Source organism: Halyomorpha halys, unplaced genomic scaffold (genome assembly GCF_000696795.3).
Source record: "Halyomorpha halys isolate HHAL.00 unplaced genomic scaffold, Hhal_1.1 Scaffold611.1, whole genome shotgun sequence".
Classification (NCBI taxonomy): Eukaryota; Metazoa; Arthropoda; class Insecta; order Hemiptera; family Pentatomidae; genus Halyomorpha; species Halyomorpha halys.
The window spans coordinates 490,793-548,116 of record NW_027111663.1 but is presented as its reverse complement, the minus strand read 5'-3'; the positions used below and the strand labels follow the sequence as shown (position 1 = coordinate 548,116).

Sequence of the window (57,324 nt, the reverse complement as noted above, 5' to 3'; positions counted from 1 at the left end):
TTTTATTTTAGTATGTATGAGATCATTTATCAATATTACCTATTGCCCACAACTGTGTGGCAGATTGTAATATCTATCAATAAATAAATCTATTTTTATTATTGTAAAAAAAAAAAAAATAAAACGATCATTTTTCTTTCAGAAACAAAAGGTGTGTACTTCAAGAAAAAAATTAATATGTTTCATGCAGGAATCCGCACGAAGATAACTTGATGCCATTGGCACTCCCTATGAATGAGGATAAACCTTAGAAAAAACATTAAATTTATAAAATTTTACAATTCTTTTCATAATTTTATGCTAATCATATATAAAAATAAAATTATTAATCAATAATGAACTCATGGAAAATGGATGCATTAAAAAATTTTTCTTTGTTGGAATAAAAGGTGAAATCGGAAGCAAGTGAAGTATGCTGGAAGAGGGGATGGAATTGTATAAGTTGGTTTCCCAGCTCACTAAAGGAAAAAATATGTATTTTTTAAATTTTTATCCATTGATGTAATGTTAATATCCACCGGCGAGCATGCTATATACGGCCGACTGGTAATGCTTCATATCGAGAATTAAAGAAACACTATCCATGGTTGCTAAGTGACTACTGTCCATGAAGCAAACAATAGAACCATCCCAAACTTCACCCAACGGAACTTCTGATATAGAATATTCAAGTTTCAAATTGTCCTGAAAATCTAGAAAAATAGTTTATATTCATTGAGTAAAGTAAATAAATTTAAATTGTACAACTTCAACGGAGAACAGACACACATGACAGAAAAAAAGGAAAGTGCTAAGCATAACTGGAAGAGAGAAGACTAGATACATCAGGCTCAATTCAGAATCTTCCTTGAAGCAACAGATTCGGATAAGATGACGAAGTTGGTACACCTGAAGAAAAGAACAGGTATTACAACTAAAGAAGACAATTTTATTACATGTAGAACGTTGACTACTGAAAGATGATAAATGTCCCCGCTAGACATAATGTAGAAAAAGGAACCAGCAGAAAACAGCAAGCAGACTAATTAGAAAAACCACCAACATAAAACCGTTTTTCAAGATAGAGAACCTCATAAAAGCAATACAGAACTTTCGGTAGGAATCAGGGGGTAGCATAACCTTACTTTCCTTCAAAGCAAAACTGAAGCCGAAAGGAAAGTTTACGTTGAGGGTAATAGGAATCTCCGCCATTGTAACCTAAACTGAAGCAGAAGCCAGGCAGTGATTGGCTGGTACTCTGTCCCTACTTCTAGCTACATCCCATAAAAGACACATAAGGCCCGTATTTTTGGCTTCACTTTTTCTGTCAGCTTACCTTCTCTCAAGGAAGGAATGGTATCTGTGAAAAATAGTTTTTTATCTCTTCTCTATTTAAGTAAGGATCTAGGTTTAATGCATTAGCTACAGACGCTCAGCCCATCTTCTCACTGCTTGCGAATTTATATAAAATATCTATTGGAAAATTATCAGTTGGACTGTATGTAATCAATGAAGGAAGATGGCCCGGGTGGCGGACAAAATAGTACAAAAACGTATACACCAGATATAGGTACAACAAGTTACATTAAGAAACAATGTTAGTTGTCCCGTGTAACAGTCAATTCTCACGTAACCTTGGACTTACTAGTTTATACTTTCGAAATAACTTTTACTTACATATGCTGCTATTCTTTGAATCTGATATCATCACTTATAAAGATTGATTTATGAAAATTTTTTACAAGTACTAACACCATTGCTTCTATGAAGTGATAATTGTGTGCAACTATAAAAATCTTATTTCTTATCCATGTAAACTATTGGCGATAAATAAAGGAGAAGTGTTAAAATTAGGCATAATAATAAATAATAAAATCTAATATCTTTTCTAAAAGTGTAAAAATAATTAAATAGTCTTTAAAACAGCATTTCATAACCCTATATTAAATAGCATACTGTTTTAAAAATTATGTTTTCATTAATGAAATATGTTTATCAAAGAATTAAACAAAAATAGCAGATTAAAATGTGTTCTTGACTAAAATAATACAGTTGTATAATTTGATCTAGGGAGGTTATATTGTGGTTTCACATGTAAACAGAATATGAGATTGCATTAAAACTTTATCATTACAAATAACTAATTTAGAAAATATGTTATTGGATAATAGTACGATTTATAATTACATTTTTCTCTTTAATTTATTATTTATTTTTCATTTTTTAAATGTTGCTTGTAAAACTGAGGAATCAGCTGTACCAACAAATATTGTTTCGATAAGTAAATTTATCAAAGAATTTCATGTAAGTATTCTTTCTGTTTTAAATTTGTGATTGTTTCATCATACATGTTTGTCTATATTATTGTTATTACTCTCAGAAAAATCTTGAGGATGGCTCGTATCCTTCTATTAAATCAGAAGGGAATGAGAGAGAATTCCCTACCCTGATTGAAAACATTTCATTTTATGCTATCAAAGGTGAATTACCAGAAAGAAACTATTCTTCATTGGTCAAATGCTCTCAAAAAACCATAGGAACGTTATCAGTAGAAGTAAGTGATGGTTAATATGAATTTTAACATTGTTTTTTTACACTCTATACATTGTTTTCTGTTTAGCTTGTGGATTCGGCAAGACTGTCAGTGCTTTTATCAGCAGATCCAAATGTGACTTCTCGATTAGTTGAAGGACCTTGCTTAGCTCTATTATTTTATTCACCGAACTGTCCGTTTTCTTGCTTAGCTGCACCTCATTTTAATGCACTACCCAGAGCATTTCCAATGATAAAAATGGCAGCAATCAATGCAATTCAACATCAAGCGTAAGTTTTATATATTTTTTTAAATTCATTTACTTATATGAGGGTATTCCTGTCAGTAAATAAACAAAAATTTATTTGTGCTGATGTTTCAACCTGAATTTCAGGTCCTCTTCAGGGCTAAACAAATAAAAAAGAGATAACAACCATCTCTCAGAGAAACTCCTCATATTATCAATCCTTATAGTCAACTTTTAACACTTCATCATTTACTTATATGTGGAAAATATAGTAAGGGGAAGTATCCCAATCGAGCAAAATTTTTGAATTAGAGTTTGCGATAGAAATACATGTTTGACATTCCCTTTATTCCAAATTATCTCACCAAATGGTTTATGTTCGTGTAGGTTTGTGAAGTGTGAACAGCCTAGCTCAAATTTAAAGCTCGTAGAAAACTTGAAATTTTAAATTTTTGGCAGGTATATGCTTAGGGTGTGACTTTTTTCGAAATGATTAAACATCTTACTTTTTTTAGTAATAAAAAAAGTGATAAATATAAGCTATCGAAAGATTTGGTGAGTGAATTAAGGAGATAAAAGGAAAATTATTATGTTTAAAACACATTTCAAGAACTAAGTATAGCAGTATAAACATAGTATATTCTGTTGGAAATCCAAAAAAATAACATTTAACATAGTAAGTCATAGAAGGTAATGATGAAGGATGAAAAACATATAAACAAAAGATTTGTTCTAACTTAAGTTCTAACTGACAGGTAGATGTGCACTGGGTTTTCCATTTCACCAGTCTGATAACGTTTTCTTGTGACTCTAGTTATTAAATAATTAGTAATATAATTTCACTTAACCTATATATTAGTCTTTCACTTGTCAAAATTATTAATTCCATAAAATCATTCTTAGTATTAGCGTAGGGTTTCCTTATGAACCGTAGCAGAGACTTTTTGAAAACATCTTTAGTAACAGTTTATACATGGGCCTCTAATCTAGTGTCATGAGGTTCATAAATCTCTTTTCAACAAAATAGAGGTTTATGGATCTGTTAAAGTAATCATAATTAGTGATAAATTATGAAATTTTACATGTTTGATATATATAACTATTTCAGATTTAATACACAGTTTGGAATCGCTGGAGTACCAACTCTTATGCTTTTCCACAATGGCAAAGCAGCAGCTAAATTCAATGATACTGATTACACTCTTGAAATGTTCGTAAAATTCATCATGAGGATCACTGGTAAGCGATTTAAAAAATATATATATATAACAATCATTTATTAAATTATATTATATTAATTCTTATAAGCTGCATATTTGAAGTAAACAAATTGGTATAAAAGTTAAAAAATGATAATTTTAATTAAATCTAATTTTAAAGGTATGAAACCAGAAGAGAGAATGTTTGTGAGGTCATCAGATCTGGGTGGACCTGTTCCTACAGTCTTAGTCAGGGAAACAGATTATGTTTTGGGTCTCGCTTGGGCTGTGATTATTCTTGCTTTAGCTTATGGAATAACTCGCCTAGAACGCTGGCATGCTTTCATTGAATCCGTTGCTGCTGTATGGCGTGAATCGAATCATGAACATACTGACTGAAAATTCAAGGCATGTCAAATAGCCCAAAATAATTCATTATTGTTATTTACAATTCACCTGAGCATGTTAATTAAATTTAATAGATTATTTTTTCTTTCTGCAGAAATATTGTTAACTTTAATTTTCTAATAATGATTTCTCTGTTTTAAAAAGCATTACATACTTTTGTTAAAATATTATTTCAGAATCATGTTGACACTTAAGATAAATTTATCACAAAAGATAAATTATTGTTATATGTGATGTACATTATGTAGATAATTTTTTTATTTATTTTAAAAATGGATGATTACTTTTTGTGTAATTGTTTCTAGCTCACTTAAAGTGTATCTAATGAACTCAACAAAATCTTTAAATGTAAATGATCGATTATTAAATATTTTTCAAATGTAAATAAAAAATCTCCCCAAAAAATTATGTTTCTGTTATTTAATAAAAGAAATAGCTCAACATCTCTCACAATAGTCGAGGACAAACAAAGTGGTTGCCACTTTGATTGTAGTTGACGCATTGTGCTGTATGGTGTATAGTATTAAGCTAAGAGAACTGATATCTTAAACGTTTACTGCCAAATATGAGATAAATTGTTTGCTTTTTTGCCTAAGACATCAAGAACGAGTCTTCTCACTTGTTTCTATGACAGATTTTTGCTGGAAATTCATAGCTATACAAATATAGGAAGTAAAGAAACTCTGATATATCAGTATTAATTAATATTAATAATTAAATTATAATTAGTAATTTCATAAAGGCAGTAACTTGTTAATGTTACTTTTTAGATCATTTGCTTCTTACTTAGATAACTTTCAAAGCATCTACTCTAACTTCCTAAGAAGTCGAACTTGAAAACTTTTAGAAAAAATTATCAGGAAATAGAATCCTATATTAGTTGGCAATGATATTTCTCATGGGGCCAAATAAACTGCAATTTTTTATTAAAAATTGGCAATCAAAGTTTCCTCACCAAAATCTAGTTTTTAATATTAATTTTGGTCAATTTTTATAATTAATTTTATATTAACGACCAATATATAGAAAAACGGAATCTTTCAGAACCTGAACGTTATACAGGACTAAATAATTTATTTAGTTATCAAAAAGTCACTAAAGGTATCAATCAATTTGAACAGCCCTGATGAAGCTCTACAAAGTGGGGCCGTGAGTGAGTATTATGTAATTACATAATACTCATAGTCTCCCCCCCCCTCCCTGAGCATTTGTGAGGCCTGTTAGCCTAAGGGTGGCACTCACAAAAATAGGCGAGTGCCTATGAAACCATAGGAACCCACCCTATGAAAACCTCGTCAAGAAACGTGCGATATATTTCCATAGTACATCATGTGGGCCCTTGGAGGCTACGGTTTGTCGTGCCAGAAGAAGAAGGTATATTTAACAATATTTGTAAAATAGAAAAGATAAGAAAACAGATATAACAAAACCATATGTCATCTCATAAATCATATGGTGGCCATCTTCAAATAATATTAATGAAAAAGAATTAAACTAAAAATAATTAACAAAAAGGAACAATTGTTGTTTTTATACATTTTTACAAGTTTGAAAGAAAATTTAAAACATCAAAGTAGAAAAATAATTTTAAAAAAAAGATAATAAATGAGAAGGAAAAAAATTAACCCTCTAACAAATTATAAATTTTAAAGGTATATTCTATCAATAATAAAAGAAAGGGAAAAAAATGATAATATGAACATATATAAATATTAACAGATTAAATTTAGATATTGCAAACATTTAATAATATTTATGTTAAATTGTTGATATGTTATTCTTCGGGAATTGGATGAACAGTAGGTGATCAAAGACATGGGAATTGATGGTTGGAAAAGGTAGTAGAACAACAAATGAAGGAGGGAATAGAATTCCATAGGGATGAGGAACAAATAAGGAAAGATCTCCCAAATGCTGTGGTTCGATGAGCAATTATGTATAAGTCCAAAGGCCGTGAACGAGTGTTGTGGGAATGTGCTGAGGATTTAAATTGAAGATCAGAGATGTTTGATGGACAGTGCGGACATATTTAATTTCTTAATATAAAAAGTTGGAAAGATAATTCACGTAGAAAAAGAATTAGCTTTGTCATCTAGATTTTTATTTGTATGCATCTGATTTTAAAATCTGTAAAAATAGGTACTAGTGCAATCCATTAACAGTCTTGGATTCATTACTAAATAAGATCATAGTATTTCTTGACTGAAGGCTGATACAAGTATGTGATGAGAATAACAACTAACCCTCCAAGTTTACTTCCCAACCCAATAAAAGGCCAGGTACCCACCTTTTTTTTTTAGACCTACACCAAAGATTTCGAACACCAACAAACTTGGGTCCGAGAGTTTGTAGTATATTACCTTAATATAGATCCCATTTATAGGTTGTGTATTTGTTTTCAAAATTTTTTTAACTAAGTATATGGTTCATTTAGTATTACCAACTAAGGAAACTTTTTTTTTATTTTCATTGAAAAAAGTTGTATTTTTATTTTTTAATTACTTATATACAGCAAATTAGATTTTTTTTTCCTTACCTTAAGAATTCATTATTTATTATATTATATTTTTTTTAACAATTTATTTTTCTATAAGAACTTTTTAAAATTTAATTAAATAAATTAACATGACTTAAAAAATAACTTCATTTTTAAACTATTTTATTGCACATTGTATGTCATTTTACTGCTTTGAAATGTGTTCTCTGTCTCTATGGTATGCTTTTTGTTATTACAATGTAAGTATTTTGGCAGTAATTAAGTATTTTTCTATTACTTTTTTTTTTTTTTTAATAAAGCAATAATTACGAAAATAGAAAAATATATATTTGATAAATTAAAATTTATTTTTCACTTCTAGTTATGGATTATTTTAACCCAAAACAGATTTGTTTTCATTAGTTATCTTATTTAGAAATAATACAACTGGGAGAACAATGGGCTCTCATAATCAGCTTGTAGTGGTACACATTGGTTTTATAAATAGATCCAAGATATTTTTGAACTCTAACCCATCGTAGTGCACAATGGGCAAGTGTTATGTTTGCTCTAAACCGGCAAAACAAACATGTACTGGCTGCAAAGAAGCTGTTTACTGCAGCAAAGAACACCAAATTGCACACTGGAAACAGCACAAAGTTAAATGTAGACCATATGAGGTGAGGTTTTGATATATGTTGTATTAATTTTTTTGGCTTCATAACCTTATTTAAAAAAAATGGTTCATTCAAAGGAATTTAAATTAAATATTTTATAAAGTGAGGAGAATTCTATGAGTCTAATCAGAATGCATTTATTTATTTTTTTAAATCACACTTATAGATTCAAAAAAATCCTGAATTAGGACGTTTCTTGATAGCAACACGTGATATACCACAAGGAACTAAATTGATTTCTGAACATTGCTTAGTCCTCGGCCCTAAGACTTCTACTGAACCATTATGCCTGGGATGTTATCAACCTTTAGATCCCGAAACTAGTTCAAGGTATGTGATATCAAATTTCTTTTTAAATATTTATTTTTTAACTTCGAATTATTATTTAACATTTTAATCCTTAAATAGAATTAGTTATAAAATTAAAAAAAATAAATAAAATAAAGAAAATACTATCCAGATAAAGTATGATTTATGTTCTAGAATTGGTAGTTCATGATCAAAAATGTTTTCAAAATTAAATTCTTAAAACAAAATTGTACTTGATCTTTAATTATATTATGGTTACATAAAATAATATTTATATAATAAAATATTTCCTGATTTTTATTTTTGGTAAAAACAATTTACAGGAAAGATTAATTAAACTGGGTTTAATTTATCCGAATCAAAAAGGACATTTTGCACCACAAAATTTAGTTCAATTAAATGTATTTATTATATGTATTATTTTTTTTCAAATACTAAACATATAATTTTACTGTCATTATAAAATAAATAATTAATCTATTAGAAATAAATATCAGAAAAATTGTTGTGATAAATATCATTCTTAATAAAAAAAATTAGGTTCTTTTTAATTATAATTAATAAAATTACCAATGATCCATCTTAATTAATAAACAATCCATATGATTATAATTAAAATAAAACTTTTTGAATTCAGAGAAAAATTTTGTAGTTTTAGTTTTATAAACAATAATAAAGTATTACCAATCAATTCGATCTTTCTTATAAAAAGTCTTTATTTTTGATTGAAAAGATAAAATAATAACAATTATTGATCTTTTATTTCTCAGAAATTTTTAATTTTTATAAATTTACTACTAGACCCGGGAATGCTTCGCAATTGCTAGCTTTAGGTATGTAGATGGATATTACACTATGTAACATTGAAATTATTCAAGTGAATTACACCCTAAAATTGTTTATAAATTATAAGTTTTTATTTTGATGAAATTCTTATAGTTGATAATAATGAATTGGAGTTTAGTTTTGTGAAAAGAAATAATACAACGTAAAAAAAAAAAGTATAAATTTATAGGATGGACAAATAGGTTTCAACTTTTCTTTTTTTAAAATTGTTTGAATAAAAAATTTACAGGGAAGATAAGATGATACACATGGATTATTAGTTAGAGAATTGGTAAAGTTTTTCCTATTAACATTAAATAAGATAAATTTCTTATTTCTAACGTGAGCTGATGTTTTGTTCAGATCAAATAATCACTTGATATATTGACTATTATAATATTCTACTATTCATTTTCTATATTATTAAATATGCACTCATTTATGAATATTTGAAAAAAATTTCAGATGCCCATCGTGTGAATGGCCAGCATGTGATGCGGGATGTCCCGGATTAACGATGCAAGACCATCACTTACCAGAGTGCATTGTTTTCAGCCGGAATCCATTGCCTGCTAGAATTGGAAGAATTAAGTATTAACTTACATTCAGTAATACTATAACACATTAACGCATAATTAATTAATGTGCTAAGGTATTTGTGCAATTTGGAACAGTGGAGGAAATTATTATCTGTGGTTTAATACTAAAATAATGTAAGAAAATATATGCTTAAGTTGATTCTGGTTATTAAAAAAATGTCATAATGATGACAATAGAGTAAAAGTATCATCAAGAAGCTATAACTTTATAAATTATCTTTCAAATCGTTTCATGATGGCTAGAACACCAGTCACTGGTTTGATTTGATCTTTTTTTTTTTTTTATTGAAGCATATTGAAAAAAGTCTTTCTGTTTAAAATTTTGTCTTATTTCCTATACATTCTGCCGATATATGTTAAAATTTGATTAAAATAAATATTGACGATAATTAGGCTGTAGTAATTATTATAATTAATTTGTTTTTTTTTCAGTTACGATGCAGTTTTTCCCCTGAGGTGCCTTCTAATGCAAAAGAAAAATCCCAAAAAATGGAAACAACTTCTTTCATTAGAATCTCATTTCAGTCATAGGGATAATACAACAGACACATACCAGTAATGATATATATTTTTAATTTCTTTTTGTATAATAGAAATTTACTGATAAAATATAAACACACGTAAAATCGATCCCATCCTATCTATCTCAATTATGTGGTTCTGACAGGAGAAGAAAATTCATATTTAATTGCTGGTTTCAAATCAGAATGTGAGAACAGAATATACCTGAAAGATTACTTTTTGGACTCAAACCGATTCTAAAATGAGTAAATTATATATCTTGAAAACTTTTTTTAAGCAATGACCCTACTTTCTCTTTTTTAAGTGATTAAATTAAAGTAATTAAATCTGTTATGCTACATACTATGAAGGGTCAGGGGTTCAGTACTTTGTAAGGGAGTACTGTTACTAGACTAACGGTTTTACAAGGAGGTAATTTGGTCAGAATCACACTTGACTTCCGGATTTTTACCCGATTAAGGGTACCCAATTCAGGAGGCTGGGTGGGCCCTAGGAGAGTGTAAGAGTTGACTCATGGCTACAGTGTAGCATACAATTATTTTCTGTCCAGCCGGATTCGAACTCGGGTCCTTGGAGTTAGTAGCCACGGGCCTTACCCCACTGCAACCCATACCCCTTAAGTGATTAAAGAAGTAATAACATAAGTTTCATATTTTTAAACTGATCTTAATTTAATAATATTGATAATTTCATTGTTCTTGCTGACTCTCAATTAATAGTTTCTTTCTTGGAAAAAATTAATTAAAAAAAAATTTTAAATATAAAAGAAAGAAGGTCTGGGTCAAAAAGTAATTAAACTATTTATTGTGGGCCAACGTTTTGCCCCACTTAGGGCTTCATCAGGGTTAAAAAAGATACAAACAACTAAATAATAAATAACATGAAATAAAAGTAAACTGAGGCAAAATTTATATAAAAATGAACAAAGAAAATAAAAATATCATTTAAATTGTGCTTATTTTTATATAAATGTTCATATATTTTACATCAATTTTAGCCACTTTTAGTTTACTTTTATTTCATGTTATTTATTCTCTTACTTTGTTACATTACATCTTCCTTTCATACATTACGCACAGTCAATCAATGATCTTCCAATTTTGTTTTAAGTATCCATGCCAATATTGTGGACAAATTCTGAAATGGTATATTCTATACTTTTATCTATTTTCAGGGAAATTGAAGAAAAGATTTCGAAATACCTCAAAGAAAACTATCTATCCTTCCTAGAACCTGGAATTATTACAAATACTTCATCAGAAGTTATACACGTGATTTGTGGCATTATTGAAGTAAATGCACTCGAAATTGCTACAGGTATTTTTTAATAAAATTTAATAGTAATAATACAAGTGCATAATTCTCAATTATTTAAATTTTTTTAGGAGATGGAGAAGTAATGGCAATTTATCCAAATGCGTGTCTGATGGAACATAGTTGTATACCTAACGTTAAGTACACATTCAATCTAGAAGATTTCAAAATATATGTTGAATCATGTGATGATATCAAAAGGTAAATTTGCGAATTTTAATTGACATAAATTAATTTTTCCTAAATACAATAACAATAAACTAACCGATTACTTAGTAATCATAGTTTGAGTTGTTTAGAATCAAAACCAATTAATTCCATTTTTCAAAATTTTTACAGTGAGAAAAAATAGAGCAAAATATTGATTTTTGGAAAAGTTAGATCAAAGTTTAAATTATTTTTCCTATTGGATCCAAGGAATGATCTAAAATTCGTTATTTTTCAGTTTCAATGCATACACAGAAATTTTCTTGGGCTCTAGTGAGCAAAGAGTATGGATGATTCATTTATTTATACAAAATTTGCTTTTTGGAAATTACCCCAACGCAAATTTAGACATCTCTGATCATAATATTATTACATTGATCACTAAAAGCATTTTTTTTTTTTTTTTTTTTGGGGAAATCTTAATTTTTGAAAATATTTATAATAATATAAATTGAGTACAAATTAAAAAAACTAAAAGCAACATTAAAACTAGAATTAGTAACTAATATTATCAATTACAATAAAGGTATTTTTATTATTATTCAATTGCTAAAACTTTATCAAAGTAACTAAACACAAACTTGAAGTCATTTTATAAAAACTATTATTTTAAATTTTAACAGGAGTATTTATTAATCAAGTTACTCAACCAAGTATCTATAATTTGATACCCTAGAAATGTAATAATACAATATCCTCATATCATCGATCTTTTTGAGGTTTAAATATATTATTACTTTTAATATTTTCAAATAAGGAAGAACTATGGATCAAAACGGTTCTGATTAAAATCTTCACTTTATATTCAAGTTTTGTTGAGGTCTAAGGGTTTTAGATCAATTAATTCTAAACTAGTGGTAAACGATCATTTAAACTTAACTTTTTTTCTAATTAAGTTTTGATTCTCAATGACTCATATCTCTTGTAAGCTTATTATTTTTAATTGTGTAATTGATTCATTTGGATTTTTTGGGCAAAAATTTGGTTGCTGGAAACAGCTAAGACAACTAAAATCAATCCTCCCATATATATTGATCTAAATTAGTTTAACATCAGTCTTAATCTATAATTTTCAGTGGAGAACATCTCTGTACCATGTACACTCATACACTTTGGGGTACTGCGGCTAGGCAGGATCACTTAAAAAGAACAAAATATTTCACTTGCAAATGCAAACGATGCATAGATCCAACCGAACTTGAAACTAATTTCAGTACGCTTAAATGTATCAGCTCTTCTCCGTTAGATGTTGTAAGTATACTGATATTTCTTTATTTATATCTGAAACAATGAAGTGCATTTTTTATTCTTATTTCCTTTTTTTCAGACTGAAAAATGTGATGGTTTGGTTATTGCCAATAACGGAGATGAAAATTCTGACTGGTCATGTACTAAATGTCCTTTAATACTATCTGCTAATCATGTGTCAGATTTAGTGTCGAGGCTTGGAGCCCAGGTGGATGCTGCAATGGAGGTTATTTATTAATTGTATATATGAAAAAAAAATATCGAGGTGTTAATAGTTTACTGTAGATTGATATGATAAGAAGATGGTCGTGGGTACAGTCAGTAAAAATACAAAAATAAAAAACTATTTATTTGTGTCTTAAATTATAAGCACAAATAAATAAGTTTTGTTTATTTGTGTTTCTTAGTTTACCACTCCCTCGACCATCTCCTAATAACAAAAACAAATACTGAAAGATTGTTGATTGGTGTTTACAATTAATATAAGGATGATGGTCCAGGTGCAGTTCAAAAGCAACTCAAATCTTATAAAAAGTATTTATTAAGAATTAACGTTTCAGTTCGCCCATTTCGCATGGTTTCATCAGGGCTAAAATATGTTTGTATATTAGTTGTTTGTATCTTTTTTTAGCCATGCAAAGAGTGACCTCATAAAAAGAGCATTATAATTGGGAAAAAGCTATAAAGAGAAATCATAAACTAAAAAATAGTATGATTAATTTTTAAGATCTATTTAAAGTTCAAATAAAAAAAGAAATAAAAGCCCTTAAATCATTGTTGATGGCCTTCGTTGAAATTATTTTTAAAAATAGCATTTTAAAATTTTATCTAGCACAAGAAGAGTGTTCAGAAGAAAGTTAAAAAAAAAATGTACAAACTGTCTATAACTGTTGTTAACATCTGTTCCTCTTTTTCATTTTTTATTTCTTTCAATACTTTGTGATCATTTATTACAAATCATTACTCCCAAATCTTAAATTAAACAAATTTTTCTGGTACACCAAAAAGTTTTGATAGGAGTTAAATATTTTCATTGAAACAAAGATTAACTAGCACTTTCATATACATGTATTTTCTCTAAATCTTTCACATGTTAAAGTTTCAGGATAATCATTCTCTGAGTCAAATCAAGATGCTGATTTTTGTTATTAATTTTCAATTAACAAAATGTCGACTAATTTGGCTAGTTTTAAAAATGATTCCCATGTTGTGTTAACATGTTGAAGATGTAGAGAAAATATATTTATATGAAAGTAGAAGGTAATCATTGCTAAAAAAACAATGAAACAATTTTTGTGAAATTAAAGCGCATGAGAGAAAAATTTGACCCAATTCGTAAAAATCATGAACTTTTTATTCAGAGAAACATATTATCCAAACAACAGAGCATTCTTTCTATTGGTGCTATATTTAAAACTCAAGTAAAATTCCTCAAATCTATCTTACACTTACTAAATAAAACGTTATAAATGTATAAACTATTAAATACAAATTTAATTTAGAGCTTTATAACTCAGAAATTAGATTGTTAGTGAATAATGTTTCTTTTTAAATCCACTCATTCAGGGCCGAGGAAAAAGAGAGTTATAGCTGGGATAAAGAAGTCATACTATACCCATTAAAAATATTGGTTTTTGACATCATCCTGTATTATTGATAACCACAAAACGAAGAAATTTTAAAAGCATTAAATTTATTTAATCATGTCTTGTTATTATTAAAAGATTTCAAAGTAACAGTCTCTGGAATAACACTCAATTACTAATCATTAGAGTTGTTAAAAAATAATGCAAAAGCTGTATTTTTAATGCCATTTTCTTTTCTCTTACGAGCAGGAACCTTCAGTTGGAAAGCTGGAAAAACTTATATCTAATCTACAAAAATTACTTCATCCTAACCACTACCACTGTTTCACTGTCGAACATTCTCTGATCCAACTATGGGGGCGAGAAGAGGGTTATCTCCACAATCAGATGACGGATTCTCTTCTTAATAAAAAACTAGGTAAAAATTTTGTCATATAATAATAGAGTTAGATGTTGGAACCAATGGTTTTACCCTTGCCTATAATGTAGGCCAGGGATTCTTAACCTTTTTTTTGTAATGGAACCCTTTCAGTACTAGTAGGGTAAATAGTGGAACCTTTTTGGTACTATTAGGGAAATAGTGAAACCCTTCTGGTAAAAAAAAAGGTAAATGGTGGAACCCTTACATTATCATTTGATACAAATATAATTTTAAATGCCTTTTTTTAACAAAACTTAAGAAAGGCTAAGATAAAAAAACATGTGCGAAATTGTAGAAAATCTGAGGTAGTGAAGCTCAAAACTGGTTGGAGTTGACATGAAATGACCTTTTCCTAAATTATTTCATGAAACCCCAGGAAGAGGTTCGTAGAACCCCAGTGTTCCATGGAATCTCAGTTGGGAATCTAGTGTAGAATTGTGGTTCCTACCCTCACTCCTAACTTTTGCTTATGGTGATGAATATTAATTCACTTAAAAAAATAAAAATAAATTGTCTACTTACTTATTCAAGATATTTAATACAATATTCATAAGCTACTATTCTATAATAGAAAAATCTCTAGTATATCATACTGCATTTGTGTAAAGTATATTTGTATCTCAAATTATATACAATGGGTTCGCTAAGCCTTTTTTTAAATATAAAATATCTCTAATTTGCAGAAACATGCAGGAGATTGGAGACTATTACAGAAACATTAGATCCTAAAGGAGTAAGGACCGGTCTTTATACTGGAGTTTGTTTACTAGAAGAAAGTTTGGCATTGTCAGAAGTAGCCAAAAGGAGTAAAGACTCAGTAACTGTCGAGAAAACTATGAGGGATGCAAGGAATGCATTGGAAAAAGCTAAAGATGTCTTAGACGATACAGGACCTGGATCAAAACTGACATCTGTTATTAATATGACTTACAACAACGTGATGAACGAGCTCAAAAAATTCAAAATTGTTGAATTAACATAACAGTGCTTATAGAATCCTGAAAATATGTGTTTACACTGTTTTCTTAAATTTCTATTTCATATTTATTATAAATTCATTACATTGTAAAAAAAACAAAACCTTGTATAAGCACATGAAAACGAAAAAGTACATCCTTTTTGAGTCAATACATATCTACTGACAGTTTTGATTTATTTAAAGTTACCTATATCTCACCACTTGTTATAAAATTGTCTTAATGAATTGTGAAATTACTTAAAACATACCCATAAAGAGAAATTTGTGAAAAATCGCAGTGGTCTCAATGTTTAACAAGGTAGGTGTTTAAAGGTTTTATTATTCTAGATTATAACCTATTAACCATAAAACATTTGTATTGAAAATGATAAATTCATTAATTCAAAGTGACACTAATCTAAAAATAAAATTCCTTCTTACCTTAGTTGGAGTACATAATAAATTACACTAAATAAACTTAAAACATAACATAAGAAAGAGTTGCCATAGTTAAAACTTAATATTTATTATTAAAAAATAAAATATTACTTTAGTTCTTATTTTGGGGAATAAATGTTTTACTATAAAATATAGCTTTTTTTTAAAAACTTTTTCAGGTTTTTATTTTAACTTTAAAATAATATTTTTGATAAACATCACGATTCTGCATGGTGTGATGACAAAACTTAATTTTAAAAGAGTAAATTTTTCTCATATTTCCAACAAATCAATGAACTTAGAAACTCTCTTGGAACTAAACACTCTACAAAATCTCATAGATCATGTTTTCTAGTTTTATTTAAATCTATACCAGTATCATTTTCAGATCTTTGATGTGGAAGGGACATACTTAACATAAATGACTAGAGTTTAACTGATGATATGGAAAACTGTAAAAAGGTCTCGCCTTTCAATTGATTGCAAATTACATATTTACTAAACAATATTTAAACTTTATAAATGCTCAAACCTACAAGGTTGAATTTTGTGGGATAACTACATTTTTTAGCATCAGCGGCATCCAATCCCTTCAGTCCAAAATATTTCTCACAAAGCTCTGTGCTATTTGAAAAACTATTTCTTACATCATGGCATATGAGATAGAAAGTAATATTTCACAATAAACAGTTTATTCTTTGTATACATATATTTTATGATCCATGCCTTTTACCAAATAGTAGCAATAAGTGAATGAGCGGGAATTCAAAAAACTTTTATTACCCTTGTAAAATATCTTTTAAATTCAGTCCATAGCATTAAAAATACCAGTAAATATTATATTATTAATTTAAAATTTCAAGCAGAATATACAAAGCAAAGCAGGTCTATTGTCATATTACTAATTGTATCATCAGTCACTACGAAGTAGATAAGAAGACCAAGATGGATGTGTATAAGTCCCAACATGTTTTTATGTACCTACATTGACTTAAACTGGAGATGGCTAGACCATGTCGGACAAGGATAGCAGTCTTATATCAGCAGAAGAAATGAGGTTCATCCATAGATCTATATAGAAAACTAGGAGGAATCGCTTTAGAAACAAGTGTGTAAGAGAGCAACTAGAAGTTTCTAAACTCAAAACCACTCTGGAAAGATGACAGCTCTAGTAGTTTGGACATGTCTGCTACAGGAATGATGACAAGGATCCTATAAAGATATTGGACCTGAAGACCCACTGGAAAAAGACTACATGGACGTCGGAGGTAAAAGAGGCCAACCCTCAACCAAATGAAGCAGTAGAGAAAAAGGCTCTACTGGATAGAGGCTCCTCTGTTGTGGAACTTAGAGAGGATTTTTATAAATAAAGACAAAGAGTATGTTTCACCAATAGATGCCATGACAGACTGTTCTAGACCCAATGGACATCAAGCTTTCCTATGCCAGATCAGTGTCACCATCTACTGTTTTATTCTACAAACAAAAAAATAAAACTTATTTTCTACAACAAACTCTAGTAATGGCATAAGGGGAAGATTGGGAAGAAGAAAAATCATTTTTAATTTGTGCCGATGAAAAAAAAAAGTCAATTAATCGCTTTAAAAAATGGAAGTGCTATACAAGTTTTTATATCACAAAAAATAAGTTCTAATGAAACTATGAACAGCTGCTTTAGTCCTTTGAAACAAATTTCATATCAAGAGGAGTTCTAAGATCAAGCGTTGCTCGCTTAGTGATAAGTTAATTTTTATATGTACTATGGTTGTCTACTTCCTGATTTCATCCCATGTTTTATGGTTCTATTTTTTTTTTTGTTATCTACCTTGATATGTACATATGAAATAAAAAAAAATATTAACAAACATTTTAATTAAAGAATATAATGGAGACTCACATGCCCTTTCCACACTGGAGATGATTCTATCAAAGACTGCATGTTCACTTAGAATGTTTCGATTTCTCCCGCATATTTCTTCATACAAGTTTTCCTACAAAAAAAAATTCAAATAGATCAATAGGTGTTTTAGAAAATCAATGAAATAAAAAATATTCATCATTAATATAGTTTAGTTAGAATATGCGTTTTAGCTATATATAATGTCAACAGCCATCATCAATGACTAATCTAAGTATACACTGTTATCCTATTCTGATTATTTTAAAATGGACATTTCTTGTTAAAATAGGAAGCATTGTACTTGCAATGCATTCTTTTATATACTGCTTGTCTCGGTAATTTATACCTAAATAATGTTAAACAGAAACATAAAGTAATGCAATAATACTACAAATTTAAACATATGCAGAAGGCATGCAACTATGCATTACAATATGTTTTTATATATGTATATATAGTTGACTGTAAATATTTAAATATAAGTAGATGGTCAGGGTTGCGGTCAAAAAAAGAAGAACAAATAGTTTAAAACTATTTTAATGTCCGACGTTTTGCCCCACTTTGCAAGGCTTCATCAGGGCTGTTCAAAGCGAACGGTTGAACAGAAGTAGAACCTGTTCTGTGTTTTGTAACTATTTTGTTTCTCTTTTGACCGCAACCCTGACCATCTTCTTATATATCAATTTTTACGGTCAACTATATATACATATAAATAAATATTATGAAATAACAGGATCTAAAATCACAGTAAGCAACCACTTGATGAAGAAAATGTTAAAAGAATCTGATTTTATACATGTGAAGCTAGTTTTATCAACTGAAATATATAATTTTAAATTAATATTCAGCGAAATTAATTCTTAGATCATACCTGCAATAACTTTTATAGAGATTATTATTTTGTTGATTTGACATAATAGGTATTCATTTTTTTGCTGAAATACTTACAGAATTGATTCCACAGTAATAATGTATGATTCCTGAAGATGCAAAGTTAGACATCTTGTATCTAAACAGTGAAATATGTACAGAAAGTAAAAGTTTATAGTACTTACCAACAAATGCTGTTCCAAAAATATTTGGCTAGTTAGATTGCCAATATGTTGTTAATAAAAGACTCTTTTGACTGAAAAATATATAAATTTGGATTTGAACAGAAAACTTTTTAAGAACACTATTTATTTCTAAGTGTGATCTATGGTTCTTTACAAATGAATTTAATTTTGGAGGGAACTGTGGATTATAGAAATTAGTGACCATGAAATTATAACTAGGTAAATATAATATAATAACTAAAAAGTATTTTAAATATATTTTATTATTATAATGTAATGGTTAAAGGAAGTAAAATTTATATAAATTAATAATATTATTGCCTCTGATGGTCATGACAGGAAGTTTTATTACATTTTTTTAAGAGAAAATTTAAAATACTTATTTGATTTAATTACGAATATCGGTAAATAAAATAAAATAAGTTAGATAAATGTATTTTTAAATTATAAAAACGATAATTAAAGAATATATAATTATGTTGTTTCAAGGTTGGTAACATGTAAGAGTCAGTAGTTTTTCATTCGTTCGGTTTCAAAAATGATTTCTTCACTTGAGAATTTTGAAAAGGTATATTTTCCTATAAAATTCCTGTTTAAATTTCTGTATATTTCATGTTTATTATGTCTTCATTTTATATACAATGTTTCCGATATAGACATCTACATTTCGTGTATTTTAACTATAGGTTTTAGAACAGGTATTTTAGCATCAGTCTTTTCATAAGAGTTTCTAATATCAGTTCGCGATCATTATATTTTCCTTCAAGAAGAAGTTTCTAGTTGTTTTTTATTTAGTTTTTCAATAATATCTTAAATTGTAAATTTGTGACTTTTTTTTTTTTTAATATATAATACTTTAGATTCCATTTCAAATAGCCATTACTAAACGTCGTTTTGTGGTAGTACTCGGCTTCCAATTATTATCTTCCTATAAACTTGGGAAAGGTTTTAACGAAACTATAAAGATGTGTAGCAACAGGTTTTGAAGAACGCCAAAAGTTCAGACAAAAACCATCCATGATGGCGTCCAAGTTGAAAGCAGTCAAAGTACACTTTATTAAATAAAGACAAATTGAGCAATTCGAAATCTTTCATAACCGTTATTTTTCTCGTATTTAAACGAATTATAAAATTTTAAATGAAAACATATATTTTTTTTTACAAAAAACTATTTCGAAAAAGTCCTCAATTAATAATTCGATCTAGATAAAAATCTCAAGAGAAAACGAATGTTTCCGAAAGTAGGCGGAGGTGACCGATTGTAATAATAACAAACTTGTCGTTTCATGTATATTAAATGATTAAGACTATTACAGCCTGATGTATGGTGAAGTATATGAGGTCTTGTTGCTTCAATGCAAGTGTGATATAAGAATTAAGGATAATGAATTGTTTTATAAGATTCGTCTTTGGAGTTACCAGATGTTCAATTGTTTTTTGTTCATACACCAAAGCTAGGCAGCTTTAACACCTTTTATAATGGCACTACTTCCACAGTCTATTCATATCTCTTTCTTACAGTCTCTTAGAGCAGATATATTCAAATGATGACCTGCCATAGTTTATTAGGTATTAAATTTACAATATTAAGTACACCATACAAAATACAATCAGATATTTTTATTTAAGTAACTCTGTTACTGATACACCTAATGAAAGTGACCATTCCAACTGTAATTAATGATATAGTTTTATTTTTATTTAAAGAGGTACTCAGGTTAAAAAGGAAAAAAGCCACCCCATGACCTAAATTTTCTCAATATAGGTTCTAATGTCCACTCTTTAAATTTCCAAGAAAAACATTACATTTCATGTTCAAAAAAATCCACTGAGGAATTATTTGACCAAAATAAAAAAATCTCTTAATCCTTAGACTTTCATCTATTCTTTATCTTCAATAATCTTTTCACAATCACACTTTCCTGATATATTATGAATTTTGTTTTTATGTATATGAAATTTTGTCCAATCAAATTTCATTTAATGATTTAATCAGAACTTCACTGAATTGAACTCCTAACACTAACAATTAAATAAACTATGGTTAGGTCTCATTCTAATTGCACTTTAAAAAATATAAATAAAACCTTCAATCCTTTCATCATTCAAACCTGTTAATAATATACAGGGTATTTCTTGTTGTGTCACAACTGAAAATTCAGATTAAGAATCTCAAAACAAGTAAATAATTCCCAATAAGGTATGTCTATTATCGCTTTGTTAAGGAGATTTTGATGTCTTAAGATGATCATTGTTATTAAATGTTGAGGTTATAATAAATAAATTAATATGAATAAATGTTATTCAAAGTGATAACCTTATTTATTAAGACAGGCTCAGCATCTTTCTTCCACAAGAGCACTGGCTGGAAGACACTGAATATTTGTTACTGTTTCGCAAATTTTAATTATACTTCTTCTTAAAGAATTAAAGTCCTTGTCTGGATTTGTATAAAGGTTTTGTTTAATGTCATCCCAAACCAAAAAATCCAGAGGTGTCATATCTGGAAAACCAGACTGCAAGACATATCCAGTGCCATTCAGCTCCTGCTATAGAAGTAAAATTTTAATGCTTAAAATAATCACTTAATTAGGCAACTGCTATTACTTGGTAATCAAATAATTAGAGCACATATTAATTTATAATAACCTAAATGCTTTATAACAATGAAAATATTTTGATGCTAATATCTCATAAACAAAGCTTGAACAGACATACAGCCAGGGGGGATTTTTTCTTGTTTTGACGTCCTTAAATCATATTTTTTAGTCAGGACACTTAGCCATAAGACACCCTGTATAATGAACAATATGTTCATTACTACACTTTATTTTTCTGTTGGTTTATTAGATTAAAACATTCTTAACTAAACAGACTGTTAACTTTAAACAATCCTTCACCTTTCAACTAAAATAAAGGCAAGTCTACAACCAAATTCGCTTATTATGATAACCAAGAATCTGAATCACAGCATAATTAAATTTTAATAGGTCTAAGAAAATTTGCCTTTTTCCAAATTGTTTTCTCCCCTCTAATTATTATTTCTATAATGATACAACTATATTCATGAATACTTTATCTGTTATTTCTCAAGTGATATAATTAATTATAGCATGATTAGCTCAATGAGGAATGGAATAAATTGCTAAAGTACTTTAATAACATATATATTTTTTACCAATTATAATACAAATTGTAAACTGGCATTGATAGAGATTTGATTAAAATGAGTAAAATATATTTTTTTACAGATATTTTTCCAAAAGTACGTATACATTATGTATAAAACAATTTATTAAAAGGGATAGTTTCAGCAATATATTTTTTATAAAATTATTCTAATAAATATAATTTACATGTATTATTACAAATGTAGATATAAAACTGTAAGTGTTAAAGATGATTTCAGTATAGCAATATAATAAACTACTACAATGACAATAAAATATATTATTTATGCTATACTTAATATGTAAAAAAGAGCTGATATGTTCTGTTAAGGCTGGTTTACGTTAATTAAACCACATCATGTAATTTAGCGATGTAACTAAGTTTTGTATTACTGTGGAAGTATTCTGATACAATACTCTGGTGTTGTAACAGTCTGAATGCGTGAACGGTTACACTACTGTCTAACATAGTTTAGTATAAGAGTAAACCAACCTTTTTAAACTAGAGATAGATTTAAAGGTAGTAAATATTAGCTCTTCATAATAATATCAATTAAAATTGTTTATAATAAAATATGAAATTGCACATTTCTTGGCTAATTATAAACATGTAATAAAAGTTCATATATATTACAATAAATTATATAAATATATAATACAAATTGAAAGATACAATTTTTAAAAACCTAACAAGACAACATTACATTCATATAAAATTACATTTGGGGAATATAAATAACATTAAAATCTTAAATTCAGATGAATACATACAAAGTTCTAAAAGTTAATGAAGTATCTTTGGTTAATGGAAGCATTTTTAAAATTTGATACTCGTTTTGTAACAGTCTTTTTATTACACACAGTCTGGACGCTGGTAGGTGATCTTTAATTATTAGGTAGAGTAGGCAGCCTTTATACAATACTATAATAAAGTTTAGTAATAAGATCCGACGTAAGTAATACTGATATTGTGCGATGTGTTGACTGGAAGACTTTTCCCTCTCCAATACCACCAATTAAACCACACTTGAAAAAAAAATTTAAATAAATTAGAAAAGTCATTCTTTAAAGATGTTATCTAGATAAACCTGAGTAAATAACGGGAGGTCTTGTCGTTGTTAATCAAGATAAAACTAATTGATAGTAAAAAAAATACTTACAGATATGTTTTGGTCTGAGTAGAATTGAAACCCTGTGGCATGAACTCAGGCATTCAACAGATGGCTCCAATGAAATTAGACGTGAACCGCTTCCTTGTATTAAGAAAACAGTCGTTCCTTCAGTCCAAGGCTTGAAAATAAATAAATAGAAATGTAATCATGGGTGGTTAGAAACAGTTTTCCATACAAAATTTAAATGAGTATTGGTAAACATTTATTAATATTTCAATAATCATGATCAGTAGTTAGTTTAAAAGTGACGATTTTGTTCAACCATACAAGAGCGTAAGTTCATAAATCTTCATACCATTGACCGTCTTTAGTGATAGAAAACTTATACTTGGTTTAATGCTAATTTCACATCTTAGATCTGTATGTAGGAATGTTGTATAAATTTTAGATTTTACTTTGTGAACTTTCACATGGCCAGTAAAATATAGTATAAGATATATAAGAAAAATAAAACTTACCAGTTCATACGGAGGAGCATTAGCTTCATCAATGAGCAGCCACTTCTCTATAGTCGCTCCTGAAACGTAAAACGGTACTTGTCTTGGAGTTCCAAATGTCTGCCTTGCTTCTCTCACAGGTTCCAATCTATTAAGCTTCCTAGATAAATAATATTTATATATATACCAAATTTATATTCATATGTGAATATCATAAAAACTACTACCCCTAAGAAGATAAGGTGTTATAAACTACTTTATATTAAGTTAAATTTCCTTTATTTTGAGTGTTGACAGACATGTGCGTCTTATGGATCTAGAGATATATTTTCTCAAAAATCCAACATTTTATACGAACAACTAGAAATTAACATTTTGTGAGTTTATTTTGTCGAATATCATAAAAACTACTACTCCTACAAAGATAAACATATTAACTATTTTGTAGTAAATTTAACAAGCTTTAATTTGAGCACAAGCACACATTGGTACGTCCAATGGTTTCTGAAATAAAGTTTTTCTTAAATCAAATTTATTGTCCGGACAACTATAAATCAATTTATTTTAGCAAATATCATGAAAACTACTATTCCTATGAAGATAAAGGTCATAAACTTCTTAATAGTCCATTAAACTAGCTTTAATTTGAGTGCTAATAAACATCTGTACGTCACATAGTTCCTGAGATATAGAATTCTCAAAATAAATTAACTAACTACTTACTAATCTTTCAGTATCTCTCGAGAAATATTGGACGTAAATAGCTCTTTTAGGGCTAATATTTCAGCAAATTTACTCTTTTTTGGATAATGTTCTCTTAGATTTTCTAGTGTTGTTGGTAGTTTTTAAGATATAGAGCTCCGAATAAAAAATCAATGTTTTTTTGAGGTTTTGAAACAGCCGCCATTGTTAATTCCCCCTACCTATATTTGGCAGACTCCATCAGTTTTGACTAGTAATTATACATAATTTTTATCGAAGTAATCAAAAATTGGGGTGAAATAACTGCCTTTTTTCCTTCCCAGCTCTTGTACTAATATCCTCAAGTTTCAACAGCAACATTTCAATAATTCATTAAGAAAAATAAGAGAGACTTAGAAATGACAAAATGATTTGCAAAAGCTCATTTAAAAATGCTAAAAAGTATGAAGAGAAATTTTGAAAATGTTTACCTATAGTATTTAATCTTGAGAAATTAAAGTAAAATTAATAATATTAAAACATGCAATTTTTTGAACTTCAGTATTTATTGTATTATTTGCTGTTTGAAACCGGATGATGCCTAATATTTCAAGCAATTACCAGTACCTTAAGGATAAAAACATTTTCTAATCCCCTTTTGCATAATACAGTATGATAAGGCAAATCATCACTGATGAATGACCTATGATATGTTTAATATTATTAGCTTTAAAAGTTTTTTTTATCAGTAATTAAAGTACTTCATTTAATAGTGCTTGCGGCAAACTATATTACGAATAAAATGAATTTACACAATAAATACTATCTTTAGATAAGAACTAAAAATTACCAATTAATTAATCATAAACATACCATGTTACATGGGAATTCTTCTGCAAGGATGGGTTACTAGATAGAGGGTTTTTGAGGAATAAATTTTCTGGGGTTGAGTGCCCAGGGAGAATATTTTCAGTTTTTCCAGCATCTTTGTCAAAGATTTCTTTATGACTGGAATACATATCAACTAAATCTTGAAAGTCAACTTCCTTCAAATTTTCTTCCTGAAAATATTATTTGTTTTGAAAAATGAAATTGTTAAATAATAACATAATTAAAAGCAAGTAGTAGCCCAGTACTTATGTCAAAGTCACAAATATTGATTTAAATATTTATTTAGATCGGAATCATAATGAATAATTAAGTTAGAAAGATTATTTAACTGTTTAATGTTTCATTTTATTTTTCATTTATGATCTAACTCTCTTGGTTCATTTGCAGTCTTTTTTATTCTTTAGTAGATTATAGTACACTTTAAGATTTTAACAATGAATTTCCATTCAGTCATATTTAATTGGCTGAATATCTTGATGATAGGGCTTAGCACAGTATTGTATAGTTTTCCTAAAGCTATATAATAAATAGTTTTATGTTCTATTGTAAATGCTCAAATGAATTTTGACAAATAGGGATATAAATGAATCTACATGATACTGAAGATGGGTTAGAACCTGAAATAATGGCAATGTAAGACAACTGTTATGAATAAAGCAATATACAGGACAAAAATCAATTTAACACTTAGGAAATGAATAGTTTATAATATTTTTTAATTTCTGGTGCTTGTAATCCACTTGTCACAATCTGATTTTATTTTTACTGGTTTGGCATGGTTTCTCTTCCTCAATTTATTTCAAATTATAACTTTAACTTGTTCATACAATCTATTCATGACAACACTATTGTACTATTATGATTTTTTTTTATGTTTAGTAATACCCCTTGACAGTGAACTGTTGCAATTCATAACTTCATATGTTTCCTATTAGTGATTTGACTAGGGTGATAGTTGTTTGTTGTGATTAATCATCAGTTTTTATCATTCATTCACTAAGTTGTACTGTTAGCTATGTTAGGCTCACTATCAACATGTAAACAAGCCCTGTCATAGTTTCTAAATGTTGTGATATTACTTGCACGGCATATATCTATCACAAGAAAATAAGTCTCAACATATTTTAGTATGGTATCTGCAAGTACTAATCTTTTTCAAATCAAATGAACTCCTTGGTTTTTTTTTTTTTTTTTTTTTTTTGTGTAATACTACATATTGGACAAGAATCCAGAACAAGGACTTAGTTTTAGTTGTTTATATAACTTCTCAATTATTGTATAAATCATAATATTTTCAATACTTAACAATAATAATTAAATAATTATTTGAGACAACATCAAAAAGGGCTATAACTTACAAAATCTGAACTAAATTATAAACTTACCCTGAGGATAATAGGAATACCAGAGTGATAATCTTCATTGCTCAAATTGGCCACTGTTAAGTTCAAAACACTTTTAACATTCTCACAAGGCCAACAATCAATGTCAGAAACTTGGAAATACGGATTTCCAATTAGACATGCTTCGTCATAGAGTTCTATAAATAACACGATAATAATAATTATAAGAACGATTAGTGAATACTTAAAAAAAATAATTCACATAATTACGTGTTAGAGAAGGAAAAGTTTTGATTACGGGAAGCATTATTTTTCGAAGTAGCTTCATCCCTGGATAGACAAGAGCTTGAAAATTCCTTTCTATGTATCCATGAATGATCTTTCTCGGATTAGAAAAAAAGCATAGCACGGCTATTAGGGCAATTATAATTGAGAAAACAATAATGAACCTCTTTCTGCCATAATATTTCTGAGATTTTTTGAAACTGGTCTCGTTCTCGAGAAACTTGAAGGATTCATCTATAATTCTATCTATGTCTGTATCACTTAGGTTTAAATCTTTCCCTATACTTCTCAATTTTTTTGTCTCTTCCATGTAGTAATCATACATTGGCTAAGTTTGATATAGTAACAGAAGGAAGACACAGTTGAAATAAAATATTTAATATATGAATAATTTAACACTTTAATTAATTGATACAAAGTTTAATACTGTTTTATAATAAATATTTTAACTACTTAAACTAAATTACCCTAAATACCTAACCTAGCAGAAAGTGACTCCACCTACATCAACCTATCCCTACTTAACCTTACCCTCAACATTCTATTTACTTTCTCTTTGTGACCAACAGTGTATAAATAAAAACGTTTTAATAAACTTCAGTATTACTAAACAATTTTTTTGTTTATTTATAAAGGTTTAAAATTATTTATTACATCAAAAAAGGAAATTAAACATACCTATAAAAATTATAAAAAAAGAATTGGAATTAAAAATCTATGTAAGTTTAATAAATAGCAATTAGAAAGTATAGATATAAATTACTCCATTCGTAAATATAAAATGTTGAAAATTATTATACAACGATTTATTACTTAAATTAATTATTTATTATATCATAAAATAACGAATAATAAAATAAGAGGTGTACAAAGTTCAATATATATTTTTTTTTTCACGCGAAGTTCAATACAAAAATTTATTCGCTGGATATTTGTCGGATAAAGATTCTTTTTTTGGGAGCACAGCACCGCATGCCAAAAAATAAAAAAGAAGCAACTAAATTGGGGGGGCCATCTTTTGGAAAGACAATATTGTTTGTTTTTTAAAACTTTGAAAGAGTGACTCTAAAATACTTAATATTTGTCCTCTACTTCATAAACAAAATCGGGCGCTATTTTGAAACAATTGATAGATTTCGTTGATTATCCTGGGGTGACCTATAACTTTGCTACCAAACTAAAAACAAAAAATCGGCTTGGTAGTCTTGGAGAAAAGCTGCTGTAGATGGACGGATATTTTTTTATGTTCTACGTCTTGTGAAACGTAAAACCTAAAAAAAAAATATTTGGGGGTTAAATTAATTTTTTTTTCTTGGCTGATTGCCAGGCGTCCTTAATTAAAAATTATATAAAAAAAAAAATTAAAAATGGGCTTTATCTTGACAATTTCCTATTCTAAATTTAAACTAGATATCTTGTATCTAAAAATATGTAATTTACTGTAAATATGTAATTATCTACAAATTCTGGAATGAATGATTCGAACTTTAAATGTTAATTTATGCAAGTACTATTTAAAAAATGGATTTTTTTTTTTGTTTTTATACCCATTGCTTTGAATGAAACATATTGAAAAAATTGTCGACTCTCTTAGACTAGAAGACTTTATAGTTAGGTATAGATATAATTATTCAGGTAAAATGAGTAGATACGTTTGGAAATCTAAAATGGGCTTAAGTTATTATTTATTTATTTGGATTGTTAAAATTACTTCTGATGAAATATATCTACTAAATTCAAAATGACCGCCTTTCTAGTATCTTTTAGTATTTAATTTCCAAAAACCACCCAAACGATACGATATGACTTTGCATTTTTTGATGATTTCTGTAAATAAACGACTCATTTGTTATAAAAAAAAATAGGAGGGTGGCATAACCCTACCTCCTTCAAAGCAAAAGTGAAGCCAAAACCACGAAAGGAATGTTTACGTTGAGATTAAACATAGTATGTTAAATTGTTTCGAGTAATATTTGGTGTTGCCTTGTTTTTTAAAGAATTGTGTTAATTTATAAAACTATAGTGTAGTTCCTCAACCTTTTTGTACCTGTGGACTACATTTATAGGTTATCTGCTAGGTAGCCGGCAACAATTTAATTTTTGTATTAAATTAGTTTTAATAAAAAAAAAAAAAAATAATAATAATAAAAACGGCCCTTAAGTAACAGCTTAAATATTGCCATAGATACTTACATTTATCACCCTAGATTTGGTTTTGCTACTGTACAATAGTAAATGTTATTGTAACATTAACTGGCATACAGTTTACATATAGGTTGTGTCTTTAAAGTATCTCGTGTAAACGGTCTTTAATGTGACAGTAGCTGAACTTCGGTAATTAATACTGTGTATTATTACGATATAGCTAGTATAGGGAGTACTGTCACGATAGTTACTGTTTTTATGATAGTAGCTTCTCTGGCGCAATGTGTAATTTCAGCATACACGCTATAACCTTGTACGTTAGTACTGTCAACATGTTATCAATTGATTTATAGTTCAACCGTTGCATTGGTTGCGACACTTGTAAAATGCCACCATGTAAACTGTTTTTTACGTGATAGTTGCTTCGCTGCATCTACGTGTACTATTAAATATCACGTCATACCTAGTTCGACAATACTGTCATGACTGCAAAAATCAAACAGTTTACACCAAATTAATGGACATGGGTAAATTAGCTCTGAAACTTTTTTTTATTTGTATCAAAAAGTATGCATTAAACTGAAGTTTATATTAAGATAAATTTTTATTTAGATCTATTCAATAATTCTTATCAAGAATTTTTAAAAAATAATAATTATTTGATAATAACAGTTATTCATTAACATTAAAACTAAGAATTATACAGTAACTGTTATTGTGAAACGTATAGAACATAATTGATAATAGTTGCGTTCTCAATTGGTATAGGCAATATATATATTTATATATGTGTGTGTGACGTCAGACGAGGAGTGGTTCGAGGGCTCCTGGTATAGTATTATATTGTAGAATTTATTTGTGAATACTTAGTGATTTAATCACGTATAGTATTAGTATGGTATATAATATGGTATATAATATGGTAATAGTAACCCATATGGTGTTACACTTATCAACCAATTACTTGGTAGTTAATATTTCGATATGGGAAGTTGGAGGCTTACTATTTTAGGGTACTTTTTGCTAATCAAGATTAGAATCTCGGTGGTGGTTTCATTTTTTGCCAAATGGTCAGCCCGTTCGTTGCTTACAATCACATGCTTCTTAATCCTCTGAAGAGCGTGAAAAGAAGATGGTCATGGGACCTTCTAATGTCGAAATTTTACTGGAGTAACCAATGGGTAGTTTCTTCACATTTATTTCAAGTCAATACATCTTATCATATTTACTTGTATTTTTAGCTTAAGAGCAGTTAGAAATTTCATGCAATAAAGAGAATGTTGTATCTCCGTGCTTTCAAGCCCTTAAAATTATTATTTATTTTTTATTGAAAACTGTTTAATAATTATTTAATTGTAAACGTCTACGTGGATAAGTAAGGAGACCTATCGTGGTGGATAGGAAGGACCAATAGTCCGCTATGAGTAACCGAGAACGAACAGGAATATTGCATTAGGTCTGGGGCAGAGGCCATGAAAAATTCACAGGACAACCGGATCGATTCAGTTTCGCCGGCTGTCTTCGCCACTGTTTCCAATTTTCAGAATATTTTTTAAAAATTATTCACGTTTCAAGTAATTAAGTTCACATTCTCATCGGATAGAGAGAGTTTGGGGAAGAAAAACACTCTATTTAGATATGCACTGAACACATCGGATTGGTGCATTATACTAGAAATTATATAACAATAAATAAAAATATGAATTAGGTTATAAAATATTTATTTATGTGAAAAAATATAAACACATATATACCGATTTACATACCTGCCAACACGGGCAGGATACGGGGTCCTCCAAATGGGAGGATTTGCGTTATAAACAGAAATAAACTGCATATAATTTAAAATCTTTAATTTATTTAATTATAGAAAAATAATAAAAAAAAATTGTAGGAAGATGGTCCGGGTGGTGGTCAAGAAGGCCACAAAATAGTAGAAAAAATATTTTTAAGTAACCGACGTTCCGTCCCGCTTATAAGGGCTTCATCAGATCTAAACGGGAAAAGGTGCAAATATTGTAAGATATGACAAGATATGATAAGACGATAAGAATATGCACATGAAGTTGTATATAAAAAATGTTATATAAAAAAAAAGGAAACGTAGTGAACTAAAAAAAATTTTTTTTCTTATTTAATACATTTTCAACTATTTTGTACCTTTTTTGACCGCAACCCAGACCATCTTCCTATTGTCATCACATGCGGTCTACAAATAATCTTCAAACAAACAAAATTATACATTTTAAAATGCTTAAATCATGATTTACTTCTTCGATCTATTTTCTTGAGTTGTACTAGTTTAAGTTAAATTATTGTTTATAATAATAGTTTAATACATATCGACATATGTATTAAACTGCTCCATTTTTTTGAAAAATATGATATATAAAAAATTGATATTAAATAAAGGAAAATGTAGTGAACGCTGGTATTCCTCAAGGTAGTATCTTAGGTCCCATTCTTTATACGGTTTATACAGCTGACAACCCAACCCACCCTAACACAGTCCTAACAACATACGCTGATAACATATGTATACTGTCTGTAAACAACTATCTTACTAATGCAGCACAAACACTACAGACACACATAACATCCATTGAAGAATGGTGTCAAAACTGGAGAATCCAAATAAATCCTGACAAATCCCATCAGATCACCTTTACTCTCCGCCGTAAACCTTTACCCTCCTGTCCTACAGTATCCTTTCTAAATACTCCACTAACACCTGTTGAACAGATTCGATACTTAGGACTCCAGCTTGACAAGAGACTTACTTGGAATCCACATACAAGACTGAAACGACAAGAAACTGCTCGTAAATTCCGAGATTAGTATACACCTAGATAATCAGACCAATTTGGACGTACAGAATTGAGTTTTGGGGCTCTACCAAACTATCAAATTCCTCCCGCATCCAATCCTTACAATCCAAAATCCTTGATGCTCCTTATTACGTTACAAATAAACTCATCCACAAAGACCTTAACATCCCATTCGTTGCAGATTTGACCCAAAACAGATACGCGTCTTTTCATTCCAAACTCCTTACCTATTAATTCTTAATCTCTCATCCTTAACAATTTCTGATAATCCTCCGTAGCGTCTGAAAAGAAAATGGCCACGGGACCTTCTAATTTAAATTAATGCTTGAAGTACCACCAATGGGTGGTTCCTTGCAGAGATTTTCAAGTGTATATGAAACATACAACATATTTACTTATTGTATTTATTATTTGTACAGTTTTAAATCACATTAAATAAATAAATAAAATAATAATTTTATTACTGTTGCTGTGAGTCAATCCTGTGGGTTCGATCCAGCCTCTGTAAAGTGGGTTCGTAGCGGTTAAGGAAAAAGTCGTGGGTTTGGCAATCAGTTATCATTTTTTTTATTTTTTGTGGTAATTCTCGCGACAGTAAATTATTATTTTTTATTAAATTTATCCATATTTAAAAAAAATCTATTTATTAATAAGGAAATAGAGTTACTCAGGGAATAAGGAGCAATGCAACTAACTCTCAGGATCTGGGTTCGAATCCAGCTTTGGCAAATAATTATTAAATATAATTACTGTTGCTGTAAGTCAATCCTGTGGGCTCGGGAGTCCTCCGGGGTGGACCCTATCTCTGTAAAGTAGTTTCCCTTAATTGGGGGAATGTCTGGCAGTTCATTGTGATTATGAACAAATCACCTCCTTGTATGGCAGTTGTTCAAAAAAAGTACTTAAAGTACTGAACCCGTAACTCTTGATGGTTTGTAAATGATCGAATTAAAAAAAAAAATATGAATTAATGTATACCAATTTCCAAAAGGTGATTTTCTCACTTAAGGATATGCCATTAAAAAAATAGCTCCTACCAAAAATATTTAATTCTGAGTTTTAAAATAAAACTTCTTGGATATGGTGATGTGATAGTATTAGATGAAAATGGTGGTGAAGGCAGCCGTAATAAAGAACATCTTTATTTATTTAAAAAAAACTGGGGAAAACTTATACTTGTGATATGCCAAAAATAACGTCTGGAAATAACCTGTACAAGACACACGTTACTGAAATAACCCATTTACGAGTGATGTTATCGGGAGAGCAGTGGAGACGAATGGGTTCCCAGAATCACTGGTAATAGTTTTCCATCACTTAGACTCACCAGTTTGATAGCAGTGAATCATTGCTAATTCCTCTATCATTCTTTCCAAGAGCTACAGTCGTTCCTAGTGAGTGTGGCCATAAGGGTCGCGTTGAGTGATTCTGAATGAGGCGATTGTGCTTGTAGGCTGTCATAACGGCAATTTTTTCCCCGTCTCCTTACACTAATATTTATTGCTTTAATTTTAAATAAAATTAATAATAAACAAAAATGCTTTTTTATATCAGGATTACTTTTCTGCTTATTTATTGCTTGGATACAGTAGTTAATTGGTTTATTTAATTGAATTGAAAAAGCTTATCTGGGGCTTTATTAAAAAAAAAAAAAAAAAAAAAAAAAAAATGGACTTTTTCTTTTTTTAAGTACCCATATAAACCAAAATTTGTATGGTCATTTGATATTTGCAATTGCAATGCACATGAGAAAAAAATTGCTCAAATATATACATATATATTTTTTTTTTCGTTACGATCAATATTTTTGCTTTTGGTAAGTTATAACGGTGCTAGCTCCAGTTTCTTATTTTATTTTTTATCCAGTATCCAATACTTATTCTTAGTTCGTTAATTTTTTTTATCAATATCGTTAGAGCATTTCTAATATAATAACTATTCGATGGGGTTCACCCTCTATTTACATATCTCAAGAACTTAAATTAAAAAAAAAATTAGGCTATTCTCTGTACAATTTTATTTAATATTAATTTTTTCGACAGTTGTAAACTATCGATAAAATTTGTGTGTTTTGCGTAAATCATTTCTTTTATTTTCAGTATTTGTAGCTCATTATAAATTTTGGTTGTCTTCTTCTGTAGGCAAGTCCCTTTAACAATTTTTCTGAGTATACCAGCGTGATAGATTGCAATTGCTTAAACGTTGATTGCGCTAAATGCATGTTTCAACAGATGATATTGAATGAATGTTGAATTACAACAAATCGAGAAGAATATTCATGTTGTGCTGTAAATGGTGTCTGAAACGTAAGGGGATGGTAGTAGACCTGAAATGAAGCGGAAAAGTTCGTTTGGAAAATAGTTTAATTTCACTCTAGGGATGAATTAATTTAAATTTTGTGTTTTTTTTTTTTCAATTTTTTTTTTATTTTGGTTAACTTTAGTTTTTTTTTTTATGAATGGCTATAACTAAAAAAAAAAAAAGAATTTACGTTAGGTTATTAAATATCAAAGTATAGCAATCTGTACATAACTTTCTTCAAAAAGTCACATCCAAATTTAAAAACATTTTGCAGGCTATTCATTAATTAATTCATCATTAATTCCAAGTCAAATGACCCTATGAAAAAGTCAATTAATCATCAGAATAGCCTGCAAAATATTTTAAATTTGGATTTCAGGTGTAAGTTTATATTTAAGGTATGTTAAATTATTAATAATAATGTCGTTGTTAAAATTGTTACAAATGAGTGTATAATAAGCTGTTAATTGTTAGATTGTCCTTGAGGATGGCCGAATTGGCCGAAACGTTGGACTCTTGATATAATAAAGAGTGTTGAAACTTTACAAGGATACCATTGGATATATTAAAAAAAAAATAAATAAACTTTTTATGTAATTTTATATACGTAACTATAAAAAACTAAACAGAATGTTCATAAAAGCAGAGGTGGATATGATAGTAATAAAAAGCTAACGTAGAATAACATTTTATCTAAATTTAATTAAATAAAAATAATTTTTCACTATCGTATTAAACTGGATATTGAAATATATCCTTTTATCCACAAAATAAAATATGGACTTAATCGAGTATAAATTACTGATTCAGTTAATTATTCGGACTACTAGTTTAAAAATGCAAGGACATTAAATATGCATTTCGTACAAATCCAATCTCTGTTTTTGAATCATATTGTATGAGAGAGTAAAAAGAGATATTTAGTATGAGAGAAAAGTGGTAAAGGGAACTCAATACAAATTGAGATAAAATTATTAATGTTTCGTTTTAAAATTGATAGTATTTAAACATTATCAAATGTGTGAGTTGCTTTATTTTATCTATTAAATTATTTTTTTGTTAAATTGTGTTGATGAATGAATAATTTAGTTAATTAATTTATTTATTGATAAATATTGTTATATCTGAGGATCCCCGGGCCCACTCTATCCCCTACGTGTGAGGTGTAGAGCAGGACCCTTCGAGATCCCACTCACCGCGTCACTGGTAATGAGCCAGTGGAGGCTGAGCAAGTGCGCTAAAGCAGCAATCACTCTACATGAGCAGATCATCTGGCTATTGCCAGAACTACAATTGTCGATTTTATTTTACAAAAGTTCTCTTGGCCGCTCCCGTTTCAACCTTCGAGGTGGATTGTAGGGATGGGTGGAACTGTATAAGAATTGAATCAAAGGATTAGGATGATTAGAAAGGTTTATTTGGAATTTAGAGGATTCGGTGATGAATGAATAAAGCATAATAATATATGCATCAATTCAATATTGTAAAAAAATATATAAATTGTAAATTACATTGAATTTTGAATTAAATAATTGGAAGAGAAATTAATCAGGAATAAAAATGAAATAAAACAGAATTTACTAAATTTCGAAAAAATTAAATTTTCCTATAATGATATACTCAAATTAACCAAAAAATTTTAAGAAAAATATTTAATGTAGTTTATAAAAGTAAAATCAATTAAACGTAATTTCTTAAAATGGAAATAAAACCTCCATTTTTATTTATTTTTTGTTTTCACTCACTTATATTTAAAATATATAGCACTAAAATTTTTGCGTTCGTGAAAAATTTTAAATTCTATTTTTCGACGGAAAAATATGTTTTGAGGTCCCCCGAATCCAAAAAAAAATCAAGCAAAATAGTCTGTATTTCTATTTGTAAAGAACCTAGATTAAAAACAAAAAGTCTTTCAGAACTGAAATTATATATTTAAAGTGGGTATATGTGACAATAACTTTTTTGTTAAACTGGTACTGCCTATTTATAGCATTGATTTGTATTAAACTGGGTGAATCGATGAGAAATTAAGTGATTTGTAGTATTAGATAGATTTTGTTGTTGTAGTTGTTGATTGTTGCTTAAAGGCGTAAAATCCTCTGGTCATCAACGCCTATGGCATGATAAAAGTAAAAAAATAAATAATTTTTAAAAAAATAAAAAATATGAAAAATAAATAAATCAAAGAGGAGTTATAATTTATAAAGAAGGCGATGTGCTTTTAAAAATTCAAATACTAATGTAATTTTAGCTTCCTCATCTGTGAGAGCTTCTGATAAATTTGGGGTCAGTCCTATCCTGTTTATTATTGGCAAATAGTGAGTACATTCTTCAAAAATATATAGATTTATTTCCTATTGAATTAACTGTAACAGAGCTTAAATAGCAAATTAAAAAATCGTCTTGTAAAGTATTTTTAATTTTGTTTAAAAAACTAAGTGTAAAAGAAACAAATTTACATTTGTTATCCCCATCTCGAGAAACCTTAAAGTACGAACTTATATATATTTATATTTGTTCATAATTTTTTTTTTCGATTTTCATTTTTTGAAATTTATAAAAATAGGGATAATTCTGAACTACAGAAAATTTGGATCCCTAAGTAAGTAGTGAACATTGTGGTGCACATGATTTTTTTTTGTTTTTTATAGAAATTTGACTATCAGTAAAAAAACAAAAACAATATTAATATTTTCAAACACTAAATTAACTTTCTAACCAGTTTTTCATGTCTGACTGGGTAAATTAGTAAAAAAAAAAAAAAAGAAATGGGTAATCGAATTTGTTTCGTATTATAATAGCTCTCTATACATTCTTAGGTCTATACAACATTCTGGGATTACATACAGGCCCTACAAAGTGGGTATCTGGTACCATTGGGTTGGGGTAGAGTGTTGACCACATCACCTCTCTGTGTGATCCTTTGTTGAGAATCAGCATCTTCTTATTTATTATTGAATTCAAGACTCTACATGGTATAGGGTTTTTTTTTCTCAATACATTGTATAATTAGATAAATTAAATCAACTACATTTTATAATTTACCTTTGGTTACGAACTATGAATTTCTTACTAATGATAATGGATTTTATTGGTATTTATTCATAGATTTTATTATTAGATATGCATATAAGAAAAAAAAAGGTTCTCTTTACAACTTAGTTATTTGGAAATTTAATAAATATTTAAATATCTGGAAGATGTTTATTTTATTTTTTATATTTATTACCTTTACGAGTAACTTCCAAGAAACCATTTGTTTTATTTATTCTTTTAGATTTCCGCATTCCGAATTCTCCTTGACTACTAAAAGTCACAGCACTACTTTTAGGTGCTCAAATTTTAATCGGCCTTCTTTATGCATATTCGTAAGATTTTTTTTTACAATGGTTAATAATTTAATTCTTGTTTATTACCTATATAATTCGTTATTGCGGTGATCTGTACAAATTTAACCTAATTTTCACTGACATATTTATGAAATCGTTAAGTATCTATTACTAGGAATAATTTCGAGATTTAGAAAACCTATGAGATCTTACAATATCCTTTAAGAACATATTATACATATTAAATTACACAACACTAAAACAACTTTTTCTCCTAGATTTCGATTAGGATGCTAGATATAGGACCTATGGGCGTAGGAATTTAAAGTTTACTGGAAGAACGCCCTAAATATCCTATTTATTTCAAAATTGACCTCGTAAAAAGTAACATATAAACTACTACCACTATGGAGATAAGCGTCAAGAACTCCTTTATATTACATTACACCAGCTTTAATTTGAGTGCTGACAGACATCTTTACGTCTAATATTTCCTGAGATATAGATTTTCATAAATCAAACATTTTTCCGAACATCAATAAATTAATATTTTTTAAATTTATTTAGTCAAATATAAGAAATACCACTCAAAAATGATTTATAATACATTAAATTAGCTTTAATATAAATTCTAACAGACTTCTTTTCGTCTAAGGTTCCTGAGATATAGATTTTCCGAAATAGATTTACAATAAAACTAATAGATAATAATAAATAGATCTGATTTTTAATAAAATTTCACTTTTTAAACAAGTATATCTTGGGAACTATTGAACGTTAATGGTCTATTAGAGTTCATATTTTAAAAAATTTACTATACTTTAAATGATGTTCTATTAGGTTTTCTAGTACTATAGGTAGCTTTAAAGATATAGAGGTTCGAATGAATGTTTTTTTTAACGTTTTGCAACAGCTACCATTTTTTGTTCCTTTAACTGTACTTGGCATGCTAATCAATTTTGACTAGTAATTATTCATAGTTTTCATTTAAGTAATCAAATATTGGAATGAAATAAATGTCTTTTTTCTCCTCTAGGATTAAGCGGTCATGTAGTATATTGTGAACAGTCAGAAATTTTGCAGCACATTTCACATTTTAACCCACCCGGGCCGGACTCGAACCGACACCGATCCTAACGCGATAATGCTGTCTGTGGCACCACTCATTCGCCCATCTACGGCTTCATATTATGCAGATTATTACTGATGTTGATAGATACTGATAGATATTGTTTTGCTTATAAAAAAAACAAAACAGAAAAGTGTCTCTTGTATATGTTTAATATTTTTCTTTTTAATATTTGTTATTGCTCGGGCTCCACTGGGTCATTACCAGTGACGCGGTGAGAGGGATGCGCTGGGATCTCAAAGAGTTCTGCTTTACCTCTCACGCGTGGGAGAGAGAGTGGGCTCAGGGATTCTCAGGTCGATAGTGTAAATATTGTATATAAGAGTGTAAATGCGATTGGTGATTATTTTATTTATTTATTTTTATGATTATTATTTTATTTTATTTTTTCATTTACATAATTTGATTATGTTTATTTTCTTTATGGTTCTGTTTGTATCGATTTAAAGAGAGATTGTATTTATTTGTATGTACTTTTTTCATTTATTTATTTATTTTTATTCTTATGTTTTTTAGTATGAATGTGGTCAGTTATCAAAAAAAAAAATTAAGAATAAAAAAAGTTACTATGTTAAAATTTGACCAGCGTGCTTTTTATGACCCAAAGTTATTCAGAATATAATGGGTACATTTCTAATCTGGAGAGCCCCCCTTAAGTTCAAATTCCAGGGTTCCCCACACTTATACTATTTTTTTCCAACCCCCCTCCCCTTAAAATATATGTTTGAATTTATTTTAAAACGGCTACAATCCTTCTTTTATTTATGTATTGTCCGCGTATGAAAATTTTAATTAATTTCCTCTCTAGGGTTTTCTGCTTCAAGTTTTATTGTGTTTTAATTGCGCATTTAATGGTTGAGCGACCACTTTCGTGTAATAATGAAATTTTATGATTAAAAAGTTAATTATGGTAGCGTTAAGAAAACATAATTCGTGTTCACCGCAGTGAATTTAATTCAAAAACCAGACTTTAGAGGTATCTACCATTTATGTTAAAATATTGAAATATTTCGATTATGTGATTAATAAAGCCAATATGTAGAGAGAGTGTTTGTTCTGTCTCTTTGCTCCAGGTTTATTAAAAAAGGGTGTCTGACAGTTAAGGGTAAAGGCTTGTCGCGACCTTTTCCCATTTCTTTATTAAGGGAGAAAAAAATATGCTTTTTAGGAAATTATTTTATAATAAAGAAATTGTTAGGGAATTTTAGAATTCTAAGAACGATTCCTGACTTCTTTCTTCAAATAGTGATAATTAGAAATTTGCAGAAACAAATTATATTTTTTTCTGTTTTTTAATATTTTAAGTGTGTGTGTGTATATTTCAATGTAAATGAAGGCTTGAAAATATTACTATATAGGCCATTCTTCAATTTCATAGTTCAGATTTTACTACGAAAAAATTGTGTTTTCTGATGATTTTTTCCCCATGAATTGCACTAAAGTAGGCTGTTAATGGTGTTAAAAAAAACGGTCATAGAATTAATTTTTAAAGAAACTATAATATCATGACTGACATGATCGAGATGAGGGAGCTAGAAAGTACTAAAAATTCAAAAATATTATTTATTATTATTAATTATTTGTTCGTAACATAATATGTTGAAAAAAGTATATATAATTATAGCAGTGCTCTTTTAGTTATTACAATTATTTAATTGAAAGAAATTGGCTCATAAACAAATAGATTATGAACAACAAACTTAGGTTATCTATTGATCAATGCAAAGGCGATTTCACACATATACTATGATCTCCTTGGGACTTAAATTTTTATGTCTTGGGACGATGGCCCATTTGATGAATTAGAATACAAATTTATTACTTTAAATTATGTTAATTATAGATTGCTAATAAAATAAAATAGAATAAAACGCTTTGCTACTCCAGTTGGCAATGCTCTATGAAAAAGCAAACAATTATAAAAAATAAAAATGAATATTTTTATGAAATTATTATTTTTGTTTTTTTTGGATGTGATAAATTAATTTTTAATATACAGTAGTTAAAAGTAAACGGTGTATTTGAGGATGGGGCTTATAAAGTTGTTTATAAATAAAATATTAAGCAAACATATTTTTAGCTTAATTAATGAATTCATATAATTCAGCATAGTAATATTATATAGGTTTCAAAATACGTTTTTATTAATTTAATAATATTTTCTAATTATTATAATTAATTTTATTTGAGATAATTATGAGATATTATTTTGTTTTTATTAAGAATTATTTAATATAATTTTAAAAAAACCTAATAAAGCTTTTAAAAAAGAATTAAATTTAATATATCAAAATAATTGTTTGTTGGTATGTATACAAAACATAAATGAGGAAAAAAAAAATTAGAGTGAAAGAGGCTCTTTCTCTTTATTTTTTTGTAATTAATATTAATTATTTTTATTTGAGATTATAATAAATTATTCTTACATTTTGATTAAGATACTTATTTAATACAATTAAAAAAAAGAAATAAAGCTTTTATAAAAAAATTAAATATAATATTTCAAAATAAGTGTATCTGCGTATATACCAGTACACGAAAAATAAATGAGATGTGATATTAACGTGGTCTTATTTTCATTTAATCATTTTTTAATTAACATAAATTATTTTTAATTGGGATTCTTATTTAATAAAATTCAATAAGAATACGACTGTTAAAAACCATGCTCTAATTGTTTATAAAAAATTACATTTTGATGAATAGTCTTTTATAAAATTTATTAATTAAATATAGTAATTAACATATTTTTTGGGACACGTTTTTCTCAAACTTTATCTACCATTGCAGGTCACGTAGTTAATTGAATATTCATATTTAACTTTCACGACAACTATGTGTTAAGTATAAATTTTTTTCTTATTCCTCTTTATTGTGAAAAGATTGGAATTTATCTTATATATATTATTTCATATTATAAATATGATTTTTTTAAGGCTTTGACTCTGTTGCAGGGCGCAGAAGAGTCGAGACCTGCGCCATCGGATTCAGTCCGCCCCCAGCAGCCGCCCGCACAGGAGGCTACGCTCCGAACTGTTCGCGAAGTGCCAACAACCGCAGCGCGAGTGATGTGTCGTCTCTCGGGCAAGTGGGTCGCTCTAAGGCTATGAGGAAGCGAAAGGTAACTCAAAGGAAAAAGTAAATATGAAAAAAAATTGACGCATGATGTTAGTAGTACATGGAATATGCATCTATGTAGGGTCACTGAGTGTCATTTTATTAAGTTTATTTCGAGTTAATGTTGACTTTAAAAGTGGATATTTAAAGGGAGAAACACTCCCAGTATATTGGAGGTTTGCGGGTATTGGTGTCTCGGTGGTTGCTAGAGCAACCCTAAGTGTTTTTGAGGTGTGCCATGTAATATTATTCAACAGCGGGTTCAATATTTTGTCTTTACTATTCTTCTTTATGATAATGCATTATTAACCAATGGAGTTATAAAAAACATCAATATTGATTAATCACAAATAATAATTATATGTCAAAACGTAAATTTATGACTATAGTGCACCATTAATGTGTTTTTTATGAATTATTATATTAACTCAAAAATACAATAAACGACAAATATTTGCCAAATATAATAATAATAATATTCTTTATTTATTCTAGGTCTTGTCCCTTTAGAATAATATTACAAGCATCAAAAATAGGCTTTTAGAGCCCTATAGTAAAATACAAAATAAGATGGTAATAATTCACAAAAAATAAAAAAAAAAAGCAATCAAGTTTAAATAAACGTTATAACCATTTAATTGTGTTTGTATTAAACAAAAAATAATAAATAAGTAAACCAAAAAAATGAAACTAATCATCATATCAAAAATTATTAACTTCTAATAAATAAAAAAAATTAACTAAATATAAAATGTAAAAGAAACATGAAAAAAAATGAATCTTATATTAAAACATAAAACAAAATTGATAAGTTAGTAATAAAACAAATAGAATAACAAATGAAGTAATAATGATATTATATAAATATATACTTATTTCAAATAATATAAGTCGGCATATATTTAATTATTAACTTTATTATTCAATTTATTAATTTCATATTTTATTTTATATACTATCCTGTTCCTGTCAATTCCATCGACAAATTATTTACATTTTTTTTATATGCAAAAATAATAATTACTGTTTTGAAGATTAGGGATTTATTTGATTAAATGAAGACTAAAATATTTTTTGTAAAATCTCATTAATCTTTAATTAGTCCTGCCAAAAAATAACACAATGCTCCAATATATTAAATTGTTAAACCCAGAAAAAAACTATGAAAACGACTGTAAAACTTTGTTTTAGGAAGTTTTTAGTTGAGCAATTGTTCTATACTGTCTGGGCTTTAAGAATAGGACATCACATCTTTAATTGGCAATGTAACTTTTGGGAAACAATTCAAAAGAAAAACGTCAATTCCCAAAAATCATGATTTTTATTACTTCTTATATTTTATGTTTCCTTTTTTTCCAATATATTAAAAGAATTGAAATTATTCTAGTAGAAAAAATAATTTTATTTATTTATAATTAAGCCATCTAGTTCTTTAGTTAAAGGGTTTGGGAAACCACAGGAACTTAAGGACTGGAGAAAAAATTTAAAATTGAAAAAAAGTTATATGGTGACCGAAAAAAAATTCCTGTTGAATATTTTTATCTGTTAAACGTTTAAAATACTCCCCAATAATGAGGAATAAGATGAAATCATCAATATGTCTTTATCTCTTATCGATTCTGAGGAAAGGTATAAAATAAAAAACTGCATTTTCTCTCTTCCCTCTCATTCTAGCCTTTACCAAGGGAGACTTCTTAAACCAAAATAATTAATTTAGTTTATCCTCTTGAGTTATAAAAATAAAAAGATATGCTTTTTATACTGATTGAATATGTTTATATAAGCTGAAATTCAAGTTTGTATTGAAAAAATAAACTAATAATATTTAGCAAAGTAAATAATATCAGGACATGAAAATGTTTTCAAAACTTATTTTCTTGTTTTATTGCCTGATTAAATATTATGAAATTAACAACAAAAAAATGGAAGAATTAAAAATAAAAGAAAGAAAGGAAAATATATATTAATTTATGGAATTTAATGGGTCTCTTTTTTAATTTCGATTTTATGTATTGATCTTGATTTTTAAGCTGTTATTATTTCTCTTATATGTGTATTAGGCGCTTGTAACAGGTAATCAAATGTAAGCAACGTTGAGCGTGGTCAGTACTTAGATGGGTGACCGCCCGAAATGGGAGACCACTCATGACGGATAGCAACTTCTCACAGACCGGTAGTTTTCAAAACATAAATTTGCCGGAGAAAATATTTTTGTGCTTGCCTTAGAGAATTTAATGGCAAGGATATGATAAAATATAGATGAACTATGTGCTTACTCACTCAATAACAATTTCTCCAAAATTGAATTAACGTATCTATCGATACCCCAAAAAATTTGATTACAGAATGATTCGGAACCAAATTTGTTCCATGTATTACAATTAATTTATCCAATATTTTTTTTGGATCCAGGTAATGATTCGGAAACAGATTTTTATTCACTGATAAAGTTACTAATTGTGTATTAGGCGCTTGTAACAGGTAATCAAATGTAAGCAACGTCGAGCGTGGTCAGTACTTGGATGGGTGACCGCCCGAAATGGGAGACCACTCATGACGGATAGCAACTTCTCACAGACCGGTGGTTTTCAAAACATAAATTTGCCGGAGAAAATATTTTTGTGCTTGCCTTAGAGAATTTAATGGCAAGGATATGATAAAATATAGATGAACTATGTGCTTACTCACTCAATAACAATTTCTCCAAAATTGAATTAACGTATCTATCGATACCCCAAAAAATTTGATTACAGAATGATTCGGAACCAAATTTGTTCCATGTATTACAATTAATTTATCCAATATTTTTTTTGGATCCAGGTAATGATTCGGAAACAGATTTTTATTCACTGATAAAGTTACTAATTGTGTATTAGGCGCTTGTAACAGGTAATCAAATGTAAGCAACGTTGAGCGTGGTCAGTACTTGGATGGGTGACCGCCCGAAATGGGAGACCACTCATGACGGATAGCAACTTCTCACAGACCGGTGGTTTTCAAAACATAAATTTGCCGGAGAAAATATTTTTGTGCTTGCCTTAGAGAATTTAATGGCAAGGATATGATAAAATATAGATGAACTATGTGCTTACTCACTCAATAACAATTTATTAGGTAATAAATCTAATTTAATAATATTCTGTATTTTTCATATATAGATTTCAGAATATCTTCATTATTAAACTGCATGTATAATTGCTTTGTAGAAAAAGTTTTTTAGACACCAATCTAAAATTCTTAATATCACTTTGTCGTTATTCTTAGATGTTATCACAGTTATGATATCGTCAATGAATTTAAATATAAATCGTATATGAAATAGGATTTTGGATATTACTGTATCTAATAAATCTTTTAAACCAATATCTTCTAAAATCGAAGCAATAGGAGATCCTATGGGGCATCCGAATTTTCGAATATAGACTTTTCGTCCCATGGAAGATCCTATTGCCCCGATTTTAGCAGATATTTATTTAGATTTTTTAGATACAGTAATACCGAAAATCCCATTTCATATACCAGTTATATATCAATTTATTTACAATATAATAACCATAATAAAAACCAAGACTAGGGAAAAGTGAATTTAACAACTGTTTCTTTAAATTTTACTATAGAATTAGAAACTGAAATAGGGAAATAAAAACAAAATTGTGATAAAATCCTGACCACTCTGGAAGATACATACATTATACCAGGCAATATATATATATAAAATAACACAGCTAAAAATTGAAAAAACCAGTTGCGAAACTTAAAAATCCCGTAAATACAAAAACAGCAGAAAATAAAATAGTAGATCTCCTCCTAGCGAATGGGTAACCTCGTAAACTAGTCTGCCAATTACTAAAACAAACACTAACATTGACACAACCCCAAGGAACCAACAGCAAAAGATACTACTCAGTTTCTTATACCCTCTCAAAGAAGATAACAAAAACTCTAAACAAAAAAGATTACGCTATTACATACAAAAACATGGCTACTAACCCAAACTTTACATCAACACCAACAAAATAAAGTTACAATCCAATATAGTGTATGAAATTCTCTGTGAAGAGAACTGCGTGAAATCCTATTTTGGTACATCAGAACACTATCTCAAAATAAGAGTGTATCAACACAAATATAGTTGTAACTCAATAACAAAAAAAAAATTTAACAAGCCTGATCAAACTGCTCTCGCCACACATTTTAGACAAACAGGACATTCATAGTTCTAAAAAAACTGTTTTTTTAATTTTTGGGCATTACTATGCAAACATTAAAATTGTGAAACGTCTCAGTATTATTGTCTTATTGACCAATTCTCAAGATCCACATAAGTTTATATTAACAGTAAAGAAAAAGCTTAGCAATATATATTTTTTTTTTTTTGTCGGCCCAGACTCCCATTGGTGTCCTATACTGCCTAACCATGGTTGGGGGTCAAAGTTTTTTTTTTGTGGGACCACCACTCAATGAAAAAAGTCAGCATGCCAGGCCGGATTCGAACCGGCACCGCCAATAGATCTAATTGGCCGGCAATAGATCTAATGACATCTAATTGGTAAGACTGTGTCTTAACCTCTGAGCTACGGGCGGCCCAGCAATATATATGTGTGTGTGTCCTAAAAACGATGATTAAGAAGATGCCTTTTTTTAATATAACTCTTTCTTAACGGATACCTCAATATAACGGCTAGCTTCATCTTCCCCTTGGATGTCTGTTATATTGTTATTTAGACGGGTTTCTGTGTTCTTTATTACTAATTATTATTAATCAGATGCTTACTAATATTTACTGAGGCCGGACGTTGGTAGTTGACGCTGTTGGCTCTGGAGTGGGCCAATTTCCGAAGCTTCAAATTTCCAAACAAGGGATAGATCAACATCATTTAGAAGCGATATGCGGCACACTACATCAAAGTGTCATCCTTCTAAGATGATCAACAGCCCTGGTGTTAGTCCAAACAAGTATTGATAACTCTGGATTAATTTTCCTTCCAAATAGGCTAATTTACGTATTTACCAAGATATTCCTGAAGCCCTTATTATATATATTTTAATTCATTTTTATTTTTAAATATTATAGTTTATGAATAAAAAAGATAAGTCTGAAATTGTCCTAAAATAATCCAATCGAATTTCCTTCTACAATATATCGAAATATCCGGATCTCTATCTCTTTTAAGGTTTATTTTAGTAGAAATTAAAGAATATTTAGAATATTCTGGCAGTGCAACTGAGAACTCTCATTAAAGATACATTACGTAGAGAAAAAGAATAAAGAAAATAGCCTACAATTTTGATCTGAATTCTAAAGTAAATCATGCCGTTTTCTAATTCCTGGAGCTTTTTAAATATTACTCGATTAAACTATCCCGTTTTAAGCGAATATTTCAAAAGTGATATAGGACCGTTGCTGCCAGGGGGTCTTGGTGGGGCGGGTCCGGCTGGGCTCGATTGGATTTTTAGGATGGTCAATATACGGCATGTCACAATCTCATACGAAATCATAACATCATATATCGATGTGTTTTTCAATTATTCTAATATAATTTTTTTTCAGATATGGCTGCAAATGTCTAATAGTTTTGCTCCTAAAAAATTATTTTCTCAAAATATTTTAAAAAAAACTTTGAAAATCTGATTATAAAATTTTGCACTGTCTTTGAAGTTATAAATAATTTTTTAGAGAGTATTCGTTTTTATAAAGAACTAAAGAACAATGCAGTGTTAACTTTGTGGTTTTTCTACATACTATTTTTTCATTTTATTTGGTTTTATAACCAGTAGTAATGGTTTCTTTGGTGAAGAATAACTACATTGGAGTCTATCTCGAAATTAAAGCATTTAAAAATTGAATAAATCCGTAGACTAATCTAAATTATTTTTTAATCCGTCCAGCCACATACACATTTTATTTTTTCCACAGTTCAACCAGTTTTTTAGAATTATTTGAAATAATATTGCTGAAATTTCAAAGCCAGATAATTTATTATTATTATTAAAATTCCTTATAAATTATAAGATAGATGTTTGTAGAGGGCCTTTGCCTAAATTTAAAATGTTACCCTGTAAGTTACTGTTTTGTGTCCTAGCTGTGTGTTTGGGGTCATTATAGCCTGGGATACAACTTAATTAACATTTTTACACCATTACGTTCTGTTTACTACCAAACTACGAGATACTATGTCAACGTAAACAGGATTCGTCATCCGTCCTTGAATCCTTCCAAACAATCCAACCCCCTTTACAGGCATGAACCGCCAATCACTATGCTTCGGGCGCCAAATTTTATGGTTAGGATAACAGTGGTTCTTTTTTATTTCAGAACTCAAAACGTGTGGGGAATAGATTTGTTTTTGATTCATCTGACTAATTTTGCCTCATCCGACATTTGTTTCGGTAATCTTTAAATTGCTTTGCAAAATTCAACAAGCGTTTAATGTGGAGTTTGCTCAACAGAGGTTTCTTTACTTTTACACTCGCTTTCAAATCTGCTTTTAACAGCGTTCTGCAAGCTGTTTCAACATTGCCGTTAATACCAAGCTCAGTTTGAAATCAGGGGCGTGTTTTTATTTATCTGATTACGCAGTGTTTTTTGGCTTCTGAAATATTTTTTATTTATTTTTAATTTAGTAATTAGTCTACACAAACAACAGTATTTGAGGTTTCAAGATATCAAAGTCCATTTTGATAAATTTCATAATTTAATTTCTTGGAAATGGAACAAATTTATACTCTGGGGATTAAGCAAGCTTTTAAGTGCAAACAAATTAATAAAAGGCTTTCTTATGAGAAAAATAGTTGAGAAATGTAGGCTTTGTTGAAGAACTTTTTTTTTTGCAGTTAAAATGACAGTAAAATTAAAGTAAACATTAATCATTTAGGGCTACTTTTCTTGGATTACCGGGAACAATTTGAAATTTGAGAGAAGACTGCGATTGCTTCCTTTTTAAGGAGGATTTCATTTTATACTTGGAGGCAAATGCCAACCTAATAACCGAACAAGCTTGCTGTTTATTACAAATCGAAAGAGACATTGTTCAAGATCCTTACTGTTCGATTTCTCATTTATAAGGAAGCGTCAGTAGATCTAATAGTGCAGGGTCTTCGTGATTCAAGTCAGTCTGGATTTTGAATGACTGTTTTTCCGACAGACCTTGTAGAGGTACCCTTAGAATTGACAAAAATAAATAATAGAATGCTTACTTATAAACCAGTTCTTTTGAATAATATAACAATTCTAGATAGATAAAGATTTATCTAAGAACGACTGGTGTTAAAATTTCATTTACTAGATAAATGTTCGGATGGATTAATAAATACAACCTTTTTATTGGTGAGAATAAATGTGTGAGTGACTGGAGGGTGACGGTAGCAGCGGAGTAACGCGTCTGTCTACCAACCCTACGGTTGCAAGTTCGAGTCCCCGGCTCTATCCGGATTTTTTCAAGCATATAATTATACAATACTCTCTCACAGCTTCCCCACTGTAGATTTTACATGACATTTTTGGAAAAATAAAAAATTTATCTTTAAAGAGTATTACTGTTTAATTGTTCTGAATATTAAATTATAGTATTTTTTTTTATTGAAGAAATAATTTATTATTTTAGTTTTCTAATTTAAAAAAAGCTATTAATGAATAAAAATTAACTGGCAGACCCAGCACTGGTTTGCTATTGCTAGATTTGAGGACGAATACCGATTGAATAAACACAATTGTACACAATTTACGTGTATAATATTTTTATGATTTAGCAGCATATATTGCTTTTGAATATAAAATGTGTTTGCTAATTCTAACTGCCATATATACAAACAATGGCAAAAGCTCAAAATTCATTCGTCGGCAGTAATAATTTTTCTAATTTAACAGAAAGTGAAAAATAGATTGACACATAATAACCATATAAAAATGTATACTTTCTGAGTTATGTCCCAAAACTGTTTAAGTTTTTAAAAAAAAAATTTACCGGACAAATCAAAATAGCCTTTAATGGTACAAGAGCGCAAGAGGAGTAAAAGGCAGTTATTTCTCCCCAATTTTTTATTACTTTAATGAAAACTATGTATAATTACAAGTCAAAATTGATGAGTCTGCGAAGTATAGGAAGGAGGAATAAAAAATGCGGCTGTTTTAAAACGTTAATAAATAATTAATTTTTCATTCGGAGCTCTATGTCTTTAAAACTACCACCAACAATAGAAAATCTAAAAAACATCATTTAAAGTAGATTATTTTTTTTTAAATGTAAGCCCTAATAGAGCTATTTACGTTCAATAGTTCTCGAGATATAACTTTTTAAAAAAGCAACATTTTTATAAAAATTTTGCACAGAACGTACTGAAAAATCAGTAGTTAGTGAATTTATTATGAAAAATCTCTATTTCAAAAAAGTCGACGTACAGATGTATGTTAGGACTCAAATTAAAGCCAATTTAACGGGATATGAAGTAGTTTATGACGTTTATCTTTGTAGAAGTAGTATTCATGATATTTGCTAAAATAAATTGATTTATAGTTGTTAAAAATGTAAGAAAAATGAATGTCTTTTAAGGTTTAGAAACAGCCGCCATTTTTTATTCTCCCTACCTATACCTGTAAGCGAATTTTATTGCAATATATCTTTGATTGAGTTTATGCCAAGGTTAATATGCATTATTTGAGTTTTGTTTCTGCAGGTAAATGTTATTACAAATTTTGAAGGAAAATGGTCCAAGTAGCGGTTAAAAACAACCGACGTTTCGCCCCAGTTTTCACAACCTTAAAAACCGCCGCAATTTTTTATTCTCCCTACCTATACTTGGAAGACTCGTCCGTTTTGACTAGAAATCGTACATAGGTTTGATCAAAGTAATAACAAATTATGGTGAAATAATCGCCTTTTGTTCTTTCCGGCACTTGTACTATAATTCGGGAGCATTTAACTAAAACCTCCCTCATAATTGGATGAACTGTATGGCAGCGCATAAAATACGAATAAACAAATATTGATTTTTATATCTTAGATAAATTAACATTAAATTAATCATTTCTCCGATTCATATATTTATAACATGATCTCTTTATTCACTCATATCTTCAATTATAAGATGGCAGTTTTATTTCACCTCTTACTTTGTTTGATTTTGTTTTAAGAGATTTAATTAAAAATAATATCTAAAATAACTTCAAGGGGTAATTAAATAATTAAATCTGTGCTGCTACAACACTGGGGGGTGTAGCACTTAGTAAGGAAGTACTGTTACAAGACCAACGGTACATAAGTTAATTAATAGTGAAAAAAAAGTTGAGGAAAAAGTAGAATTACTAAGAGAATAAATTTTTTTTTATAATTTACTTATTGTTATTTACAACTGTATAAAAATATATACAACAAGTAAATCTGCTGTAGATGACATAGTGACATGACACAAACATGTGGAGAATCTACCCATTACACCAACTCCAATAACATTTCGAGGCCATCTTCTTTTCAGACGCCTAGGAGGATTATTAGGTAATGAAGGAGATGCCACTAGAAACAAGTGGATTTGGGTGGTTGGGAAGTTTATTATGGAAGGATTGGTATCTGGTTCTGGCCAAATCGGCAACATATAAGACATTGAGGTCCTGATGGATGACTTAATTTGTGACAGAGTAAGGAGCATTAAGGATTTTACGAAGAATTTTGGACTGTAGGGATTGGATTAGGGAGGAATTTGATGGTTTAGTTGAGCCAGAATAAAAGTTTAAACTCAAATTCGAAGATTATTACTTGACGCTATGTAATAATTATTAGTGATGGTCAAGTAAGGTAGAAAAATAGCAGAACAAACTATTTATTACTAATTATGACTAATTACTTACGAATATTATTATTTAATTATTCTTTACTCAAATAATATATTTACAATTCCACTACTCTTTAATATAATTGTATTTATTTCATATTCTATTCATATATATTTTTAATTTTTGTTTAGTACATCCTCCTTTTATATCAATTTGTTTATATATAATATTTTCCACAACTTTCTATTTATATTATCATAGTTTTTTTTATCTTACAATGTATGTGTATTGTTCTCATTTAGCATTGATGAAGCCCTGCAAAGTGGGGCGAAACGTCAGTTACTTATAAATTTTTTTAAACGCTACTTGGACCATTTTCCTTCAAAATTTGTAATAACACTTGCCTGCAGTAACAAAACTAAATTAATGCATATTAACAATGATTTACATAAACTCAGTCAAAGATTTATTGCAATAAGATTCGCTTACACTCTGATAGTTTCTTTGCCAGTATCTGTCCATATGATGATAGTTAAACTTTATACAGTCAGTTGGAAAAATGAAAATTATAGTTACTGTTTAATCTATATTACTTTGATTACTTAAAAAAATGAATAAAATCAATCAAAAGTGAAGAAATAATCAGAATAAAACAAAATATGAGAACATTTTTTCCCCTCTTCAGTCGTCATTATAGTTGATCAGCTGGATAAGATGATACAATTCACTTTCAAGATAAAATGTGGTAGTTAATATTTTATTATTCATAAAATTTCATAGATTGTTCTCGCCGCATATCAATATAATAATAAATATAAAAATAAAAATGGTGTTACGAACCGAAGTTATATAATTTTCACCGTCATCACCTGGATAGTCATGTTCGGACATCTTATTACAATTAATTATTACTAAATCCTCCTATTTATGTTTTGGTCAACATCTACGGCGTATAAGGGTCGGTTCTAGCGATTAATTTTATACGACCACTATATATTTATATTTATTATATAATAATTTTATTAATAAATTGAAAATTTGGCATATCTTCTTATAAAACTTCAATAAAATCGTAACAAAGTTCATCTATGAGAAGTTTGCTTTTAGATCTCCTGTTCATTTTCTTTAGATTTCACATTTTTTATTTTTTTTAACTGACGGATTAATGTTTTGGACACAGTTCTTATATCTTCTGTATAATCTTTCGATAGTTCGATTCTGAAAGCGGCCCTAGGATTTAATGAAGTTGTTTAGTGGAAATACACGTGGGTTTCATCATTACCTTATTTTTTTTTACAAGTTAGCCACAGCTGGCCCGTGATCAATATTGTCCAACGATAACATCGCCAAGCAACCAAAGCGGGTACAACGACCACGTCAAAGCTCTGATTCCTACAAACATTATTGTTTTAAATAATTATAATTTGATTGTTTATATATCTAATAGTTAAGATTCCAATTACTATTCAGTTTGTGGATTTGTATTTTTGTAAAAAAAAACAACTATATATTTATCTTATCTATTATCGTTAAGCTACATTTACCTCTTAATTTATCCGAATTCACGGACATAATGATCAGTGGGAGCATGGTCTTTCAAAAGAAGAACCCTCATATAATTAAAAAAAATATAGGTAAATAAAGTAAATCAGAAATAGCTATATGATTTTTTTTTAAATTTATTTATGTTAGTAGGTAATGATAAATTATGATTAGCGAATGATTAACTTATAAATGGGACAAGATACTAAAACGTGAAGGTATTAACTTTTTTTTTAAAAGTATTTTTCTGATTAAAGATTTGAAATTAGTTAATTTCTTCCTAGTAACAGAGTTTCTGTTATATGTTATAGAGTTCTTATATACTGGAAGATTGCTCATTGAACGTGTGTATTAATGAATGGAATTAGGTCTGGGTGCGATCAAATAAAACTCAAATAGTAAATGGGTGTACTATTTTATTTGAGCCAACGTTTCGCCCCAAGTTGCAGGGCTTCGTCAAGGCTAAAAAAAGATACAAAAACTTGACATAGTTACAAAGAAAAAAAAACAGTGGAAAATAAAAGGGGTATACAGTGAAACGTAAAATTTAATAAGAAAAATTAAAGGTTAAATACAATAAATGAAAACGTTAATAGTAACAGAAATATAAGAGATAAAATAAGAGAAGAAATATTAAAGAAAGTAAAAATTAAGAGATGAAAAGGGAAAAGAATAAAATCAAATGAAAATGACAGGAGTCGAAGTCAGAGTGAACCGTTTGTATTGGGAGGAGTGGGGATGGTAGTATAGTACGTCACATAATAACGAAAATAATTGAAAAGTAAACAATGTAAAAATTGTTAAAATTAGGTACACAATAAATAATAATATACATACTAGAGGGGGAGAAGAAATATTTACAAAATAAAATAAAAAAATTAATAATAAAAAATTAAATAAATAATATTAAAAAAAAATTATTGTCATGGATAGAAGAACAAAGAAGAAATAAAGTTAAAATAATGATTTAAGTGATTATATACTGCCTATATTACCATCCCCACTCCTCCCAATACAAACGGTTCACTCTGATTTCGACTCCCGTCAAAACAGGTATGAATTCTGTCTCATTAATTTTCATTTGATATTATTCTTTTCCCTTTTCATCTCTTAATTTGTACTTTCTTTAATATTTCTTCTCTTATTTTATCTCTTATCTTTCTGTTACTATTAACGTTTTCATTTATCGTTTATAACCTTTAATTTTTCTTATTAAATTTTACGTTTCGCTGTATACCCCTATTATTTTCCACTATGTTTTTTTTTTCTTTGTAACTATGTCAAGTTTTTGTATCTTTTTTAGCCCTGACGAAGCCCTGCAACGTGGAGCGAAACTTTTGCTCAAAGAAAATAATACACCCATTCTATTCAGTTTTTATAGAGTTTCTTTTATATGTTACAGAGTTCTTATAGAGTTTCTTTTATTTTATAATGCTCTTAAAGAGTTTCATTTATATTTTATAGAATTCTTATTGAGTTTCTTTTATATGTTAAAGAGTTTTTTTTATATGATAATTTACAGATAAAGGGGTGTCCCATTTTGGCTAATAGAAGATGTTAGCTTTATTATGCAGTAAAATTATTTTTAAAAAAATAGTGGTAGTAATGTTCTTGGAGATGTATATTTTACGACTTATTCAAAAAACTATTTTTTTTGTAGATTTTAGAAATAATATTTTCAAATCATTTGAAGCCCTTGTCTCATAGGATATCTACACAATAAAGGGGACAGTTAACAAATTCAACTTTATCGGCACTCTCGTTTTTGAGATACAGTTACCAAAAGTCAGTGAGTGGTTACAGACACCTACAGCCCGGTTTTATCATGTTGATTGTGGTTATGAAGACGGCAAAGTGGTATCCACTAATTTTATCCGACGGTTTAAAAATAGAAAATGTTTTGCGTTATAAATAAATACTAATTCAGTTAGAGCAGAACGCCTGGTGCAGAATGAAATTACCCGTCTCTGCTCTCCCCTACACAGCGGGCACGAATTGACCTGTTTTTCTTTAATCTGTGGCCGATTCACTCCTTCCTAATTGAAATAAGCCGCGACCGACAGACACTCTCTTATACAAGGCGTGGTAGATTTTTATAATTCGATAATAATAATCACAATTTCCAGGCCCCTCTTTCATGTCGTCTCTCGTTAGCTACTATGGTATTTATGGCTGTGTAGAGACGCCCTGCTCAATAACATGAAGTTACAAGTCGTGTCTGCATTTACTTTAATTGATTAGTACCTTTTAGTACAAGAGCCCAAGAGGAGAAAAAAGGCAGTTATCTCACCCCAATTTTTGATTACTTTAATGAAAACTATATATGATTAATAGTCAAAATTGATGGGTCTGCCAAGTATAGGTAGGGAGAATAAAAAATGGCGGTTTCAAAGGGATAAAAAAAACTAATTTTTCATTCGGAGCTCTATATCTTAAAAAGTAGCAACAATACAAGAAAACCTAAGAGAACGTCATATAAAGAAGAGTAACTCTGCTAAAATATGAGCCCTAATAGAGTTATTTACGTTAAATATTTTTCGAGATATAGCTTTTTAAAAAGCAATGTTTCAGAAAAATGTTGTATGGGACGTACTGAAAGATCAGTAGTTAGTGAATTTATTTTGAAAAATTTATATCTCAAAAACCATTTGACGTACAGATGTCTATTAGCACTCAAATTAAAGCTAGTTTAATGAGCTATAAAGGAGTTTATGATGTTTATCTTTGCAGGAGTAATAGTTTACATGAAATTTACTAGAATAAATTGATTTATAGTTGTTTGGACAAATTTTCATTCATTTGTGAATATCATAAAAACTACTTACGCCTACGAAGATAAGTTTCATAAACTACTTTATAGTAAGTTAAATTTACTTTATTTCGAGGGTTGGCAGACATATGTGCCCCTTATGGATCGAGAGATATATTTTTTCAAAAATCTAACATTTTATATGAACAATTAGAAATTAACATTTTGTGAGTTTATTTTGTCAAATATCATAAAAACTACTACTCCTACAAAGATAAACATAATTAACTATTTTGTAGTAAATTTAACTAGCTTTAATTTGAGCGCTGGCAGACATGATTACGTGCAATTGTTTCTGAAATGAAGTTTTTCATAAATCAAGTTTATTGTCCGAACAACTATAAATCAATTTATTTGAGCAAATATCATGAAAATTACTATTCCTGCGAAGGTAAAGGTCATAAACTTCTTTATAGTCCATTAAACTGGCTTTAATTTGAGTGCTAATAGATCTGTACGTCAGATAGTTCCTGAGATATAGATTTCTCAAAATAAATTCACTAATCACTAATCTTTCAGTAGATTTTAAAGAAATTTTTCTTTTTAAAAAGCTATATCTCGAGAACCATTGGACGCAACTAGCTGTTTTAGGACATATATTTCAGAGAATTTCCTCTTCTTTAAATAATGTTCTCTTAAATTTTCTAGTGTTGTTGGTAGTTTTTAAGATATAGAGCTCCGAATGAAAAATCAATGTTTTTTTAAGGTTTTGAAATAGCCATTTTTATTCCCCCTACCTATACTAGGCAGACCCATTAATTTTGGCTAGTAATTATACATGATTTTCATTAAAGTAATCAAAAATTGGGGTGAGATAACAGCCTTTTTTTCTTCCCGGCTCTTGTACTAAAGGGTAGTAAAAGTTTGATTCCAGTATGCACTGAAGCGAGTGAGAGTCGAAATGATGAGTCGAATTTATTTCAGTCAAACAGGAGCATTCAAAAGTTTTGAAACTTAGTCCATTATGGTTTTCTTAAATACTGATAACTAAATTTTTTTGATCTTATTTATATTTTTTGTTTCCAAAGGAGAAACTCGGCTGTGTGCGGCTGTGTTGAGTTCCTAATACACAGCATACTGATCAGCATGACAATAGATAATATTAAAAGGGATGTGATCATTAATTGTGACTAGTTGAATAAATTCATTTATTTATAAATATATTATACATAAAAATGCTTGTTTCTGTATTTTAGTGCCTTAAAAAACAAGGAGGATCTAAAAGTCATAACTCCTTCAAAACGTTTTAAGTGAATCTTTTTTTGTCCATCATTCCGTACTCTTTTCTGTGATAATTTGAAATTGGACAGAATTATTTTTCAGAATTTTTCATTATATCCAAAAAATAAATAATTCCATGTAATTTTCAATTTTTTGAATATATAATAATAATATTTTATTTATTCTGGGATGAGTCCATGTAGAATAATACAGAGAAATCAATAGATGAGAGCTGAGGAGCCTCAGAGATACCTAAA

General features: G+C 28.8%; 4 protein-coding genes and 1 long non-coding RNA gene across 5 annotated transcripts in view; 3 read left to right on the top strand and 2 right to left on the bottom strand.

Annotated features, from left to right (window-relative positions):
* Window positions 1-1,865, bottom strand: part of LOC106684750 (uncharacterized) — a 5,635-nt gene extending 3,770 nt beyond the window's left edge. The window contains exon 1 of the mRNA XM_014427003.3: window positions 1,657-1,865. The gene's annotated coding sequence lies outside the window, so the exon portion shown is untranslated. The remainder of the gene's footprint in view (window positions 1-1,656) is intronic.
* A 160-nt stretch (window positions 1,866-2,025) lies between these two features.
* On the top strand, window positions 2,026-4,753 carry bug (thioredoxin domain-containing protein bug). The gene is made up of 5 exons (XM_014427004.2): window positions 2,026-2,283; window positions 2,360-2,533; window positions 2,600-2,802; window positions 3,868-3,998; window positions 4,140-4,753. The coding sequence occupies exons 1-5, from the start codon at window positions 2,134-2,136 to the stop codon at window positions 4,355-4,357; spliced, it is 876 nt and encodes a 291-aa protein (XP_014282490.1). The 5' UTR covers window positions 2,026-2,133; the 3' UTR covers window positions 4,358-4,753.
* A 2,597-nt stretch (window positions 4,754-7,350) lies between these two features.
* On the top strand, window positions 7,351-15,697 carry LOC106684754 (SET domain-containing protein SmydA-8). The gene is made up of 10 exons (XM_014427006.2): window positions 7,351-7,522; window positions 7,686-7,849; window positions 9,119-9,244; window positions 9,685-9,807; window positions 10,949-11,091; window positions 11,160-11,289; window positions 12,372-12,546; window positions 12,623-12,769; window positions 14,379-14,547; window positions 15,234-15,697. Exons 1-10 carry the CDS (start codon window positions 7,391-7,393, stop codon window positions 15,530-15,532), a joined length of 1,608 nt encoding a protein of 535 aa, XP_014282492.1. The 5' UTR covers window positions 7,351-7,390; the 3' UTR covers window positions 15,533-15,697.
* Window positions 15,698-22,778: 7,081 nt separating this feature from the next.
* On the bottom strand, window positions 22,779-27,353 carry LOC106684753 (uncharacterized). The gene is made up of 6 exons (XM_014427005.3): window positions 26,866-27,353; window positions 26,638-26,792; window positions 25,235-25,422; window positions 23,702-23,840; window positions 23,232-23,361; window positions 22,779-23,097 (listed from the first exon to the last, which is right to left on the bottom strand). The coding sequence occupies exons 1-6, from the start codon at window positions 27,203-27,205 to the stop codon at window positions 23,006-23,008; spliced, it is 1,044 nt and encodes a 347-aa protein (XP_014282491.1). The 5' UTR covers window positions 27,206-27,353; the 3' UTR covers window positions 22,779-23,005.
* Window positions 27,354-41,589: 14,236 nt separating this feature from the next.
* The window catches only part of LOC136796306 (uncharacterized), a 421,904-nt gene continuing 406,169 nt past the window's right edge, over window positions 41,590-57,324 (top strand). Inside the window, exon 1 of the long non-coding RNA XR_010844012.1 lies at window positions 41,590-41,733. This is a non-coding gene — a long non-coding RNA (uncharacterized lncRNA). The remainder of the gene's footprint in view (window positions 41,734-57,324) is intronic.

Bases quoted from the DNA above. Each gene is read 5' to 3' on its own strand.
- bug (XM_014427004.2), top strand. From the start codon at position 2,134: ATGTTATTGGATAATAGTACGATTTATAATTACATTTTTCTCTTTAAT. The intron at 2,803-3,867 runs GTAAGTTTTATA...TAACTATTTCAG, and splicing joins AATGCAATTCAACATCAAGC to ATTTAATACACAGTTTGGAA. The intron at 3,999-4,139 runs GTAAGCGATTTA...CTAATTTTAAAG, and splicing joins ATTCATCATGAGGATCACTG to GTATGAAACCAGAAGAGAGA.
- LOC106684754 (XM_014427006.2), top strand. From the start codon at position 7,391: ATGGGCAAGTGTTATGTTTGCTCTAAACCGGCAAAACAAACATGTACT. The intron at 9,245-9,684 runs GTATTAACTTAC...TTTTTTTTTCAG, and splicing joins GCTAGAATTGGAAGAATTAA to TTACGATGCAGTTTTTCCCC. The intron at 11,092-11,159 runs GTATTTTTTAAT...AAATTTTTTTAG, and splicing joins TGCACTCGAAATTGCTACAG to GAGATGGAGAAGTAATGGCA.
- LOC106684753 (XM_014427005.3), bottom strand. From the start codon at position 27,205: ATGTATGATTACTACATGGAAGAGACAAAAAAATTGAGAAGTATAGGG. The intron at 26,793-26,865 runs GTAATTATGTGA...TGTTATTTATAG, and splicing joins AACTTTTCCTTCTCTAACAC to AACTCTATGACGAAGCATGT. The intron at 25,423-26,637 runs GTAAGTTTATAA...TAATATTTTCAG, and splicing joins GTATTCCTATTATCCTCAGG to GAAGAAAATTTGAAGGAAGT.